Source organism: Dipodomys spectabilis, unplaced genomic scaffold, assembly GCF_019054845.1.
Source record: "Dipodomys spectabilis isolate Male_0828 unplaced genomic scaffold, ASM1905484v1 ptg000187l, whole genome shotgun sequence".
Lineage (NCBI taxonomy): Eukaryota > Metazoa > Chordata > Mammalia > Rodentia > Heteromyidae > Dipodomys > Dipodomys spectabilis.
Window position 1 is genome coordinate 11947158 of NW_024870864.1, and position 72089 is coordinate 12019246.

At 37.1% G+C, this 72089-nt stretch overlaps 1 pseudogene; it reads left to right on the plus strand.

The window, feature by feature from the left end:
- The first annotated feature begins 5735 nt into the window (after positions 1–5735).
- On the plus strand, positions 5736–55904 carry LOC122121227 (annotated as a pseudogene).
- The last annotated feature ends 16185 nt before the right edge of the window (positions 55905–72089 follow it).

The window sequence follows — 72089 nt, forward strand, 5'->3', positions numbered from 1 at the left end:
CTCAAAACAAGTCAGAAATTCCTTAATATGCCACTAATTCACAATCATTCTTTTACTCCTTCCTAGTCTTGCATTCAATAAAATAAACCTTTCGTTCTATGGGCATGCCTTTTTAATCTCTGAGTATTAGCACACACTGGAATTTATACCTTTATTGACCATTTCTTCCACTTATACACACTTCTTCTGTATACATCTTCAGGGCCAAACTGAATGTTATTACTGGGAAAAACTTTCCTTATGAACCTTAATCAATTACACAATTTCTTCCTTCTATACTTCTTATGTTATGGCTTTGATATGTGCTTCCATTTATATTTTATTATGTGCTACTTGCAGAATTCCATCTTCAACTGCTGGTCCATGAGCCTTTTGAAATCAGGAGACAGGTTTGATGTGTCTTTGAAACTTGGTGCAAAATGCATTTGCTGGAATATAATATGTACTTCGAATATATCTACCTTTCCATGGATTGGCAAGTAATTATAGTGTTAGCTACGATAATAAAGCTGTGCATCAATATTTACCTTACAAAACAAATTACATTTCTTTATTCAATTTTCCAAGCTTCCTTTTTTCCAAATAGAAAGACACCATTCTTTGATTGAAAATACACACTTAGTCTTTCTTCATACAGAAGAAAAAACTAAAAAAGAAAGTAGAGCAAGTGCAGCACACCTGTGTTGGCAAGCTGTCTGATTCTGTGTCCCTGAAATTAATTGGATCATGCGCAGAATGGGGGAAGTGATGGAAAAAGCAAAGAGAGGATATGACTGGGGACCAATGATGGCCAAGAAGCCTCTCAATAGTGATGAAAGTGACACCTAGAAAGCCACCTTTTATCCCAACAAACAGATGGCTTCAAACAACATGCACTGCAGACAGCCAGACTTCCCATGCTCACCTCTGAGCACCAGGGCCAGCTTGAGAAATCAAAAATTAAAATCTAAACTCCTGGGGAGTAGGGATGAGCCACTAAGCTGAAAGCAATTACAAATGGAGTTTAAGCCTCTACCTGCTGTTTTCTTCCATGACCTGTTATATGAAAGGAACACTATGACAGAGAATAGTCAAACATTACAGAAAAAAAATCCCAATTTCTGCTTTCATTCAGTACAAAGAAAAGGAAAGAACAAAAGGTAAAAATAAATAAGATGGGAAAATTCATATTCTAGTTATATTTACCTTTCTATTGCAAGAGAAAATAAATATCCAAAGAAATTTCTATTTATATATATATATATACATATATATATATATATATATATATATATATGTACACACACAGAGTTGTAATAGAGAAAAATAACTAAAACCCTCAAAAATTGCATTCAACTGTTTAGAAGAGGGAAATCAAAGCTAGACTAAATAGGGATACAGGTGGACCCATTGCAACAATGAGATGTACAAGATGTTATGTCGAAAATGAACTTTACAACTTTACTGGAGTGGGGCAGGGAGGGCAGGGGGTGGGGGAGATGGGAAGAGATGGGAGGGGGAAACAAAGAGGAAGCAACAATAATGTTTGATAACAAATGCACTCATTACCTTGTCAATGTAATTGTAACCTCTCTGTACTGTATTTTCACAATAAAAAAACTAGACTAAAGGAACAAGTGGCTAAAAATTTCCAAAAGATAGTGTTCAAATCTTATAAAGAAATCAAGATCAGCCCATGTTACATGATTAATTTCACCCTCTTTAAGACTTTTGCTAATTCCATTTTAAAAAATACCCACCTTAATTTTCATTGCCTAAGCAATCCTTGAGTTGAGCAATTGTGTTTTTTTTTTTTTTAAATTTAATTTAATTTTATTTGTGAACATACTGTACAGAGGAGTTACAGTTACATGGGCAGGATAATGCGTACATTTCTTACCAAGCATTGCAGCCTCCTCCTTTGTTTACCCTTCACATCCCTTCCCAGCCTCCCCTCTCCCCCCCCTAATCCCAATCCTTCTCCTCCCCCCCCCCCCCCCCACACCAACGTTGTAAAGCTCGTTTTGGACATGACAACTTGTACTTCTCATTGTTGCAACAGGTCCACCTGTATCCTTAAACAACTGGTTTTTCCCCATCTCCTCCACAAGTTATACTGACATCAAATATAGTGAAAGCAGGGGTTATACTGTGGAGGAGGGACATACAAAGCAACAAAGAGATAATCTTATAAATGTGTTAGAAACACATGCATGAAAGAAAAAAAACATTAAAATACACATCTAAGGGTTCATTTTCCTGACATCACATTATCTGACCTTTTCCGCTTGACTCATACATATACTAGATATTACAAATAAGGGAAACCATGGGACCTACATTTCTTTGGGCCTGGCTTACTACACTTAATATAATTTTTTCCAAGTTTTTCAATTTCCTAACAAATGGGGCAATGTCATTCTTTCTGATGGAGGCATAGAATTCCATTGTGTATATATACCACATTTTCTTGATCCATTCATCTACTGAGGGGCATCTGGGTTGGTTCCATATCTTAGCTATGGTAAATAATGCTGCAATAAACATAGTTGTGCTGGTAGCTTTAGTGTGATCTTGTTTGTAAACATTAGGGTAAATGCCCAAAAGTGGGATTGCTGGGTCATAGGGGAGCTCTATGTGGAGTCTTTTGAGGAACCTCCATACTGCTTTCCAAAGTGGTTGAACAAGTTTACATTCCCACCAACAATGAAGTAAGGTTCCTTTCTGTCCACATCCCCTCCAGCATCTGTTGTTGTTAGAGTTCTTGATTTTGAGCAATTGTGTTTATGTGTGATTTTTTTTTCCACCTAAAGAAAGGGAAGTTGTTGCTAGTTTGGTTCCCAGAGGACAGATCATTAGAACCAAGAAGGATAGAAGAAAAACATGCATGGATGGGTATGTTTAAGACAGAGAGACGTGTGATTTGAGACATATAACTCTCCTAATTAAATTCTTTACACTTTACTCAAGGAGACTCCGCTAGATAGTACCATAGATGTCATTTTAGGTTTGCACTTTTGCTGGATATGTTTGCTCAGCTGCCATTCTATGACCTTAGCCATGTCTCCTGTCCAGCATTTGGCTGATTAATCAAAGTTTGTTCTTCCTGCATATAGTACTCATTATCTTGCTTATGTAATTGTAACCCCTCTGTACAGTATTTTCACAAAAAAAAGTCACTTCCTTTATAGAGTTGGTAATTTAAGCATTCTACAGCATCAGATTCAAGCAGGAGCTGGCTGGTTGTAGGAGGTAATGGCAACTGCAGGACCTCTTCCAAAATAGGGATGATTTTCTTCAGAATTTCTCCAATTGTTTCATTATTAGCACTGATGCTCAGTATGTGCTCGGGCCACTGCTGTCTGGGACTGAAACACTGGCATTGTAGTCTTCATGGAGAGTCTTAATATTCTTGTGCCTTTTTCCAAACACTGCCCCAGCATGTTTGATTCCTTCAACTATAATTCAACTATCTTATCAGTGTTCCAATATCTTTAAGTGCTTGCTCCTCTTCCAGTCTTCTGCAGGGCATTTACCAAATTCACCATTGGTTTCAGTGTTGGGGAAGGTTTCCTCTGCGGCTGTTCAGTTTCCATTTTCACCAATCTAAGCCTTAGAAATTCCAAGTACTTAAGGGCTGCAAACAATTAGGACTCCAGCAAAATGTTGAAGAGGGTAATAGCGTCTACAAGGCCACCACCTGGAGTGCCCTCCTCCTTTGTTAAAAATAATTTTCCAAAATTAAAAAAGTTTCAGAATTTGTACATCAAATTCTACTGAGGTCATGTCTTAATATCTATCATGATGCAGATTGTATTTATGTGTTATTGCTCTGGAAGTTCCCAAACCATGCAAAAAATACAAGGACATGCGGCTCCTATTTCAAAATTTAACAAGCTCTATTGAGGATCTTTTTTATCCTAAACTTGATGATATCCTATTTGAGGATCCATTTCCTCAAACATCTTGTATTACAATAGCTCCTTTTAGAGCTGATCTCTAGACTACAGCTCAAGAACCCTTTATTTTCACCCAACTATGATGAAGCCATTCTTCAATACACCAAAAAACACCCCTCATCATTCTCCAGTTCAGCCCCCACTGACAGCCACAAATGCCATCCTTCCTGCTTACCCCCATATGGTGCAGCTTGGAAGGCTGGTCAGAAGAATGTTTTGCCTGTATTGGAAACTATTGTGATTCCCAGATCTCTTGATCAGTAGGTACCAACTAAATATTGTTAAATAAATGAATCATTGACACAAGTTCAGGCATATAGTTCACAAGAATCCATGTCAACAGCAAAGCTGAGCATGGTGTCACCACAATTGTTATGCCACTGACTGCAGGAAGCATAAATGAGAGAATCTTAGGCCAGACCACTTAGGCAAAAAGCGAGATCCTTTCTTAAAAATTGCCACAGCAAACAGGCTGGAGGTATGGTCAAGCAGTAGAGGTCCTGCCAAGCAAATGATCCCCCAAATTCAAACCTCAGTACTGTTAAAAGAAAGAAAATAGAAGAAATCTTCCCAGTCTTGAAGTGTTATGCCCTGATTCCCACTTGTAGATTCAGTACTCTGCCACAGGTTCCTTGTAAACATGCTTCTAAGAGCACAAGTGTATTCCCACAGTTCTGATCCCACACAAGTATCCCCTCTTACTGTTTCTCAATTATGTTCTATGCACTTCAGAAAATGTCAGCAAAGAGAGTGGACACAGAAGGATGCCTTGCAATCAGGTCTTGTCAGGTGTTAATAAGCACACTTGGAGATTGAAATAATGAACAGTAAATAAGCTGTTCAGCAATATCTCATGGGCACAAAGCAAAGAACAGAAGGACAGGATATGCACACAAGTTCCCAAGGATCTGAGAAATATGGAGGACAGCTTTGAAGGGGAGTCCAAGAAAGAACAAAGGGGCCTTCATGGTAGGATCAAGCAAGAGCTCTTAAGCATTAGTCCCTTTGCATGTGGTTAAGTTAAATTGGAAAGGGGAGATGGCTAATCATTTCCTCTTGAACTAGATGATTCTATATTGTGTGTCAATTGGAACAGGAATGAGGTTGGAGGACAGGGTGCAGAGTTTAGAAAGGAATGTCTGTAAATCCCAGGCAGCCCTGTTCCTGCAGTCATCAGCAGCCTTGGATACACTGAATTATTAAGCATGTTTCTAAATAATGCATTTGGCAGGAGCAGAGTGACAAATACAGTGTAAGGGTGAATGAGGCCATGAGATGGGGAAGAAGCCTGAGTTAGCAAGTGAGTTCTAACAGGATCCCAAGTGAGACTGTGCTACTGGTTCTGAACTACTCTAAGTAGCATCATGTGAGCTCAAACCAGGAAAGGACAATACAAGGCTCTGCCATTTTTTCAAATATGACTATAGCTGGAGGTGAGTCTCAAAGGCAGAATGTTGGTATTGCAAGAGAGAGTCCCTGAGTTCAGTACTGATAGAAAAAAAAATGTGACTATAGATAAGCCACTTGAACTTCCTGTTGCCAATCCACATATACAACGTGGAAACAGAAATAACTAAAGTACTTTCATTAAGATTGCAATGAAGTACAAGGAAGATGATAGAAAGTTAACAGGGGACCAACAGAGCTCTCTCTGAAGAAGCAGAGTTTTAGGGTCCCATCAAGCTATCTGCCTACATAGAGTCTTGCCAAGTAACCTATAATTATACAGAGGTTTATACCAAAGAAGAAAATTATAAGCAGCCTGCATAAGAAGACAGAATTAAGCACCTATCGACGATGGTGGTGGCAGAGACCTGGGGAGCTGCAGCAAAGTTGAGCAGCAGAAGTGACCGAGAGTGTGCACATGGGCTTTCCAATTACCTTCAAGGCAAATTTAAAGTCCAGGAATGTGAATCCACATCCCAGCCAGCCACAGAAAGACTCAGAGACAAATCGTCACATTGTGGAAGGTCCAAAACACCAAGGGAAAACGTGGGTACCTCACCAAAGACATCTTCTCTCCCTTCCAGAGAACAGCTGAACGAAACCCTTCCCTACCTGAGAAGAACGCCATTTTGGGAAAGTAGTATAGAGCATTCCATACTGCCTGGCCACTAACACTTGCCGGAAAAGTGGCAACATTTTTGAAGAGAGAAAAGGAATCTGATATCCCTGTACCTACCCTCTTTGTGGAAAACAACCCACCCAAGGGGTGGCAGGCCCACCCAGGGAGAGGAAGCTCTGCCCAAGGAGAGGCGGGCCTGCCCGAGAGAGCAGTCCACCTCTAGCAAAAAGCAAAGACTAGTTCAGCTTTCTAGACATATAGCAGCTCCACCGGCAGCTAGCCTGGCACCTGGGAATTACAAAACCAAGAGCCCCTAAAATCTCACTGAACAAAAAACTACATGTGTTTTTTTAAAAAATTATTTTATTGTAAATATGCTGTACAGTTACATGAATAAAGTAATGAGTATATTTCTTGTCGAACATTGTTACCTCCTCCTTTGTTGGACAAGTCTTTAAAGCTGAGGTCGATTTCAGGCTGGGTTAAAAGGTCTCAAGAGCTAGCCCCCAAGGGGAAAGCCACTGATTCCAGAGATGCCACCATATTGCCCACAGCCAAGCTTGCTGCAGTAATTCTGAGCAACAGAAGACAGCCACCCTCCTTCCTGCTCTACCACACAAAGCAAATTCTCCCTACCACTAAGTGAGGGTAGGAGGAGACCTAACAAGACTCTTGTAAGGCAGAATGTTTATCTGCCTTCTCAAACTGATTTCAACAGAATTCATCTGTTCACTCTGCATTATAAGTTAGGTTCAGACAGGCCTGAGTGTGGGGATCTAGGAAACAGCCACCCCCACTCCCACCCCCATATTAAGAAGGCTTCTGAATCAATCTACACCACAGACAAAGCTGATCACCACAAGGAAATCAGACTCAAAGAGACTAAATAGAGGTTGTAAAGGAGACACAAACTCCCCCAAATGAATTGGAGAACATTTTTTATTTTCCTTTTTATGTCCCCCTTTTCATTGTTGTTTTGTTTAGTCTTATACAGGTTGACCCATTGCAACAATGAGATGTACAAGACACTATTTTGAAAAACGAACTTTACAACTTTAGGCTGGATGAGTGGGGGGGATGTAGTTGTGGAGATGGGAGGGAAGGGATGGTAGGGGAAAAACAGGAGGCAACAGTGCTTGATAACAAATGTACTCATTACCTAGCTCATGTGATTGTAACCCCTCTGTACAGTATTTTCACAATAAAAAACTTATTTTAAAAAAAAGAAATACAGTTTATGGTGATTACTAGGTATCTTTCCTGATTTTTTGCATACTTATTTCAGAATATATTTTTGATTGCTCAAATTTCTATTTCTCTACCATTCTTAGCATTTTAAAATTTTTATTATTAGTATTTTTATATACCATTTTTTAATTTCTTTATTTTAGGTCTTAGTTTTCTTCCTTCTCTTCCTTTCCCTGTATTCCTCTATTCTAATTTTTCATTATATCTTTTAATATTTCTTTTAATTTGACTTTAACCTGTTCCTTATTTCTAGTCTTTCTCTCCTGTGTTTCTTTAGTCCATTGATCCCTATTTGTGACACCATTTTTATGGTGTCTAATTAGCTCATCCTGTTATCCTTTTGGTTGGGATTGTTTAATCACTTGCCACAGATTTTCTCACTGGCTAAAACTACATATAATCTCCTTTCCTTAACAGCAATACCCCTCCCCAAACAAAAGAATAGTTACACAGGAATACTTACCTATGATTTTGAACCTCTAAAGTATGTGCAATCACAAGGCTCTGGGTTGGTTTTTGATTTAAAATTGTGTGCTGTGTGGTATTAGATTTGCTTTTGTTTCCAAATTGGAAGATCATAGTAAAGAAACACACACACACACACACACACACACACACACACACACACACACACAATGGCAAGCTAAAGAACCTCAACTCCCACTCAAAATAAAGAAGCAATTGAACAGTCAATGGAAGACCTAGAGGATAGCTCTCAAAATGCTTTAAAAAACAGGGCTGGGAAGGTGGCTCAGTGGTAGAGTGCTTGCCTTGCATGATGAGGCCCTGGGTTCTATTCCTCAGCACCACATAAGCAGAAAAAGCTGGAAGTGGCACTGGTGGCTCAAGTGGTAGAGTACTAGCCTTGAGCTGAAGAGCTAAGGGACAGCACCCAGGCCCAGAGTTCAGGTCCGTGACTAACAAAAAAAAAAAGCTTTAAAAAACAGTGCTGGTAAATATGTTGTGTGAAATGATAGAAAGCTTGCACATGGCTATGCATGATTTTAGAGGAATTAATGGAATCCACCAACAGAAACCTGAATGAATTACAAGAGAAGGAAAGGGAACCCAATGAAAAAATAGTCACTCAGCTAAGGGATATGAGAAAAGACACAAAAAATCAAATCAAGGAAGTAAAGAAGTCCATACAAGATCTAAAAGCCACAATAAAGAGATTGTGAAGCCAATAAAAATGTCTAATTAGAAGGCAGAAAAATAAAACACAAAGTAGAAAGTTTTGACAGCAGATTAGACGACACAGAAGACAGAAGCTCTGGAACCAAAGATAGTCTAGATATTATAGAGAAGAACAGACCAGATACCCTGAAAATATTACAGGAAGGGATAAGGGAAACACTGCGGCTCCTTTTCATAGGTCAAAACTTCCTAAGTAATGATCCAGAAACACAACAAATCAAAGAAAGAATGGATAAATGTGATTGTATAAAAGTGAAGAGTTTTTTCTTGGCAAAGGACATAGCTAGCAAGATAAATAGCCCACAGGTTAGGAGAAGATCTTTACTAAGCCATACAACAGACAAGGATCTCGTATCTAAAATATACTTAGAGCTCAAAAATTTAACCCCCTATTCCCAAAAAAACCTTGAAGAAACAACCACCCCATCAATAAGTGGGCTCAAGACGTGAGAGAGACTTCTCTCAAGAAGAAATAGGGATGGCCAATAAACACAGGAAGAAATATTCCGCATCTCTGTCCATAAAGAAATGAGAATCAAAACACCATTGAGATTCCACCTCACCCCAGTTAGAATAGTCACTATCAAGAAAACTTGTGCTTCTTGATCATTTAAGATCTGACTCTCACAATTGAAAATGCACCTGCTGCAGAGTTGACCTGCTCAGACATTTCTCTCAGGTCAAAGTAGAAAGAAAAGCTATTGCATTTCCTGTTTTCCTCTTTCTCTTTTTAAGAGTGTTTACAGTGCCTTGGGAGTATGCCCTTCATTTTAACTGGAGAAAAATACTGTTTTTGAAACATACAGTAAAAAAAACCCTCTGTTGTCAAAGAAATGTTCAGTATCTGTCATTCAACTGTTCCATTTCAGTGTTCTATATTTTCTGCTCATTTTCACAGGTGATAATATACACCAATAAAAAATAGTAGCAAAGGTCCACCTGCAAATGTCCTAAATATTCAAAGATAAATTTGCAATTTTTGGAGGGACGAAAAAATACTCTGTGAAATAGAAGATTGTAGACATCGAGAAAGCATCCTTAGGCCTTGTTTAAAATGGAGAGAACAATTCTTTTAACTCAAAAATTGATATAAATAGTTGCAAGTGTCTTCTAACAACCATCATCAAAATGGAGTGATAGCTAGGTGCTGATGGTTCATGTCTATCATCCTAGCTACTCAAGGGTCTGAGATCTGAGGATCTAAGCCAGCCTGGGATTATCTCTAATTAACCTGCATTTTGCAGAAAGTGGAGGTATAACTCTACACACATACACACATATACAGACACACAAAACATAGTGATTTAAAGATACCATTAAACTCTAAAATACCATGGTCCCTAATCTGTAAAATAGGACCCATTTTGAGTTCTTTGCTCTTTTGAAGTCACTCGGTATGAATCACATTAAGTAGGTTGGATAATCGAGTATATGCCAAAAAGCATAGAACAGTTTACCATGAAATCAATTTGCTTCATCATTCTGTTAGAAGAAAAACCTTTCTTGTATGGCTTTTGTGTTGGGGTGCCCTGGCAGGCATGGGGGTGGAGGTTGTATATGTTCACCAATACTGGTCCTTACACTCAGAGCCTCTCACTTACCTTTTCCCACTGAAGGCTGGCACTCTACCACCAGAGCCACAGCTCTACTTTTGCCTTTTTGGTGGCTCATTGGAGATAAGAGTCTCACAGAATTTTCTTCCCTAGGTGGCTACAGAGAAGGATCTTTAGATATCACCCTCCTTAGTACTAGGATTACAGTGTCAGGCTCATGGATTTTTTTTAACATATTCCATAACTTTTAGGATCCAATGAGTAAACTAGGAACAAACAAAGGTCATGCTGCCAATGAAGGTGACCATATGACCTTTAGGATTTGTTCAGAGGATGACAAGAGTTGGTATTTGAAAAGCTCCTAAGCAGGAGCCATATGGAAATGACCATAAAAGAAACTCCCCAAATAGACCCTGGTTTTAGAGAGGAGTCTCACTAAGGGTGTTTCAAATGGGGAAATGGTCAGAGACAAGCATTTTTTTATTGTGAAAATACTGTACAGAGGGGTTACAATTACATGGGCAAGATAATGTGTATATTTATCAAGCATTGTAGCCTCCTCCTTTGTTTCCCCTTCCCATCCCATCCTCCCTCCCACCCCCCACTCAATCCTACTCCCCCCACCAAAGTTGTAAAGTTCAATTTCGATATAACGACTTGTACATCTCATGGTTGCAATGGGTCCACCTGTATCCCTATTTAAACGATTTGTTTTTTCCCTTCCCCTCCACAAATTATACCGACATCAAATACAGTGAAAGCAGGGGTTATACTGTGGAGAAGGGACATACAAAGCAACAAAGAAATAATCTTATAAATGTGTTAGAAAGAATTGCATGAAAGAAAAAAACATTTGAATACATACCTTAGGGTTCATTTCCCTAACATCACCTTATCTGACCTTTTCTGCTTGATTCAAACATATACTAGTTATTGTAAATAAGGGAAACCATGGGACCTATGTTTCTTTGGGCCTGGCTTACTACACTTAATATAATTTTTTCCAAGTATTTCCATTTCCTAACAAATGGGGCAATGTCATTCTTTCTGAAGGAGGCATAGAATTCCATTGTGTATATATACCACATTTTCTTGATCCATTCATCTACTGAGGGGCATCTGGGTTGGTTCCATATCTTAGCTATAGTAAATAATGCTGCAATAAACATAGTTGTGCTGGTAGCTTTAGTGTGGTCTTATTTGTGAATATTGGGGTAAAAGCCCAAAAGTGGAATTGCTGGGTCATAGGGGAGCTCTATGTGGAGTCTTTTGAGGAACCTCCATACTGCTTTCCAAAGTGGTTGAACAAGTTTACACTCCCACCAACAATGCAGTAAGGTTCCCTTTTGGCCACATGCCCTCCAGCATCTGTTGTTATTAGAGTTCTTGATTATAGCCATTCTAACTGGGGTGAGGTAGTATATTAATGTTGTTTTGATTTGCATTTCTTCTATGGCTAGGGAGATTGAGCATTTCTTCATGTGTCTATTGGCCATCCTTCTTTCCTCTTTAGAAAAGTTTCTCTTTAACTCTTTAGACAACTTATGTATTGTTCAGTTGTTTCTTTGAAGATTTGTTGTTGGGGGATTTAATTTTTTGAGTTCCAAGTATATTTTAGATATGAGACCCTTGTCCATTTTATGGATAGTGAAGATCTTCTCCCAATCCGTGGGCTTTCTATTGATCTCGCTAGCTATGTCCTTTGCCATGCAAAAGCTCTGCAATTTCATGCAATCCCATTTGTCCAAACTTTCTTTGATTTGTTGTGTTTCTGGATCTCTATTAAGAAAATTTCAGCCTGTGCGAAGGAGACCCAGGGTTTCTCCTATTCCATCCTGTAATGTTTTCAGAGTGTCTGCTTTGACTCCGAGGTCTTTGATCCATTTGGAGTTGATTCTGGTACAGGGTGATATATAAGGATCTAGCTTTAGTTTTCTACAAGTAGTTAACCAATTTTGCCAGCACCATTTACTGAAGAGGCTGTCTTTCTTCCATTCTGTTTTTTTAGCTTCCTCATCAAAGATTACATGGTTATAGGTTTTTAAGTTCATTTCTGGGTTTTCAATGTTATTCCATTGGTCCTGAGGTCTATTCATGTGCCAATACGAAGCTGCTTTGATTACTATGGCTTTGTAGTACAGTTTGAAATTTGGTATTGATATTCCTCGAACACTGCTCTTTCTGTTGAGGATGGTTTTTGCTATTGGGGGTCTTTTATTGTTCCATATGAATTTTTGGATTGCCTCTACTATTTCCTTGAAGAATGAGGTTGGAATTTTGATAGATATCGCATTCAATTTGTAGATAGCCTTGGGAAGTATTACCATTTTCACGATGTTGATCTTTCCAATCCAGGAGCAAGGGAGATTTTGCCACTTTCTAAGTTCTGTTTTGATTTCCTTTTTCAAGTTTTTAAAGTTTTCATCATAGAGGTCCTTCACTTCTTTGGTTAAGTTAATTCCTAGGTATTTTATTTTTTGTGGGGCTATTAAGAATGGAGTTGCTTTCCTAATTTCAGCCCCACTTTTCTCATTGTTGGCATACAGAAAAGCCATTGATTTTTGAGGGTTAATTTTATACCCTGCTACTTCACCAAAGTTTGAGTAATTTGGGAGTAGAGTCTGTGGGATTCTTTAAATACAAGATCATGTCATCTGCAAAGAGAGAGAGTTTTACTTCTTTTTCCCTATTTGGGTCCCCTTTATGGTTTGCATCCTGTCTTATTGCTGTAGCTAGGCATTCTAACACTAGATTGAAGAGAAGTGGAGAGAGTGGACATCCTTGTCTCATTCCTGAGTTAAGAGGAAATGGCTTTAGTTTTTCACCATTGAGTATAATGCTGGCTGTAGGTTTGTCATATACAGCCTTTATTGTATTGAGGAATGTTCCATGGATTCCTAATTTTTCCAGAACCTTCATCATAAAGGGGTGTTGGATCTTGTCAAATGCTTTTTCTGCATCTATTGAGATAACCGTGTGGTTCTTATCCTTACTCCATTGCTGTGATGAATTATATCAATTGATTTGCATATATTGAACCAGCTTTGCATCCCTGAAATGAATCCTGTTAGATCATGATGTATGAGTTTTTGGATGAATTGTTGAAGTTGATTGGCCAAAATTTTGTTGAGTAGTTTTGCATCAAAGTTCATCAAAGAAATAGGACTATAGGTCTCTTTCTTTGATGAGTCCCTGCCTGGTTTTGGGATGAGGGTTATGATGGCTTCATAGAATGAGTTCGGTAGTGAACTTTCTCTTTCAATTTCATTGAAGAGTTGGAGGAATATTGGTATGAGCTCTGCTTTGAAGGCCTTGTAGAATTCCGCTATAAAACCATCTGGTCCTGGGCTTTTCTTAGATGGGAGGCAGAGACAAGCATTTTCTGTATTAGCCCTGGTCTGTGTTTGTCATGATTTCAAGTGTTGCCTCCTATGAGCAGTTTGATCACATATTAGGGTCTACTGACATAAGGATTTTAAGATTGCTGATAATGTTACAGGGAAAGGTAATATACCAAGATGACTTTATTCCACTAGAACCAACATAGATCACCTCACATATCAGGGCAATGATGGGGCAGGAAGTGTAAGGGGTGGCAGGAAGAGGGAGAAAATTTTTTTGTGGGGGTCCAGTCGTGGGGCCTGAACTCTGGGCCTGGACGCTGTCCCTCAGCTCTTCAGCTCAAGGCTAGCGCTCTACCACCTGAGCCACAGAGCCACGTCCAGCTTTTTTCTTTTTGCTTATGTGGTGCTGAGGAATCAAACCCAGGGCCTCATGCATGCAAGGCAAGCACTTTACCACTGAGCCACCTTCCCAGCCCCAAGAGGGAGAAATTTTAAGCAAACCATTACATCTCTTTCTCCATTTCTACAGAATCATTTCTATGATTCTACTGGATTTGACATGGAGTAGAAGTTTAAGTAGCTTTTGTCTATTGCTCAGCTATATTTGAATTACTTCTTAAGACTAATTATTTATTATAATTCTATTTGTTCATCTGCTCAGAACTTAATAAATACTATGGGAAAAAGATTCACAGAATATGTTCCTTTAAGGCAGAATATAAAAGAAAAAAATAATTCTGGGAAGTGTGTGAGCACATCAATTAGCAGAGCATATCTAATGACAAATTTTCATTTGTCTACTACTGTCAGAAGCAATAATCCCAAATCTGAAATTGGAAACATAAAATTCATCTGTGGAACCATCTGTCTCTTGGTAAGAGCCCTAGACTTCAAAATACTACCATTTCATCATCAATGAAATCATTTGCTGGTATTATCCCCATTACCTAGCTTGTGAGAGTGTCACTGCCAATCATGAAGAAGCAATTGCTACAGAGAAGAGAGGGAAGAAGGCGTCAGAAGGAGATGTACCACTCTTCATGGAGCAGGACACTGCCATTTCTCCATGTGTTGACCTGTCTGACATCATGCTTTTATGGTGACATTTTTTTTATTTCTACAACAAAGTAGAAAGCTGCACTTTTTTTGGGGGGGGGGGGGTGCAGCAGCCATGCACCCTGAACTCTGGGCCTGGGCACTGCCTCTCAGTTCTTCAGCTCAAGGCTAGTGTTTTACCACTTGAGCCACAGCGCCACTTCCAGCTTTTTCTGCTTATGTGGTGCTTGAGTAATCTAACCCAGGGCCTCATGCATGCTAGGAAATCACTCTACCACTGAGTCACCTTCCTAGCCCAGCTGCACATTTTTGACTGGGAGAATGAACTTGTCTTTCAAAGTCCACTGTTTCCTAACATGATTAATATTGACTGTTTTTGAATATCTTTGAAGAATACAAACTTACTAGTGACTGACTTTAGGTCTTAAAGAAAACATTTCTAAGGGGAATATATTCAGCTGAATGGCACCTAATGCCATTGATAAAACCCTGAAAATATACAGCATATGTTTTTTGATAATATAGATGTATATAAGTGCTTTTATTATGAAAATACCATACAGAGGGGTTACAATTACGTGAGCAAGGTAATAAGTACATTTTTATCAAGCATTGTTGCCTCCTCCTTTATTTCCCCATTCATTCCCTTTCTTCTCATTCATGAATATCACCCAATCAACATCTCTAAAAAAACAAAGAAACTATAAAGAACTATCATTCTTATAGGAGATAAAAATCACAACAATAAGTAACCTGTTTTAGGAAGCTTTCATCTTAGAGGAAACTAAGCAAAAAATAGATTTATGTTTGACATGCTTTCCTGTAGAGTGATATTCCTAAATGATATACATACCTGCCAAAGCATCACTAAGGCCCTTGATTGACTGACAAATAAACTCTGTGTTTCTTTGGGTCTGACTTATTTCACTTAATACAATTTTTTCCAAGTCTTTCCATTTCCTTATGAATGGGGCAATATTCTTTCTGATGAAAGCATAAAATTCCATTGTGTATATATATCACATTCTCTCAATCTATTCATCCACGGAGGAGCATCTGGGTTGATTCCATATCTCAGCTCTGACAAACAATGCTGCAATTTAGTATAGCCTGGTTTGTGGTCAGTTAGATAGATTGACGAGAAATGGGATTTTGGGGTCCTAGGCAAGTTCTATGTTTATTCTTTTGAGGAACCTCCACACTGCTTTCCAGAGTGGTTGAGCAAGTTTACATTCCCGCCAACAGTGTAGTAATGTTTCCTTTTGGCCACATCCCCACCAGCATCTGTTACAATTAGTTTTCTTGATGATGGCCATTCTTACTAGGGTGAGGTGAAATCTCAATGTTGTTTTGAATTTCTTTTGTGCCTAGAGATATTGAACATTTCTTCATGTCTATTGGCCATTCTTACTTCTTCTTCTGAGAAGTCTTCTTTAAATCTTTAGCTCATCTATTAATTGGTTTGTTGTTTCTTTGAGGATTTGTTTCCCCCCCACAAACAAAGAATATTGTATATATGAGGCCTTTATCTCATGCATAGCTAGTAAAAATATCCTCCCGTGTTGTGGGTTTTTCTATTTACCTTGCTAGCTATGTCTTTTGCCATGGAGAAACTCTTCAGTTTGATGTCATCCCATTTATCTACACTTTATTTGATTAGTTGTGATTCTGTATCTTAGAAAGTTTCAACCCATGCCTAGGAGTCCTGTGGTTTCCCCTATCCTTTCCTATAATATTTTCATGGGATCTGGCCTTACATTAAGGTCATTTGTCCATTTGGAATTGCGTCTGATGCTGGATGATATATAAGGATCCTAGCATCAGTTTTCTGTATGTGTATAGCCAATTCTGCCAGCACCATTTGCTGAAAAGGATATCTTTCTTGCATCCTGTGTTTTTGTCTCCTTTATCACATATTAGATGGCTATTGGTATGTGGCTTTATTTTTGGGTCTCCTATTCTGTTCCATTGGTCCTCAGGCCTATTCTTGTGCCAGTATCAAGCTGTTTTATTATTATAGCTTTGTAGTAGAATTTGAAGTCTGATATTGATATTCCTCCAATACTTGTCTTTCTGCTAAGAATTGTTTTTGCTATTTAGTGTCTTTATTAGTCTATATGAATTTTTGGATTGCTTTCTATATATCATTGAAGAATGTTGTTGAAAGTTGTTGAGTATCACATTGAATTTGTAGATAGCTTTGGGCACTGTTGACATTTTCACAGTGTTAATCCTCCCAATCCAGGAGCATGGAAGGGATTTTTTCCATTTCCTTAAAAATGCTTTAATTTAATTTTCAGATTTTTTTAATTTTCATCATATATGTCCTTTATATCTTTGATTAATTCCTAGGTAAGTTTTTGGAGTTGCTTTCCTGATTTCAGTCTTGAAATAAGCCAGTCCCAAAGAAACATAGGTTTCATGGTTTCCCTCATTTGTAGTAATTAGAATGTATTTATAAACATACAAGTAAAAATGATGGATGGCAAAAGACAAAAATATTACACTTGGATATATTAAATTAAACAGGACTCTAAACATTCACACAGTGAGATCAAAGGAGGATATTCTTGGGAGAGGATAACCAAGACTCAATAACTATGGGCATATAATCATATAAAATGTTTATTGAAATGAACTCCAAGAAAGAGAACTAAAAGAGTTTTTTGTTATTTTTGTTATTTTTCTTTTGTTTTTCTCTTTTGATTGCTGTAGCTTCTATATTACATGTAACTTTATCTGTTTAGGGGTAAGGGAGTGCAGAGAAATGGTCAGACAAAGGATGAACAAATGCAGTGATAGCCACTAAACACTACGTTGAAAATGAACTACACAGCTTCTGTGGGACAGGGGTCAGGAGGGAAAACACTGGGGGAAAAATGAGAATGAGATGTCACTGTTCAAAAAGAAATGTACTCATTACCTGACTTAAATAACTATAACCCCTCAATATACAGCCTTTACAACATAAATAAACACAAACTCTACATTGTGGTGTCTTTGTAACCTTCTTGTAAATATGTCTCACCAACTATGGACTCTTTTCCAGATCTTACCAGTTCTCCTTCTTCTAAGTCCTTGTGTTGTAAATTTAGTGTACTGGTACAATTCTAATTTCCAGTACAGTGGTTAGGTTATTTTTCAGTTCTTTATAAACTTTATAAGCTTCTGCAGAATGGGATCAATGCCAGTTTATCTCTATGTTGAGCATATACCAATATGAATGGAGTTTCATGATAAATTGGCTTCATCACCAAAAGCAGCTGACAGGACTGATTTAGCAGTTGTTTGAGCTGCTTTATTTTCAATCTACTTGTATTTTTAACCTATACTGTAAATCTTGTGGACAGTATGCAGTTAGATCATATTTTTAAAATCCAATCTAAATTGCTTAAATGTTTTAAAATGGGTGTTTTTTCAACAAATATTAAATAAGAACTCAAAATATTAAAAATAAATTCCAATCTAACAATATATATCTTTTCATTATGTCTATATGTATTTGTATTATTTTGATGTGGTTATATTTATAATTGTTATTAAAAGTTTTATGCTCTCATAGGTATTTTTTTCATTTTTATAAATCTTAGTCCTGGGGCTTAAGCTCAGGGCCTGGGTGCTTCCCTTCAACTTTTATGCTGAAGGCTACTTCTCTACCATTTGAGCCACAGCTCCACTTCCCAATATTTGGTGTTTAATTGGAGAAAAGAGATTCACTGACTTTTCTACTGGGGCTGAGTTTGACCTGCAAACCCCAGATCTCACCCTTTTGAGTACCTAAGATGGTAGGTATGAGCCTAGTTTTGTGTTGCTCCATTTCTCCTTTTGTGGTAAATTAAGGGAATATCTGCTAATGCAAATTTAATTTTATTCATAACCTTTCAGTATGTTTTAAAGTTGATATTTAGCAGTTGTTCCAGAGCTTTCCATACATGTCATATAATAATCAACCTCTGCTTTTATATCAGTTAAATTCTACCAAGAGAGAACTATTTCTTTTATATAATAGTCTTTCTATTCCCTATACTCCCTGTAAGTGATATGTAATATACACCACAATGTTATGCATATCTTAATGTTTCAAACCCAATGCACTGTTATAATTACTACTTCACATCTATAGTCAGTTTCATAGCCCAATACAGATTTTTCTACCACCTACTTCTCTTGTGCTGTTTTTGGCAAATATAACATTCATGCATTCATTATAGAAATGAACATATACAATGTTATAGACCCAACATTGTATTATATGCATAATATTTTAGGCAATTTATTTTTAAGTCAGTTATGACAAAAATTCCACATTTCATTATATAATTATCTTTACTGGTATTCTATTTTTATGTGATTTGAGCCCTGTCTGTGCTCACCTGTTTTTGCTTTGGAGATTTTCTTCTAATACCTATTGTGAGGCAGGTGGACTACCAACAAATTTCTTAATGTTTATGTTGGAAAGTAATTATTTCACGTTTATTTTTCTAGATAGCTTTGCTAGATAAAATCTTGTTATTGATTATCATGTGGAAAATTTTAACTATGTCACCCCACTACCTTCTGGATTTTGCTAAGCACAGTGATTAATTTTTTGGAGTTGTTTCTCTTTTGTTGCTTTCAAGATTGTGTCTTCGTCTTTAATGTCAACATTTTTACTAGATTATAACCATTTGTGACTATTTCTAGGTATCTTACATAAAATTTCATTAGAACATGTATGTTTATATTTTTGATAAGTTGGGGAAGTTTTCTGCCAGTATTTCAAGTATTGTTTATGCTGAGCTTTTGTTTCTTGTCTGCTGCTTCTATGATATAAATGTTGTCATGATAGCATCTTTCATTTTTCTGAGATTTGGATCATTTTTTAAATTACTTTTCTCACTGGGCACTAGTGGCTTAGCCCTGTAATGCTAGCTAGTCAGGAGACCTGAGGATCATGGTTAGAGCCAGCCCAGACAGAAAAGTCCATCACATTCTGATCTCCAATTAACTATCCCCACAACAACAAAAAAGCTCTAAATGAGGCTTTATCTCAAGTGATAGAGTGCTAGCCTACAGCACAAAAGCTCATGGACAGTGCCTAAGCCCTGAATTCAAGCCTCAGGACCAGCATTTAAAAATTAATTTTCTCTATTTTGTAGGTTGTATAATTTTTTTCAACTTTAGTTAGCTGATACTTTCATCTGGCCATTTAAATCTATTTTTCAATATTCCACTAATTGTGGAATAGTGCACTAACCAGAGTTAGTACAAAAGTTGCAACTCCAGTGAGTTGTAATGGTCCCACTTTGGCTGCCCTATCCCAGACAAGTTAATCAAAGAAATGAATGGTGGTGATGGAGGGAAAGGAGCTTTGTCAACCATCTGACCACACTGGGAAAACCAGCAATTCAATGACCTAAACACTGCCTTCAAGTGGTTACAACAGTCTCAGGAAAACAAAGATGTGGGGATGTTCCACAGTAGTAGTCCAAGTTGTCTCAGGATCTGCCATGCAGAGCTTTGAGGAGAAAGACTCAGGAAAACTTAGAAGGGAAAAAAAGCAACAAAATGAAATCAGAGTTATACACGAAGTAGAGTTTAGCTTAAACTGAAAGCTAAACCTCCTTCAAATATACTTTGTAATTCAAGGGTCTTAATCAATCTTTTAATCTTTTCCATCTCTTTATTAGTGCTTTCCATTGGATTGCCATTTCCATTGTCTAACTTATTTTATTAAATATGATTTTTCTTTAGTTCTATGAACACTTATTTTGAAATATTATTCTGTTAAATTGGACTTTGGTAAAAATCAACAAATAGGTCTACATAACTTCATTCTCTACTCAAATTTGATTTTGTACAAATTCCCTCTTTATCTTGCTTATTTTTCTCAGACCCAGATAGTAATGTCTCTGCTCTTTACTTAGACACCACTGTATCCAGAAACTCTGACATGTCTCCAGGCAAAATCACACTCTGGTCAGCTTGTAGGTCTAATCAAGAGACACACCTACCATCTGTCAGAGCAACCAACTCTTGCCTACTCAAACCCCCACTCACCTTCCTACAACCCTCATCTTACAAAGAGTTATTAAGTCTTAATTTCAATTAATCTGCCAGGTCTATGCTGCCTGTGGTATCTGGCCCTTCTCTTTACTTGAATGAATTCTTTCCTAGCCGTATATTGGCTGAAGCCTCAGACCTAACAACATCTTAAGCTCATAGTTGTATTGCTGTTTTTAGTCCTCCACTCCCAACATATGGAACATACTTTCTTGTTTCTTTAAATGTCCAATAATCTTTGTTAGAAATAAGATATTTCACATAATATATCTTTGTATCTCTAGGTATTGCATCCTGCTCTGGGGTTTCTCATTATTTTATTCTGGCTGGATTCTTTTAATGAATTCTATTTCCCACCTTACCAGTTTTAAGCTTCTAATGTTTCTCCTCAGGGAGATGTGTTTTTTCCAAGTGTACAAAGGACCCAAGTAAAAACAATGATATTGGTAGAGCTAATTTTCCTCTCTCTTTTGACCACACCCAGGGGCAAACCTGTATTGACCTTTGACTAATTGCTCTACTGCTTTCAAAAATACCTGGGAAAAGGCTGCATGGATACCTGGTGGTTCATATTTGCAATCCCAGCTACTTGGGGAGTTGAGATCAGGAGGATCATAGTTCTAAGCTATCCTGGCCAGAATAGTCCATGAAATGACATCTGTATGTGTCTTTCCAAAGAATTAAAATGATCACATTGAAATTGTGGGTTTTATAAACACCTCATCTATCTTAGGTACTTAGAAAACTTTGAACACCAAATTTTTAAATAGAATTATTCAGAAAATTATTTCAACAACTTTTTCTATACAGTTGTATAGGGTTTTGGATATAATAAAATGAATACAGTCTCTAGGCAGAATAACATATACATCTTAAATAGTACTTTTTTTAACAGCTGATGACTCAAAAGTTGAATTTAGTTTTGGTTTTGTCTTGTTTGATGGGTTTGTGAAGCAGTCTTGCAATTTAGCTCAGGCTGGCTCCAAACTCTGCAATCTTCCTGCTCCCAAGTTCTAAGATAACAGGCAAAAAATTATCTTTTAATATGCAACAAGATTTTCCCAATAATTCTTCCTTCTGACCAATGCCATATTTTATTTTCTTAAATTTGAAAACAGAAACAAAGAGACATTTAGTTATTGCATTTGTTGAACTTACTATTTGTTAGACAAAAATCTTATTCTCTATTCTTTCCTGGTGGTTTGCCAAGAAACTGACAGTAATTATGAAAGCATATAAGTGCCTGGCTAAAGAGAAACTTTAGCAATTTTCTCAATATAGCACTTCGAGAAGCTCAGAAATGCTCTTAATTTAAATACCCAAAGACAAAAATTTCAAATCTGTTTATATCTTAAAATGAAACTGTTAACTAATTCTCTGACAATAATTGTATTTATAGTCCTGTAGCCCATTTCACCACAAGACTGTGAAGAAATGTAAATGATCCTTGTTAACCCTATGATGTAGTTGTCACCACATTTAGCAAAGCTAATTTTGGGGATCAAGCTAGGATGTTGAATGAGCCATGGAAAATCAACAGTAAGTCAGAGGAATATCACACCTGCAAAACCTTGAACTTGGCCTCTGGTTCGCAGAGCAATTTAACAGAAAAGTAAAAAGCATCATTCCTCCCTCCCAGAATTAAAATAAGGTTAATTTGCATGTTTTAAATTAATGTGAAAATACAAAGCATGTTTCTTTAAGTTTCATAGAAACCACTATGATCATTCATTATTTATCAGTCTGAGTGTACTACCCAGATATTTTCTCAAATATTAGATATGGATGTGAAAGTATTACTAGATTTGCAATTCACTATTCTTCACAATCACATGAACCAGGGCTTAGTTTCTCTCCTGCTCCCTCTCCCTCTGTCTCTTCTCCCTCTGTCTCTTTCCCTCTCTCTCTCCCCCTCTCTCTTTCTTTTACTCTCTCGTCTCTCTGTCTCTGTCTCTGTCTCTCTCTGTCTGTCTCTGTCTCTGTCTCTCCGTCTCTGTCTCTGTCTCTGTCTCTCTCTCTCTCTCTCTCTCTCTCCCTCCCTCCTTCCTTCTCCCTCTCTCTGTAACAAATATCTTATTTTGGTTTATGGTGTTGAAGGTTGCAGTCCATGACTATTGGTTCTATTTCTCTGGATATATAGCAGCTCAGTGCAACATGGTGGGAGCAGTGTATCACAGAGAAAGTCAACCATCCGTGGCTTGGTGCTATAATGGAGACCAGGGTACTACAAAGACTTAATACCTCCCACTGGGCCCCAGCCCCTAATTTTTATACCTTCTAATGATGCCATGCTTAGGACTAAGCCTGTGCCACACAGGCTGTTGGGAACATTACAATTCCAAGTAACAACGTAGCAAGTAGGTCAACTATCAAGTGGCTGGAGTCAACTATTAAGTGACTGGAGAAGCCACATAAAATGATGGAGGAATGCTTCAAATCTGTGAAGGCAACTGCTCAACTGTTCTCCCAGCTTCTGAGAAGAACAGCTTGTTTTCTTTCCCACCTATGTGAAACCTCATATTCAGCTTCCTTTTACATGCAAATGACTGACAAATGTCTGAAAAGAAAAAAAATTATTGGAGATTGAAGGAAATAAGAAGAAAGACATTCAGCTAGCTAAAATTGGTAAGAGCAAAAAGAACTTACAAAAGTGAGAGACTTTCATAATTTGTGGGAATTTGATTGCTTGCAAGAGAATTCTTCAGTCAGAGGGGAAGGGTAGGTGCAGCCAGTTGCCTAGGGTATACAATTGCCTGGCAGAGAGCACCGGATCTGACATTTGCTCCTGAGTGTGACACAAACGCTCCCAACACTGCCACTCTCAAACACCGATTTGAAGTCAGTATACACAGAGCTGGGAAGAGCATACAAAACCTATTGTTCCACACTAGGTGTAGCCCAATTTCTGGGTGGATACTAAGTGGCTCGGTAGGAGGAAATGCTCAGATTTTAGACACTGTTTTTCTACTCTCTAATGCAAGTGACTTTAGAGAGTTTAAAATCATCAGTGGTGAAAAAAAATGTATTCTTTTCCTCAGGGGATGGACTCAAGGAGCACTAGAGACACAGGTGTTAGCAATTTCATGCTGAAAACAGAGATCAAATCAAACACAGTGAAAGGCCTTGGCTTTTCACCAAACCAAGGCGCAAAGTACATCCAAGGACATTTGTGTGTTTAAATGCAAAACAAAAGTATCTAAAATTCAATATGATAAAACTTAGATGAATACCAACTATGAGGGCAGATATTAATACTTACTGCAAGCACTAGGGAAATGATAATCACCATATCCTAATTTTCTCACTTTTTGCTTCAAGAATTTTATCATTATCTATTTAATATATCATTATTTTCATGGAGAATTTCTTCATATTAATATTGTCCTCTAGGAAAATAGTATGTAATGCCATAATCAGTCTGCCATTTCTGTAACAAACACCTTAGACAATCCATTTATAATTTAACAAACACCTGAGATAATCCATTTATAAAGGAGAAAGGCTTATTTTGGCTCAAGGTCTTGCAGGTTCCATGTAGGGTTGCTTGGTCTGTCACCTTTGAGCCTATGATAAGACAGCAAGCATACCATGGCAGAGAACACATTGGGGTGAAAAGGCAGTCACCTCATGGTAGGTAGGAAATAAAAGAGAGAAAGTAGAGAACAGGGGATTGGGTACTAATATGACCTTCAAGAGCATATGACCTAAAACACTCTCAGTGGGTCCCACCTTTTAAAAGGCCACACCATCTTCCAGCTAGATTCCTTTTTCATAACACATGGGAGATATTCAAAACCCAAACTTGGGAAACTGAAAATACGAGGATTTTACTCTTTTAAGCAGGCTATTCATACACGCAGAAGTGGTTTTTTTTTTTCTCCCAGAGATCAATGGATATTTATTAGATTATTTTTGAAAGAGGGCAAAGTAAGCCATCTCTGTTCATCAAATATAACAATGTTCGACAGATTTTTAGCTTTCCTTTAAAAAACAAAAGTTTGTTGATGCTTCTGATGACATAGCAATAAAAAAAAAAGCCCCAGTGCTTTACAGAAAGGTAAAACAAATATTGCTTTCATTGTGTTGATACTGGAAATGTCCACGCACCCTCTTCTCTCACAGCCCAGCTCTCCCTCCTTCAGCCTCCCTGGGCCTTACCAATTCTCCTCCTCTCTTTTAACTTCTGTTTTCACACCTAGTTCATTGATCAATGAACCATTTCTCACCTCAGTAGGGGAGAGTCAGCCACAGGTATCTGGCTGGATATTTTAGATACCAACTTTAGATTTGTTAGGAGAGAAAAGGTGGGGGCTGGGGGATGGAAGCAGGGAGAGAGAGGATGTCATTTACTTCAGGGATGGAAAGAATAGTTTATAGCATTCTACACACTATAAAGTGGGGAGATTTGAACTGAAATATAACATTTAGTGCATTTGTCTGTTCTTATGGGCTTCTCAGAGGAAGAAATGCCTGGCATGAAAGCATGAAAGGTAAGAAAAGCTCCTGATGCTTTAGGCTTTTGTATCAATGGGAGCATGGTAGATTTCCTATTGGCAGATCTGACTTAAAAATAATGAAACCAGCCACCCATGAAAGTACATCTCACTATTTCTTCTTGGCTCAAAGCCTTGAGGTATTAAAGTACTCTATTTCCATAGAGTTCCTGCTTTATTAAGAAACTTTTCTAGACATGACTTCTGCTCAATCTAGTATAACCTTTCACATTCAGTGACAAGATGAGGGACAAAAACATTCAGAGAATTCTTTTGTTCAATTGAGAAGACACAAAAGAGGAAAACATTTGCAACTCTTAAAAGCATCAAGGATTGTCCAAAAAAAAAAGAGATAGTCGCTCTAACTAACCCAGAGAAAGGTAGGTAATGGGTGTAATATTTTTATGTGGTAGAACACAGTAAATTATAATTACATTTTTCCCCTCAGTTACCTTCACCTTTTTTGTGGAAAGAAGACTTTGTGTAGACCTCTATTTTAGCTCAATCAGACTTGAATAGAAATCGAGTTAAGTAACTGTTCCTATGAACAATGACATATCACATATTTCTTTAAATCAGACTTAATTTTTTCCCTTCACTGTTTCCTATCAAGAATCTGCCTTATAATTCAAGTCCTGTAAGGCAGAAAGGAAGCTGTCAGTCAAATCTTGAAGTCACATCCCCAAACTTAACAGAGTTCCCCAGGTCACCAGCATCTGAGGGCACCCCTTCTCACAAAGGACAGCACGAAAATTTTAAACATTCAAAACATGATGATAGGTTTCTTGACAGCTGCAAGAACTCCCATATGATTTATATCTACCATTCCTGGGCATATGTATGAGGATTTTAAATCTTCACACAATAAAAATACCTGCATTCCCATGTCCATTATATCTATAGAATCAGAAAATGTAGTGTATATACACAACAGAGGATGCTTCTCAGCCATAAAGAAAAACAAAATTACAACATTTGCAGGAGAATGAATGGAAGTGGACAGAATCATGGTGAGCAAGATAAACCATGCTCTGAAGGACAAATACCATGTTTTTGCTCACATGCAGAATCTGGATGCAAAAATACAAAAAAAAGTGACATGAATACTCAGTGGGTCTGTGAGGAGGGAGCCAGAGAGAGTAGGAGAAGGAAAGGCCTAGAAGGGTGAATATGATAGAAGAACAATATATCATATATGAAAATGCATAATGTGCCCCACTAAAAATTCTCAGAAGTGGAAAAAGAAGGAAAGAAGCTAAGCACAGAAAAATAAGGGGAATTTTACCAAAATACTTAATATGTACATTTTCAAATATCATGATAAAATTCTGCTTTAAAATCAAAATCAGCTGATGCTCTCACAAACTGGGAAACCAATGGGTGGCAAAAAAAAAAAAAAAAAACAACTTTCAGTACCTAGATTAGGCTGGTGCCATCCCAGGACTGATCAGCGTCTGAAGTTGTCTCCACTGGTCAACTTTGATTACTCCTAATAGGAAGAGAAGAAATGGCATCTTTGTAAATTTATGCCCTACTTTTTAGGCAAATAAAGGAAAGATGGACAGTTTGTATCTGCTACATTTCAATTCGCTTTAGTTCGAATAAGCCTTACCCCCTACCAAAAGTTTGAACAAGTTATTTTGTATACCTATTGCTTCCATTTCTTTCCTTATGTACAACATTATTTTGAATTACATAAAGGTGAAATAACATCAATGGAAGTTCTATATTTTTTTCTATATAGCAGTAGCTATAGAAAAACATGGCCTACAACATAATATAAAGCGATATGTGTACTCATGCATATGTATGCATGTGCACTTGTGTGTACACATTTGTTTCTGCATTACATGTGCTTAGATTACTTAAGGTTTGTCTTAGTACAAATGGGCAATGAGAGGATAGACCAGGCTGCTCCAGGTCTTCTTAGGCCTTAGGAAAATGTGCCAAAAGTGAAGCAGAATCTATTGCATAGTGAAAATCATACACCTGAACTGTAGTATAGCTACTCTTTTCTAAAGTGATAGCAATTATCAATTGGGTCAGTAAATCAACATTAGTCAAAGCAGGTAATCTTTGAAAAATTACACAAAACTAATTTTGGTTCCTGAAAAGACATCACTTCACTTTGCCTTACCGTTTTTGTTAGGTTAAGGCCTGTTCTTTAAGAGTCATTGCTGATAAAAGTTCCATATATCTGAAACAGAATGAGACTGAGATTTATAAAGACATATAGAGCACCATGAATATAAATGCCTTCAATATCTGCTCTCCAAACACTTACCAGCATCCTGCTCAAAGAGCATGTGAGAATTACGTGACTTGAAGCTTACATCATTTTCTGTTAAGAAAAAAATACAAATTTCTAAATAAACTTTCTAAGGAAGAAAGTATTTGTTCAGAAGAACAAAGATAATAACAACCAATTACATTGTTTGGAGCTGACAAAGGCCATCAAAATCACAAAATTGTCCAAACACAGTATTTTAACAATTACCAATTTGTCATAATTAGTCATGCTAATTTTGCACTTTTGTCTGCACACTTTTGAAAGCTGCCTTTTTCCATGATGCAACTTTGAGAATCTCATTGATGATAAAGAGAAGTAAAAGCTCATTTAATACTCTAGAATGACTTGACTTCATACATTAATAACTTTTCAGTTTGCACCTCATTATTATGAATGAATGATGTGTTTAGGGTTGATATCACATCACAGAGGACATTTGGAATTTTATAAAGTAGTAATTAATGGTAATACTCTTGGAATTGTTGGCACACATTGACCAGCTAGTAAACGTGCTTTTGATATTATTAAGTTACAGACATCCTGGCAGGTTTGAGGATCTGGGACTTCCACAGGCTTCTTCTGGCTTCATACATTTCAAATTTCTGCACAGCTCAAGTCCTAAAAAGCATGCTCCCATCTGGGTCCAATTCTTCCTGTGTGGTGTCTCAGGTGGTATCAGCCTGCTGTAGTTTTCCTCTTAGAAGCAATTTTGACACCAGGGTCACCAGCTTACCATGGTAAGCTGCAAACTAAACATGATTGCAAACAACATAAGTGAATTGCATAAAACCAAGGCTAATACATCCTCAACTTAGCACCTGAACTGGAATTGGGGAATCTGTCTTTTTTCTAAACTACACAACTGTTAGTGCAGCATTAGAAATTAAGTTGCAGTGGAATATCTAGAGGCCTTGACCAATTCAAGTTGAAACATTCTATGTTTACAAGTTTCACCAAAAAACAAACAAACATTGTTAGGGTCTCTTCTAAGCTTTGAAGGAAACTTGAGCAGAAGAGATGTCCAAAAATGTAAACTTAATTTTTGTCATGCTACATCTGCCTCTGCCCATTCATAACTTAGAAGCAATGTTTTAAAATAACTTAAACCTTTCTTATTTTCAAGTTTATAGAATTCTTTTTCACAGAATAAAGAATTCCTTTATTGAAAATTGAAGGGATGGTGGGGGGGGCACTGGGAGACAGGGAGTAAAACAATGAAAGGCTAACATTGATCAAGATGCACTGTAGTCATAAACTGACATGTTGAATTGAAACGCTTTGTGCAACTATTAATGATAATAAAAGTTTTAAAAAATTCCTTTACATTATAAATTCCATCTGTGAAGATCATACCAAAAGAAATAAGCTATAACCTATAAATAATAACAGATACTAAGGCACAATGGAGTTTGAGCACAAAGAAAACTGATTCTGTGTGTGTGTGTGTGTGTGTGTGTGTGTGTGTGTGTGTGTGTGTGTACTCATGCTTGGATTTGCAACTTTTAGCATCTATGTGTGAGCATACATTCAATGTATAAGCATAGATTCAACTTTTTGATGAGGTGAAAATGATTCACATTTAATAGAAATCATCATTTTGCACTTTGATCTTTTCTAGGGCTCAAAACATGGTGCAATAACTGCTCCCCGCATAGTGGTGGACAATGGCAGCAAGCTGGGGCTCTCTGTTAACTATGTGTTTATGAGGAGAGACATTGTGCTGTGTTGCTGAGCTATGATATGTGGAAGGTTATGCATATTAAATGCATTTTCGACTTCAGATATTTTCTGTATGTGATGGGTTTTTTGGGTTGTAGTCCCATCATCAGTGGAGGAGCATCTGTTCTCTTACAATGAAATGTTTGCTACTTAAGAATAAAAAGAAACAGCCAATACATACCACATGGATAAGTCTTAAAATAATTTGGCTGAGCATAAGAAGGCAAGCACAAAGTGTATACATTTTATGATTCTCTTCAAGTGAAACTATAGAACCACAGCCGCAGAAAATCTATGCCTGGGAGCCTGTGGAATGGAGAATAGGGCTTATAAATGAGCAATGTGATGAGTGAAAGGCTAAAACGATTACTTTGAAATGTGACAGATATATCTACTGTCTTGACTGTGGTGATGGTTTCTCAGATTTATATATGGGTTAAAGCATTAAATTGTCCATTTTAAATATACACAATTTTATATGTCAAGTATACTTCAATAAATCTGCTTAAGAAGTATTACACTGCTTGTAAGAGAGAAGAGGCCTTGTACATGAAGGATACTGCAGGACCTGAGTACAGGTATCAGAAGGCACTAGAGGGTCATTCCTGGAAGATGATTGCCAGTGTAGGTTTAGGGAAACTGAATATTTACTTAGGTAAGTAAAAGTGTGTTAGCATGAGAATATTCTACTATGATACTAAGACTCAACATCCTGGCTAGAGCCCCAAGTAAACAGCACTACTCTTGAAAGTCTAGAATTGTTAGCCCACATGCATTTGATATGCATTTGATATGCAAATGATATGTAACAGGAAGTGTAGAAATAAAGCAAAATACTCTGTGAAGCTGGCATGCTTTAAGGGTTCCACCATATTTGTTCAGAAAACCTACCATCCATCTATCTATCTATCTATCTATCTATCTATCTATCTATCTATCTATCTATCTATTATCACAAGTTCTCAGAAACACTATGTACCAAGATAAGCAAAAATATTCAGATGGGTTGGGGAGGTAGCTTATTAAACCATGAAACATACATGAGGCCTTGGTTCAATCTACAGCACCACACAAAAATATGGAGTGCCAACACTGTTGAGCTCCTCAGTGTTTGTTTTGTAGGATAAGGATAATGATAGGAGACATGGGTACAGAATTAGGGCTCACTAGTAGCAATGGAGGTGAGAGAACTTTTTATATGTTTCTACCCTGGCATAACTGCAAATGGTTAAATACAAAGACTCTGAAATAAGACATGATGTTCAAAGCTCAGACTCAAGAGCAAAGATTTGACTTATCCCATAAAGCAAGATATCTTGATTAACTAGGAATGCAGAAGGAGCATCTGTAACAAGAATCTGATAAAAAAAAATTTCCTCAAATGTGTGAAGCTGGAAATAATGTATAATGTACATATACATACATACATACGTACATACATACATACATACATGCATGCATACATACATGCAAGTGTACACAAATTTATTAACCAAAGTATGGTATTTGCAGACAAGAATTTAAATGGTATGTCTTCTCAGAAAAACTCACACTCCAACAAAATGGTTACCAGGAAACTTGCATTTGAAAGGAGTAGGAGGAAGTCAGAGAAAGGAGTAGACAAAGGAAGAGAGGCAGGGGAAGAATGATATTCAATGCATATCCTATGAAACTAAGAAAATTGAGGGATGGGTTGGGTTGAAAGGGATAACATGGATCAACATGCATTTTACTTATGAACGGATTTTTTCGAATGGTAATCCCTTTGTACAACCACTTAAAAATAATAAAAATGTAATTAAAATAGTAATATACCCAGATGACCTTAGGAAAAATGGTAGTGTTAACACTTTGTCCACAAGCAATTTTCCTCTATTTTTCCCCAAGAAATGTGGTCAACTAGAATCCTTAATAGACAGAATCTGGATGCAATAAATTATAAAATAATAAAAGTGGATCTAAGTGGGTCAACTTTTGGACTCTAGTCATTGCTGTTAGTGTTTTCATGGATGTGCTCTAAGAATGTACTACTGGCATCTATGAGGTGCCCTTTCTTGACAGAGTAGTCTCCTGTTGGTCAAGGGGCACCTTTGAGTGTGTTACTCTCCCCTTTCCATCTCTAAGGAAGCCACCTGGCAATTACTGACTGAGAGAACCTTATAAAGGTTCCTTGCATCAAGGTTGAATCAGTTCTGTGTTATCTGCTATAGAAACAACACTTACCTTTCTACCTTCCTACCCTCTGCCTCTCTCAATCTTCCTCTCCAAAAGGCCCCTTCTCAGGAATCCCTGGAATATGGCATTAGTCAATGGAGTTCTGCAGCTGACTTATGTTTTGGTTCTGCTGATCAACTTTACTAAAAAAAAAAAAAAAAAGAGTTACATGATCATATGGTACAAGGCCAAGACTTCATCTAGGCACTAGGAAATAGCAAACCAAAACAGTAATTGTTTTACCATTTTAGTCATTGTTAGTATATCCTCCTCCATTTTGACTTAATAACCTCAATGTTAGGTCCTAAGACCTTTCCGCAAAATCAGGTGGTCAGACCAGGCCTGGCCACAATTGTTAACTCCCACCCCAGCATCTGAAATCTTACAGCTGCAGCAGCTGAATGCCTTCCACCTAAACAGAACTGCAGCTGTTGCAATCAATAAATCCCTCCCTGCCTGCATGCTATCTTTGGTCCCAGTAGTACTCCCTACTTCTATTATAAAGATAGCCTCTTTGCACAAAGACAAGGGTTGGGCCTAGCCCCAAAGGCACAGCCTTGTCAGCTTGATGACAATAAACTTTACTGTACAGGATTTGGTGTCCATGTGGTCTTCTGGGCTGGAGCTTTCAGTCATCACCAAAACTTTTCCTGGTATTAAATCAAGAGATCAGTAATCTAATAGGAAATGCTCTTTTCAGTGGTGATAATATGGTTTTATGAAAATGCAGGGAAAAGTCCCTAGTGTTTAAAAATCATTTTGCAAATCAAGAACTCTAATAACAACAGATGCTGGAGGGGATGTGGACAGAAGGGAACCTTACTTCATTGTTGGTGGGAGTGTAAACTTGTTCAACCACTTTGGAAAGCAGTATGTAGGTTCCTCAAAAGACTCCACATAGAGCTCCCCTATGACCCAGCAATCCCACATTTGGGCATTTACCCAAATGTTTACAAACAAGACCACACTAAAGCTACAGCACGACTATGTTTATTGCAGTATTATTTACTATAGCTAAGATATGGAACCAACCCAGATGCCCCTCAGTAGATGAATGGATCAAGAAAATGTGGTATAGATGTTAGGAAAACGAACCCTCAAATATGTATTTTAATGTTTTTGTTTCTTTCATGCATGTGTTTCTAACGCATTTATAAGATTATTTCTTTGTTGCTTTGTATGTCCCTCCCCCACAGTGTAACCCCTGCTTTCACTATATTTGATGTCAGTATAACATGTGGAGGAGATGGGGACAAACAAGTCGTTTAAGGATTCAGGTGGACCTGTTGCAACAATGAGAAGTACAAAATGTCATGTCAAAACCAGCTTTACAATGTCGGTGTGGGGGGGAGGGGGGTATGATTGGGTGGGGGGGGAAGGGGGAGGCTGGGAAGGGAGGTGAAGGGTAAACAAAGGAGGAGGCTGCAATGCTTGGTAAGAAATGTATGCATTATCCTGCCCATGTAATTGTAACCCCTCTGTACAGTATGTTCTCAAATAAAATAAAATTAAATTTAAAAAAAAAAGAAAGAAAATGTGGTATATATACACAATGGAATTCTATGCCTCCTTCAGAAAGAATGACATTGCCCCATTTGTTAGGAAATAGAAAGGCTTGAAAGAAATTATATTAAGTGAAGTAAGCCAAGCCCAAAGGAATATAGGTCCCATGGTTTCCCTCATTTGCAATAGTTAGTATATGTATGAGTCAAGCAGAAAAGGTCAGATTAGGTGATGTTAGGAAAATGAACCCTAAGATATGTATTTAAATGTTTTTTTCTTTCATGCATTTGTTTCTAATGCATTTATATAATTATTTCGTTGTTGCTTTGTATGCCCCTTCCCCACAGTATAACCCCTGCTTTCACTGTATTTGATGTCGGTATAATTTTTGGAGGGGAAGGGGAAAAACAAGTCATTTAAATAAGGATACAAGTGGACCCGTTGCAACAATGAGAAGTATAAGTTGTCATGTCGAAAACGAACTTTACAACTTTGGTGGGGGGGTGGGGAGAGGATTGGGGGGGGAAGCTTGGAAGGGATGGGAAGGGGAAACAAAGGAGGAGGCTACAATGCTTGGTAAGAAATGTACTCATTATCTTACCCATGTAATTGTAACCCCTCTGTTCAATTTTTCACAACAAAAAAAATAAAAGAAATCATTTTGCAGCCCAAAGGTAATTTTTCTAAATCCTAAATTAATGAGTCCATTTTCTGTAGCTATAACAATACACATGGAATAAGATCATGTATAAAGAAGGGAGGGTTAGCTTATGCTTCTGGAGGATGAAACTTCAAGATCAGGTGACCCCTGAAGGTCCAAGGGCAGATTGCATCTAAGAAACCCTGGGAAAGGGAGAGATAACCTGACAAGACAGGAAGCCAAAGGGATTGAGGAGAGAGGCTTGTTCTCTTATAACAACTTGCTCTCAGAGAGCAAACTCTACAAAACCAGCATGAACTACTTCCAAGGCAGTCCTTCTAGTAATCTAACAACTCAGTGTCTGCCCTACTTACTTTTTTTTATCTGTCATGAGGCCTGAACTCTGGGCCTGGGCTCTGTCCCTCAGCTCTTCAGCTCAAGGCTAGCGCTCTAGCACTTGAGCCATGGCACCACTTCCAGGTTTTTCTGCTTATGTGGTGCTGAGGAATCAAACCCAGGGCTTTGTGCATGCAAGGCAAGCATTCTACTACTGAGCTACCTTCCTAGTCCCCTACTTACTTTTTAAAGGCTCTACCCCCTTCAAATATTACCACACTGAGGGCCAGGTTGCCAACATAGAAGCCTGAGGGAAAGAATCAAAATACATACAAACTTTAGCAGGAAATAAATAGGCTCAATGGCTTTTTCATGTGTGGCTGGTGTTTCCAACCAAGAAAATAGCTACTCCCTGGGCATGAGGAATACTCTGTTGTTCCTGTACCTAGTCAGCTCTAGGTACATTCTTCTAAGGCCTGCCATTTCCATGTCATTCAAAGAATTCTTTAGCTTTCAGACAGCCTATTTTTTAAAGCATTAACGAGATGTGAAAATACTTCATTATAATACCCTTGGGAAATGCAGTTTGAAAGGATTCCATGCACTGTCAAGAGGAGAGCTAAGGGAACTGAGATCTCTAAAACGTCAATCAATTTTCACCTTTTCTTATAAAAGAGAAAATTAGACTTAGTCTAAATGTTCAATTGAAGTCAGTTTCTCCCATAAATTGTAACAGATTTAATAAAGTATTTCATTGTCATTAAAGTCAGGTTATTGATCTTTATGTAATGATGTGGGAGGAAAAGCAGATTGGCAAGAACATGGAAATATTGATTACCTGTACATATAGAAAATAGATTATACACATGTGCAAATGTGTGCTTATATGCATATTCTCATATATATTTATCCATGTATATATTTATATATTTATCCAGGTATATATAAAGGATAAATAAATATATACGTATAAATGTGAATATATATTCAATAAATCGCTACTGTTTTAAGCAATAATTAATTATTCTATTTCTTCCTCTTCCCTACCTGCAATCAATTCAAACTTCTGTCTTTTCTTTACATCACCCCCTGCCTAATCAGGTCATAAAATATTTGATTGGAAACACATACAAAAATCAGCTGGTGTTATTCTCTAGTCAATGCCATACATGGGTGAAGACAATTTGACAATTAGTTGGTAATTCCAGTAGCAGAAAGAACAAAATTCCACTGGGAAGTTTTTCTTATTATGTTATTATTTTCATCATAAGTTTAACTTCATGCAATTAGTTTCCAGTAGTCCTAGAATTTTACACTAAGAAGAAACCCAGAGTTCATTTTTTTTCTGTTGTTGTTGTTGTTGTTGTTTTGTCAGAGTGGGGCTTGAACTCAGCTTGGATGCTGGCTCTTTAGTTCAAGGTGAAGCCACTGGCGCCCAGCTGAAACCCAGAGTTTGAAAAACCTTTTGTGAAATATTCAAACAGCATTAACATACCTTTTCCTCCAGCCAAAACTTCTTTCCTTCAGTATGTCTTAATACATCCTCATTTCTCTGGTTGAACTAAAAAAAGTAAAACTACATTGGAAAACTTGTGAAAATGAAGGATGTACTTTAACTGCCAGGGGGAGTCGTTAGGAGGTTATTCTGTAACTTCTATGATTAAAACTCTACCAGGACATAGAAGTAGAAGGAAAAAAAAAGAACAGCAGCAGAGAGAGGAAAAAGAAAGCTCAGTGGGCCTAACATTCATTAGTCACTTTAGTAATAAAAAGGATTATTCATAGATGCCCTTAATACTTAAAAGAAAGTTATATTTAGAAGGAAAGTTTCAGAACTAGGTTAAGAGTCACCCTCAAGTTATTTTGCTAGTCAGTATTCAAAGACCTGCCCTAGTTAGCTGGAGTGGAAGTGGGATTCCAAGAAAATCCTTCCCTGTAGGACACAGTGTGTGGCCAAGAAGGAATACTTCCCATTAACTTTGACAAATGTCAAATAAAACAGAAAAACTCTCATTTTAAAGGCTCTCAATCACTCTGAAATCATGGAAATAAACTACATAAGGTCACAAAAACCTAGCTGAAATAAATTCCACAGAAGAGAGGATATTTTTTCCTGTTAAGCAGTGAGGGAATTATGAACAGTTATTTACTCATCCAGGGCCATTTGCCAACGATGAACATGAATTCTGAATTGGGTTATGTCCTAAAAAAAAAAAACTATGTGAGTTTTAGCAAAAGACATTAGTAAATAAGATGGGTTAGTCAAAGGAGACATCTTGATCAACCTCAAATATGTGTTCTATTTTAGTCATGACATATGTGCTTAACTCTATGCCAGCAAAAGAGGCTAGAAAAGGAAAGTGAAGGGTTTCACCACGTGGTAGCTTCCAAAAATGCCTCCAGTTTGCACTTCCAACCTCTTGATTGTCAACTCAAACATACTGCAGGGCTACTAGAAAGGTGCTTTGCCTATGAAATGGGGTTTATACATACAGCAACCTTAAGGCAGGAAGATCAGCCTGAATGATCCAGATTAAGCCCCAACTGACTCAAAAATTACAAGCCAGTAAAGCCTATTCCAGAAACATTGCAAAAAAGGAAGATGGGGAAGTAAGGTGGAAGAATAGATGTTTTTCAGACACAGAAAGCACTTGACTTTGATCACTCTTACTGAATTTGCAGATGGAAAAAGGAGCCTCAAGTCAAGGAATGGAGGTGGCTTTAAGAATACCCACATACGACTGAAGGCTGGAAAGCGGTGATCTCATACCTACTATCACAAGGATTCAATTCTGCCACCAACTGTAATGAACTTGGAAGTAGCAAAGGAAGAGGCCCAGAAATCACCTTGGTTAAGACCCTGTAAAACCCAAAGGAGACCTGACTGAGTCACCCTTTGCCTGAACCTATAATTTAATAAGTAAAGGTCAGAGAAGCCACTAAATTTTGTGGTAACTTTTTCACAGTCAAGGGAAAAAATAATTGTTTCTGAGGGGAAAAATTGTTTCTGAGAGAATAGGGTGCTAATAAAATAAATGCACAAATCTAAGGAATTGGTTTTGCAATTGGGAATTGGGGAAGAATTTTGAAGACTATTATGGAAAAGTCTATATTTTACTGAATACAGAATAAATAATACTACATATATTTCTAAAACTGAAATCCATGTATATATACATATATATAATACTGCATGTATTTCTAAAACTGAAGTGCAGATATTAAAATGTTTCTGGTGAGAGCTGGAAACAAAGTGAAGGACATGTCACTAGAAGTAAGAGACAAGGCCACTTGCTCTACTTCAGGACCAAGTCTCTGGAAATGTGCCTTATAGGACTGTGGGAAGCCAGCCTATGAAGCCAGCAAGGAACTCGGATGCTTAGTTGAAGATATTTGTTGAAGGACAACCTGTTTCCTTCTTGCTGCTTATGTAGTAAAATGCAAGAGGAGGAAGATACATAGGAGAACATTTGACAATTTGGGTGATCCTCAGCCCATATAGACAGCAAAAAGACCTAAAGTTAAGGTATTTTTAGTCTAGAAAAGAGAATTAGAAGGAAAAGTTGGAGTATGTGCCTTCAGTTCTCTGACACTTCAAAAAGATCTAAAGCTTGAGGACTATCTCATCTAAAGATAGGTGACACAAAGATCAAGCTGGGGAGACAGAGGTGTGCACAGGTCTAGGATGACTTTCGCTGGCTTTGAAGATGTTGAAAGTGTATTGGGGTCAGGTGATACAAGGTAATCTCCAAAATCTCTGAATGATCTTCAGACAAGAAGCAGCAAGAAGACCTGCCTTTAATCCACATGAGACTGAATTCTGCCAACTATTTAAGGGAGTAAATTAGAAAAAAGTAAAGCATCCTTTGGGCCAAGCAGATATGAAGCAGATAGGTATACTATGAAGCAGAAATACAGGCCACATTATATTTTATGCCCTTGGAACTAGCACAGCAAATGTGTATGCGTCAATCTTCTAAACGCATGGTAATTTGTTATAGTGGCATTAGAAAACAAATGCACTTGTGAAATGCATAATAAATCTTCCACCCAGCATGCAGGCTTGTAAGACAGAAACCAAAGTAGGAAGGACTTGTGTTTAGTGGGCCCACAATGCATATCTTCTGGAATGCTTTTGCAGGTATAAGAAGTTGTATGGAGACCTGAGAGCTGCCTAAGATCATCTGATAAAAGGCAATGGGTCTCCCATGGTCCTCTCAAGTTTAGGAGACAGAGACTCACCAGGGCCTCAATCAAAACTTAAGTCATTTGAACAAAGGTAGAAGAGCTTGGCTAAATAAAATTTTTACTAAAGCTCGGTTTCAGCTCATCATAATTTTTTTTTCATTTTACATCTACATTAAATGCTTAGTAAGAAAGGAATACCCTGTGTGGTAGAAGGTGTTATCATCGTCAACATTGTCATCATCATCATCATCATCATCATCATCATCATCATCATCATCACCATCATCATCATCATCACCATCACCATATCATCACCTTTATCCTCATCATCCAAATTCTTTCATCATGTGTCTACATTTCCTCTGATGAATTTAACATGCAAATATACTTATCTTCAAGTACTTAGCTGACATTTTAGTATTGAAATTTACTATGGATTTTCCATTACTACTTCATTTTCTCTTGAATCTGATCATATTTGAAACCTTTCTTAATGTCTAATAACATGTTAACACTAGACATAGTACATACAGAGCTATTGAGAGGATAGAAGGCCCAGCAACTGGTGTTTGTTTGGTGTTTTCCTTAGATTTCACTGGGATGACCACAGCAGTTCAACACAGTTCACACCATTTCACATGTAGGCTGCACAACTAGCAGTGTGGTTTTATCACCATAGTGGTTCCTCTGGCCTTGACCATTGTATATCAGCTATTACTGTCTCCCGATGCATTTGGTGCGAGCTATGAATGTTATAGACATAGAAATGTTTATAAAATGTTCCTTTATTTTCCTTTTAACATCCATGAAACCAGGAATGATGAAGCATCCTTCATAGATCTTTTCTCTTTGTCTGGATAGATTATGTTCCATTTTAATCATTCAAAGTGCTGGCATTTCATTTTGTTGATTTCAGTTCTTTATCATATTCTTTAGTCTTCAAGCTTTAAACTTATGCTGCTCATCTTCCTCTAATTTCCTAAGGTAAATTGTTGAACGTAGACATTCCTACATATTTATATTCTATCTTTAATTACATTTTAGAGGTCTTTTTTCTAATATACATACTTCTTGTCATGAGTTTTCTTCTGTGGACTACTTTCTTTGAATCACACAAATTATGATGTCAGTTTTATTTCCTTTTAGATCAAATTACTTTCAACTTTCTCTTGAGACACTGTATTTGAACCATATGTTATTTAGAATTGGACAGAATGTTTAGGGGGATTTTGGTTCACTTTCTGCTACTGACTTCTAGTTTCTTTCTACTAAGAACATACTTTTTAAGATTTATAATTTTTTCATTTGTTGACACATGGATTTTCTTTGCTCACAATTTGGTCTGTTTTAGTGAGTGTTCATGTGAACTTGAAAACAGTGTATACCCCACTGTTCCTGACTGGCTTATTCTATAAATCTCAAATACATTGAGTAGACATGGTCAGGACAACAATAACAATATCTTAACTGATTTGATACCTACTTACTCTACCAATACCAGATGGAAAAATGTTAATTCTACTTGTGTTTTTTTTTCTGTTTTCCCTCCTAATTGATCAGATTTCATCTCACATTTTGATAATGTGTTGTTAGATTTTACACATGAGAGATTGTCGAGTTCTTTGAAAGATAGCTTTGTATCATTATGCAATGCACCTTCAATTCCTGCAATGTACCCTCAATTCCTGGTGATACATTTTCTTGTTTCTGTCTTATATAAAATTGATATGGCTATCACAGCTTTCTTTTGTTTACTTGTTAGCATGATGTAGCTCTTATTACTTCATTTCAAACTGACCTTCACCTTTAAATTTAAAATAAGTTTCTTGTAGACTTTGCTCCTTTCTCTTAAATCTACTGTCACTCATGTCTTTCATTTCATATATTGAATTAATTACTATTTATAGTGATTGCTTAAATGGCAGGATTATTTCAACCAAATATATTAACTATTTTTTATAAATTGCATTTTCTTTGTTTCTTTCCCATTTTAATGTCTTTCTAGTTTTATTTGTCATGGGTTATTCCATTTTAGTTACTTTTGTATCATATCGAATATAATTTTACAATTTTTTCTTAGTGGTTGCCTTTGCATTCCCATTATATACTTAAAACTAATCTTTGATTTTCTTCAAATAGCATCTTACCTACGGTGATATTACTATCTGAGAATAGTCTCTGCTCTTCCCTCCCTCATCCTTATGACATTCATATCACCCATTCATTTATCCGTGTTCTAAAGTACATCAATATACTGTACTAGAATATAGTTGCATTTGAGATACATTTCAAATAAACTAAGTGAAAGATTTCATTTGACTTTCATTTATTCCTTGTATGAAATTCTCTCTTTGCATACATCTCAGTTTGGGGCCATTTTATTTTCCTGCTTCCTGAAGAATTATTTTCTTCTTTTCTCCATGTATTACCTCAGTTTTTATTCTGAGAAAGTATTGATGTTGAAGTAATTTAATTGAATATGGAATTCTAGTTTGATTGTTTGCTTTTGTTTTGTTTCTTGCTGATGAAAAGTCTGATGGATCTCTTATCTTTTTTTAATTAAAAAATTATTTTACCCCCTTATGCTTAATTTCACGATTTCTGACTTTGGTTTTCTATATTTTAAGTCTGAGTTTAGTTTTCATGAAGGAATATGATGTTTATTATGCTTTGTTTCTTTGGTTTGGTTTGAGAGTCCTGGCTGGAGGGCTTGATGTTTATTATCTATCCATTTGGGAAAGTTCATGGCTATTATTAATCAAAATATATTTCCTACCCCATTCTTCCTAGCACTGCAGTTGTGCATTTTACAATTGGGAATCTAGCTCTGAGTCTTTGAGTGTTCTTTTCTGTTTGTTCTTTCTAATTATTAATTTTCACTCTGGATTTCAATTTGGTAAGTTTCTATTGACTTGTCTTAGAGTTCTTTGATATTTCTCCCTTTGGCCATATCTAGTCTTCTAATGAACCCATCAAAAGTATTCTTCATTTCAATTACCATATATGCCTATGTAAAATATATATTTTCCTTGTATCGTAGATCAAACCCTGAGCCTTATGATAGGCAAGCACTCTACCATTGAGCTAAATGCCCAGAGATATTTCTTTTATTTCTGGCACTTTCTTTTTATTAACTCTTGGAGTCTCCATTGCTTTGCCTAAATTATCCATCTATTTTCCATTATAGATATAATATCCCTCACAGTTAACTTTCCCATCTGTTAAATTCACCATCAATATCATCTCTGTCTGGCTTCAATACTTGATTTATCTATTCAGGCTGTGTTTTTTTTCTCTTTCACCATGCCTTCTCATTTTTTATTGAAATTAAGCCAATATTAGCTAATAAGGTAGCGTTGTTTGGTGTTATGTTAATCTGACCTAAGGCCTGTGCTGCATTTATTGTTTAGAGAAGTTGAGGTACTGAGGGCTCAAATTTCTCCTATGCCCCTGGCTTATTCTCCTTTCTGAAATTTAAGTATTCCTCTCAGAAAGCATCATTACGCAGTCATACAAATGGCTTTCAATTTATAATGTCAGTTTTTGAGTACAGATGCATCTTGATCTGTCTTGAAATCCAGCAGATGCCCCTCAGTAGATGAATGGATTAAGAAAATGTGGTATATATACACAATGGAATTCTATGCCTCCATCAGAAAGAATGACATTGCCCCATTTGTTAGGAAATGGAAAGACTTGGAAAAAATTATATTAAGTGAAGCAAGCCAGGCCCAAAGAAACATAGGTTCCATGGTTTCCTTTATTTGCAATATCTAATATATGTCTGAGTCAAGCAGCAAAGGTCAGATAAGGTGATGTTAGGGAAATGAACCCTAAGCTATGTATTCAAATGTTTTTTTTCTTTCATGCGATTGTTTCTAACACATTTATAAGATTATTTCTTTGCTGCTTTGTATGTCCTTCCCCCACAGTATAACCCCTGCTTTCACTGTATTTGTTGTTGGTATAATTTGTGGAGGGGAAAGGGAAAAACAAATCGTTTAAATAGGGATACAGGTGGACCCATTGCAACAATGAGAAGGACCCATCGCAACAATGAGATGTCGTTATGTCGAAATCGAACTTTACAACTTTGGTGGGGGGGGCGGGGGAGGGGGGGGGGAGGATTGGGTGGGGCGCGGAGGGAGGATGAGAAGGGATGGGAAGGAAACAAAGGAGGAGGCTACAAAGCTTGATAAGAAATGTACTTGTTATCTTGCCTATGTAATTGTAACCCCTCTGTACCGTATTTTCACAATAAAAAGAAAAAGAAAAAAAATAGCAGACTATGGAAGGAAGGAAGCCTTCTGTAATCTCTTAATTTAAATTTCAATCTCTTGTGCCTGTCCATGAAAACTGACTGGCCCAAATCTTACCTCCTCCCTCTGAGACTTGAAAGGTAACAATTAGAGGGGGCTGAATGTGACCGAATGCCCTCCCCAGGCTCTGATATGGCCTTCTCTCTACCACAACAGTATTTTTTTAATGTCCCATGCCTAGGGAATAGTTATGTACAAAAGCCCTATCACAGTTTGGGTTCTTCAGAAATCAGATATTAAGACCATCAAACAGGCAGATTTATGCACAATAGTATTTTGGGGTAGCAAGTGTTGTCAGTATATATTACATTTTTCCTCCTTCTATCAGAGTCTCAAAGGTGTCTTCTAGGCTCTTCTCAATGAGAACCTGATGGAAATTCTGGAAGTAAAATGCACAGGAATCTGAGAGCTTCCTTTACCTGCTGCCTCCATGGCTTTTTCATTTTCAAACTGATCTACACTCAGTGTCTAGTATTTGCCCAAATTCTCATTTAAGTGTGTCTTCTCTCAGCTGAGGGCATTGATGGTTTTCATCACACAAAAATAGATCTGAGAACCTTGGGCTAAATCCTCTCTAATGCTCCAGTGATAGGTTGTCCTATCACCTCACTCCTCTACTGGGGTCCAGAAAAGACCTTCTTTTTCTATTTAACATTTGCAGCAGGGTACAAAGATAAAATTGGTTACTTTTAGTCTGTGATGTTTGCTTTTACATGCTAACTAGAATAAGACCATGAAATGCTTCAGTATCTGCATGAACATTATTCCCCGTGTGTTTGCAAAGTATTTGTGGAAGAGATTAGCATATGCCTCCTTAGAAGGACTAAATCAGACAGCCTCTCAAGGTAGGTGGTTTTCATCCAATCCATAAAGTCAAAAGAAAAGAAGAGTTCATGCTTTACATGGATGAATAGAAACATCAATTTTCTACTTCCCTACCTGATGCTTACTCTCAGTCCTTCAGATTTGGATTCATATCTGATCCATCAGCTCTCTGGTCAGGTTTCTAAACAACACTGGGTTCCTAGGCTGACTTAGATACTCTAGACCTTGATTGTGGAACTTCTCTGTCTCCATCATCACATAAACTAATTTCTGATTATCAATAGTTAACACACATACCAGATATACACACTTGTTTCTCTGGAGAGATATTAATAATACATAAGCTCAATATTGAAATGGAAGTCGTCTATATATATACGACAGACTTCAGCATACAGAATATATACTCTGGAATTGTTGCACTGTGAGCAACAAGGTGGGTCCCTGTTGGTCCAATTCTTGGTCCTTAGACATATGTAATTATATTGCCTCACACTGAAGCGCTGAAGCCTTTTCACACATCATGTTGCTATTAACTTGAGGATTTCCTTGGGCTTCCACAATGCTGCATGTCTAAACTCCAAAAATTATTGCAAATGAACTAAAATGCCTCCTTCCCATGGCATACTCATGGTATGCAATAGATTTATTTTTATTTTTATTTCACCTCTCTGCCCTTCATCATGTTGCTTTATGTGGCATATTCAGGGGAGTGACTGGATCTGACATGTGTCTTTCCTAATAGTCTTTTCTATTTTAATCACTGCGGTTTAAATCTGGCCCGAATTTTTCTCTGCCTAGATACAAGAATGGAGATAGATGGCTATGCTGACTCTTAGGTAACAGAAATACAGCGTAGTAGGAAAACCATTGGTTTTGGTATTTTCTGATAGATGTTTATACATATGTATTTCCAGACTTGTTTTGTCCTCATCTTTCAGAATTGTTTCCTAGCTATTCTAAAGGCTAAAATCTGAGGATCACTGTCCAAGTCATTTTAGGCAGAAAATCCATGAGGCTCTACTTCCAGTTAAATAGCTACTACTATAACTAGCTCAAATGACAGAATCCAGCAATGAGAGAGCAAGATGAGCAAGAGTTTAAGGCCTTGAGTTCAAATCCTAAAATCAGCAACAAAACAAAACAAAACAAAAACCTCAGTGTGATTGACAAAAGCCATCCTGACAGAGTTTGGTGGTTCAGCTTTATAATCTTGGCTATTTGGGAGGTGAAAGCCAGGAAGATCACAGTTCTAGGCCACCTTGTACAAAAGTTCTCAAGAACACATTTCAACTAATAACAATTGAGCATGACAGTATGTACCTTCTACATGAGAAGCATAAATTAGAGAATTATGGCCTAAAACAAAAAGCAAGGCTCTATCTCAAAACAAAAGGTACCATTTTTATTAATCATAGTGAAAAAAAGCTAAGATCATAGCAAAGGAACTGCCTAGCAAGTATGAAGATTTGATCTCAAATGTCACTATGCCAAAAAATAAAGTCAGAGTACTTCATACTTATTAGCATTTACATTGTCCCGATACTTGTAATGACAATTGTATATCTCAACACTTTATACCAGTACTTAAATTTCTATTTGCATTGCTGACTCATATTTCCATACAGGGACCAGTCTATGTGTCTGTGAAGTCCAATATTGTCACTAAGCCACTCAGCATTAGCAATGTCTCCCATTTGCATCAGAATCGTAAATGAGCAGCCCCCAAACCCCAGCTTGAAGCTCTTCTTTCTCAACTTGTTTTTCCAGAAAACACAAAAGTTTACAGGTTATTAATCTATTGTGGAAGGAAATGGTAGGGATGACAGAAACGTTGAGTGAGGCAGAGGAGACAGAACAAATTGAAGGCATACTCCTTACCTGACCACTACAGGATATGAACTATAACTGATAAACCTTACAGGACACAGTCTTAAAAGAGACTTAACTTCATCCTAAGAAAGGAGTAGTGAAGATTCATGTCTTACTCCTGAAGTACTTTTGTGATCTTTAACATTAACTCCTAAAATGCACCATTCGGTTACTATTCATAAAGTAGATGATAAAAGATCTTTTAAATTAAAGTAAGAATTATATACCATCATAGAAGCTGAAATGTCTTATGCCTCTAAAAATTAATACAAATGAAAGAAAAGTCTGACATGAAAAATGCAATAAAAATGTAAAGTACATTTGCAATGAAACTGTCATAATCATTACTAACCTAAGTATAACTTTGCACAAAATAATTAAACAGTGAATTAGGGGAAAAAGCCTACAAATTAGCAAAGTGATCATAAATTCCTTATAAGTACAAATGAATTATATTCTGTATTATTATTGTGACTTTCAATCATAGAATGCCAAAATGTTCTTTATCAAAATGATGACCAATTAAAACTATTTAAAGAACTACATGCAACAACAAAAGTTAACAGGCTTGGAATTATTAAGCATAGGAGCTCAGACAGCTGAAATAAAAAGAAGAAATTGCAATGGTTTTTCTAATTCTAAAAATGCAAATCAGTATAAACACCATTCTAAAATTGTTTATTTAACCCAGTAATGTTTGTATAGGCAGATAGTTTCTTTATTAACTAGCTATGTTTGTCAGTAGATTAATCTTCAGATTTCTTGATAAGTAAAAATATGGTTTATTAACATAAATTTTACTTATTGTTAGATGAAGTTACAGTGGATGCACATGTAGGAGAAAACATTAACTTTGTCCTGAATTTCTTCAGAGAACTTACTGTCAGGTCTCAAAACCAATGAAGAACATAAAATTACTCAAGAAAGCAAACATATTTCTTCACAAGGTAACTATACATGTCAGATGCTAAAGTTTACCTGACTTGAATGAACATTGTATATGTGTGTGCATCTGTGTCTGTGTCTGTCTATGTGTCTGTGTGTGTTTTACATGCACATGCCCATGCTGGCTCCAGGGCTTGAACTCAGAAGGTCACACTCTTACTTAGTTTACTTGCTGATAGCTGATACTTTACCAACTTAAGCCATACCTCTCTAACTTTTTACTAGCTAAGTAGAGTCTGAGAGATATTTCTTCCTGGGTTGGCTTCAAACCACATTCCTGCAGGTCTCAGCCTCCTGAGTAGCTAGGATTACCTGTGTGAGCAACAGGCACAAGGCAGAACACACTTTTTCTTAACCAACTTAGAAACATTTGGATAGTATTCTGTACTTAGTTCTGCAATTCTCAGTGACTCTTTATATTTTTTATTTACATTTTTTTCAGGGTTGGGGGTAAGAACACGTCACATGAATTCTTCCCTCAACAAACTTTAAATGCACAATGCAGTGAATGATCAGGACAAAGTTGTACAGAAGATCTTTATATGTACTCAATTTACATAAACTCAATCTCATGCCTCTTAAAGAACCACTCTCTTCCCCGCTCCTCTGGCCCCCTTCTGCACCATTCCTGTGCATCTGACAATTCTAGATAACTCAGGTTAAGTGGAATTAAGTAAAATGTGGTCCTTCTGTGCATGTTTTATTTCAGTTAGCATAGTGTCATCCTGCTTCACCCATTTTGTGACATAAGGTATAAGGATTTCCTTCTTTTAAAAGATGAATGTATCAGTTGAGTGCAATGGCTAATGCCGATAATCCCAGTTATTCAATAGGCAGCGATTGGGAGGACCACAGTCTGGGCCCCCTCTCAGCAAATAAACTATGTGTAGAAGTTCACGTCTATAGTAATTCAAGCTACATGGAAAACATACGAGGATCCAAGGCCAGCCCCATTAGACCAGAACTGTATTAGAAAAATCAATAAAGAAAAAAAAAGGTGGTTTTTATAGTTCAAGTGGTAGGGCTCTTATCACACCTAGTGTGAGGCTCTGATTTCAAACGCCAGCACTCTAAAATAAATAAAATAAAATAGTTGAATATTCCATAGTATGTATATAGTACATATGTTTATTCATCTGTCAGTGAACCGGTGGTTTACATATCATTTCTAATTTCAGTAATGTCTTTTTTTTCCTTTTTTATTGTTATTGTAGAATTGATATACAAAGGGTCATAGTTACATAAATCAGGTAACGAGTAATGAGTACAATTCTTTTTTTTTTTTTTTGGGGTGGGGGGGTCTGGTTGTGGGGCCTGGACTCTGGGCCTGGGTGCTGTCCCTCAGCTCTTCAGCTCAAGGCTAGTGCTCTACCACTTGAGCCACAGCGCCACTTCCGGCTTTTTTCTTTTTGCTTATGTGGTGCTGAGGAATCGAACCCAGGGCCTCAGGCATGCAAGGCAATTGCTCTACCACTGAGCCAACTTCCCAGCCCAAGTACAATCCTTTTTGAACCATGTTTCCCCTTCCTTTGCTCTCTCTCTCTCCTGGTTTTTTCCTTCTGTCCCCACCCACAAAATATCCAGCTCATTTTCCACATGGTGAGTATTACTGTTGTATTTGTTCACTATTGTTCTACCTTTTATGTGCCTTTTCCTCCCAAATGCAAACTAACAATTAATTTACAAGTAAACACACTGAATGATTTATATCTATACATACATATATATATGCATACCCACTGGGACATGATATATTATATAGGAATCTAGTCATTCCCATCCTGGAGGCCAAAGGAGGATGTGCATAGATGCCATTGTTGCTATTTGTTTTCAATAATGTCTTAATGGAGATGGTAATGCAGATTAATTTTGAGAATATTGCTATTAATTGTTTTGAATCAAATATATTCAGAAATGGCATTAGTGAGTGATCTGGGAGTTCTACTTTTAATTTTTTGTGTAATCTCAAAATATGCATATTGGAATGTACATCCCAACTGGACTGGGCAGGTTAAAACTTCCTCTCTACATTCTCACCACCAGGTCGTCTCCTCTTTCTCTGACCCTTTGTCTCTCTCTGTTTCTCTCATATTGCTCTCTTCATAACACTCTCCTTCCTCTTCCCCCACCATCTCTCTCTAGAATATTTCATTCTGGTTTTAATTAGCATTTCCGCAGTGATTCGTGATGTTGAGAACATGTTTATGTTCTCACTGGTTACTGAATGTCTTGACTATGACTATGCACAGCAGGTTCAAAGCCAACCTGAGCTACATAGCATCCCTGTCAGATTCCATTTATAAATTATGGTTCTTATTTTTGTTTTAATATGGAGTTGTCTGATACCCTTATGTATTTTGAATATCAACCCCTTATCAGATAAATCTAGATGTTCCCTCCCATTCTGCCCATTCTGTCCTTCTGTTGTTTTCTTTGCTTGTGGAGTTTTTAGTTTGATATTGTCCCACTTGGTTAATTCAGTTTTGATGCTGTGCTTTTGGTTCAAATTTTAAAAAATGAATAATAAGCCCTAGGTTGAGAAGATTTTTCCCCTATGCTTTCTTCTAACACTCTCATGATTCCAGAACTCAGATTTACATTTTCAATTCATTTTGCATTGATTGTGTGATGTAACATAGACTTGAATTTCTGCATATGGATATCCAATTTCCTCAGTCTTTCTTTATAAATAGACTGTCAAGTGTCCCATTGTGTATTCTTGACATGATTATCAAAGATCTGTTAGCCATTTCTGCTTGCATTTCATTCTGAACTCTGTTCTATTTCACTTCTCCTTATATGTATGTAGATAGACCTCCTGCTTTAATTACTATAGCTATATAAATGTTTTAAAACTGGGAAATATGCCTCCTGATTTTCTTTTTCCCAAACTCTCCCTAGCTACTATGGTCTTTTATTAAGGTTTTCTCTTCTATTTTTATGAAAGAAATTATATAAATTGATGTAGCTTGCATTTGATCTGTTGACTATATGAAGTAAAATAATATATCTTCATTCCTATTTCTGACTTTATTATAAATGGGATTGCATTGAAAATTCTTCACCAAAGAGCTTGTTGTGAGAATTTAAAAATGCAACTGATTTTATGTTGCATTTGTATCATGAAACTTAACTGTATTTACTAGCTGTAAACTTTCTGGAGTCTGTGAGATTTTTCTATATTAAAAAATTGTGTCATTGTATCCTGTTGCAACAATGAGAAGTACAAGTTGTCATGTCCAAAACGAGCTTTACAACGTTGGTGCGGGGGGGGGGGGGGGGGGAGGAGGGGGGGGGAAGGAGAAGGATTGGGATTAGGGGGGGAGGGGAGAGGCTGGGAAGGGATGTGAAGGATAAACAAAGGAGGAGGCTGCAATGCTTGGTAAGAAATGTACGCATTATCCTGCCCATGTAACTGTAACTCCTCTGTACAGTATGTTCACAAATAAAATTAAATTAAATTTAAAAAAAAATTGTGTCATTGTAAAAAAAAGATAATTTTATTTCCTCCATTTTAATTTGGAAGTCATTTGTTTCTTTCTCTTGGTGAATTACTCTGGCTAAGGTTAACATTGCTCTGCTGAATAGAAGTAGGAAGAAGGAGCTGGACAACATTAACACACACCTGTAATCCTAGATACTCAGGATGCTGAGTGCTGGGGATCTCAGTTTGAAGCCAGCTCAGGCAGAAAAGTCTATGAGACTCATATCTCCAATGAACTTCCAAAAAGTGGAAACTAGAAGCTGTGGCTCATGTACTAGAGCAATAGCTTTGAGCAAAACAGCTCAGGAACAGTGCCCATGTCCTGAGTTCAAGCCCCAGTACTGTAAATTTTTTTAAAGAATAAAGATGGAAAGAAAAGAAAATATCAACTAAGGCCCTTATACAGACTACAGAGATAACAGTTTTTCACTATGGAGCTTCCCATCATTGTACTTTGTTATATTGACATAAAAATTTCCCATACCTATTTACTGAGAGTTTCTATTCTTATGAAAGGATGTTATATTATGTCAGTTTCCTTTTTCACACTTATGAGACTATCGTGTGTTTTCAATTTATTAATTAACTATCAAAGCCCACTTACTCGTTATGTATGATCATTTTTATTTGTTACTGGATTCAGCTTCAGATTTACTCTTATTGGTACTTATTATCTTATTAGTGCTAGGGCTCAAAATCAGAGACTTGAACACTATTCCCTACCTAAAGCTGGTACTTTACCACATAAGCCACAGTTCCACTTCCAGCTCGATGGTAATTAACTGGAGGTAAGAGTCTCATAGACTTTCCTGCCTGGACTTCTTGGAACCACAACCCTCACATCTCAGACTTTTGAGTAACTAGGATTACAGATGTGAGCCACTAGTATTCAATTTAGCTTGTTAGTTTTGTTTTTTTTTTAATTGGGGATTTTTGTACCTGTGTTCATCAGAAGTATGGCCTGTAATTATCTTGTAATGTCTTATCTGTCTTGATATTAAGGTAATTCTGGCTTCATAAAAGGAGTTTGGGAGTATCCATTCTCAAATCTGGGGAAGAATGTAGAAAGCATTGATAATAGTTTATCTTTAAATATTTGGTAGAATTTACCCGTAAAACCATCTGACCTTGAGCTTTTCTTTGTTGGGAAGCTCTTGGTTAGTGGTTTAACATCTTTATATCCTTATTGGTTTTGTCAAATAATCTATCTGGTCATAATGCAGTCTGGGTAGGACTGAGCACTTCTAGGTTATCATCTAATTTGTTGATATATAATTGTTTGTAAGGGTGTCATTGTAATCCTTCATGTCCATCCCGAGGGACAACATTGAGGCAAGCAGGCACAGGAGAAAGATCATTATAAAGTTTATTAGAGAGGCCATATTTCCTGAGAGAGGGAGCACATGGTATTGGTCCCTATCCTAATGGCAGAAGGCTCTGGGGGCAGGTAGTGAGGTAGGTGTCTGCATAGTAGGTCTGTGCAGACAGAAGGAGTGGTGGGAACTCTAGGTCAAGGAGGAGCTCAGGTCTGGGTAGATTTGAGGACCAAAGGTGGGGATAATACTAACACTCATGACCTGATTCTATTTCTGTGATAGTTAATGGTTCATCAATTTTATTCAAAACATAACTCAGATTTATCTGGAAAATTATTTTATTGTCTCTATTTTTATTATTCCCTCTGTAGTTTTTACTCTTTTCTTCTCTCTGCTAACTTTGACCTTAACTTATTCTTGTCTTTCAAGTTACTTGAGATGTAAATCTAGGATGTTCTTTTGTGATTTTTTTTTCATTTTTAAAGATTCTATTGTTTCAGAAGTTTTCATATATCTTCCCATTTCCTTCTATCAGTAGAGAAGTTTCTGTGAAGAAGTTCACTAATAGTCGTACTACAGCTCACTTTACATGATCAGTCAGTCTTTTCTTGCTATCTTCAAAACTGTCTTTGCCCTTGACTTTTGACAATGTAATTATAGATGTCACAAAATAAACTTCTTAAAGTTCTTCCTACTGTCACCAGACAGAGTTGAGGTTTAGTGAAAGCTTCCCTTTAAATGTAGGAACGCTTCACTCAACTTCACTTGACTTTGATCGCAATATACGAATTTCTGGACAAGTCATAATACTAAGAAAACTTGGCAGAGTTTTATTAAGTAAATAAGCAGACAAGTAAACATACACAGGCGGGCGGGCAGGGGCACACTCTAATAGAGTGTGGGTATTGTTATAGGGAGAGACACACAGGTCCTTGGGCTTTTGGAGTATTTATATGGTAAAGAAGGGGGTCTGGCTTCAAAGTTATGCAAAGCTGGGTTCTTTGTCTATGCTCTGACCATATCTGGTGTTATTTTCTGAGTTTCCAGGTAAGAATATATCCTGCCATAAAGCAGATCCTTACCCTTGAAATAAAGAGGCACCCTGCTATCTGCATTTTGGGGAAGGTGGCTTAAGGCACACATAAATGCATCCCTCAGGAAGGAATGCATGCTGTTGTCTCTCTTTAAAGCAAAGACAGCATTTCTAAGTTTCTAAATACGATATTTTTGAGTTGCCCTCACCAGGCCTCAGTTTCCTTAAATTACCCTCAATTTCCTTAAGTTTTCCTGTTTCCTTAAGCTATCCTGTTCCACCACTGCTATTTTAAAGTTCTATGAACCCTGAGAAGAATCCTTTTTCCTTATTAACTTTGAGGTGCTTTCTGATATCACTCTTATTTAATTTAATTTTATTGTCAAAGGGGTTACAGTTACATGAGTATGGTAATGAGTGCATTTTTTGTCGAACACTGTTACCCCCCTCCCTTGTTTTCTCCCATTTTCTCCCTCAAATCCCCCCACAAGTTCTAAACTGTATTTCCAACATAGTGCCTTGTGTGAGTATCACTGTTGGATTGTTCCACCCATTGTCCTTTTTCTCACCATTTTGTTATTCTTCCCGTCCCCAAATCAGATAAACGTATATACAAGACACAGGATACCAAAATCAAAAACAGTGATCACAGTGATAAAAGAGGGAGAAAAAAAAATAGGAAGAAAGAACTTCACACAGTACATTAAAAAAAACAGAAACAAAAACAAAGAAAGAAAAGCAATACTTCATCAGAAAGAATGACATCACCCTATTCATAAGGAAATGGAAAGACTTGGAAAAAATTATGTTAAGTGAAGTAAGCCAGACCCAAAGAAACATAGCCTCCATAGTTTCCCTCCCTTTTAATAATTAGTATATGTCTAGATCACAAAGCTCAATAGCTATGTACATATGACTATATAAAATGATGCTAATCAAAATGAGCTCAAAGATCTGACATTACTTTTAGATAAGCTTTTCCCACTTTCATTTTGTCTTCTCTTTCTTGGACCTTTACATGTGTACAATGTATGCTTGGTGCTGTCCCATAATCGTCTTAGGTTTCTTTTCTTCTTATTATCTTTTTATGCATTTTATTTTCTTTTACTACTTCTGAAAATAACTTCATATGACCTGTCTTTAAGTTCATTGGTTGTTTTTGTCTTCATCATGTTTACAATTAAACCCCTGTAGAAAGCTTTAATCTGTCTATAGGTCATTTTCACTTCCAAAATGTTTCAGTCTTCATTATTTCTATCTCTTTTTAAATTTTCTTATGTGGTTTGTGTGTAATTTTCTTAAAAAATTTTAGTTATAAACGAACTTTACAACTTTGGCGGGGGGAAGGAGGGTTAGGTGGGGCGGGGGAGGTCAGGATAGGAAGGGGAAACAAAAGAAGAGGCTACAATGCTTGATAAGAAATGTACTCATTATCTTGCCCATGTAATTGTAACCCCTCTGTACAGTATTTTCACAATAAAAAAAGACAAAAATAATTAGTTATGTTCTCTTGTAACTCACTGAGTTTAAAAATTTATTTTTTAAAGTTCTTGTCAGTTAACCAACATTTATTCTTGTTCTTTTGATAGTATTTAAATTTCCTGATTCTTCTTGTGAAGAACATCTCTGCTTGAGACTCTGCACCTGTACAGAAAAACATTCCCTCCTTTAAAGACCGGCTTTGTCTAGGAAATAACTTCCCTTATCACTCTGCCTACAGATTCTAGGACTTGAATCCTAGTCTCCAACAATATATGGTTTCCACAGGTATCTAGTCTCTTCAAGTATCTAGTCTCCTATTCACACTCTCCACCTAAGCTCTTGTTCTCTTAAGAACTATATCATCACCAATTTTCTACGTCAGGTGAGACAGAAACAAATCCCTTGGGCAATGCAGTGAGACTCTGAGGTGGGGGGGGGAGATAGGGTATGCTCAGTTTTTCCCTCCCTTCTGGGGACAAATCTCAGTTGTGTCCAATCTCTCAGAGCTTTACTGGCTGTACCTAAATCAGACTCAGACTTTGCTGTGTGAAACAAGCTATACACAACCCTTGGGGAGTATGCTGTAAGATCTTGGACGTTATGTTTATTCAACCTAGGCCTTTGGGAGAAGTTTCATTGTCTCTTGGAGCTAGGATGTGCCTACTTGGAAAATGAACCAATTCAGATAATGTAAAATTATTCTTCAAGACCTTCCAGTGCTGTTGATCTCATTTTTTCTCATCTGGAGTAATGTAACTGACACTACATTATTCTGATGTTCTCTATGATTGGTTTGTTGTCATTTCAATCTTATTTAGAGCTTTAATCATACTAGGAATAATTTGCAGATGCATTTTTTTGTCTTCAGCGTTAGTGAATTTTTCTTCTAAATCATGACTTACTCTAGAAAGAAAGATGGTTGTTTTTATTAACTCATTTATATTTACACTGCCATTTTTCTTCCAGATCTAACAATATCATAAACTACCAGAAATGGCTCTAAAATATTATCATATATCTTTTCAAACATTCACTGAATACTCACCATATGTGAGTAGTTTCCTACTTGGCATTGCCTGTAGTAACTCATTCACACTTCATAAATATTTTAATAGGACTATTATCATCACCATCACACACGTTGGGAAAAATGAAGTTTCCTGAAGACAGATACACATTTTATATTCTATCTATAAATTTTGGATTCATCCCCACACAGATAAAGACATGTTCTTGTATTGTGTTACAATCAGAAAAGTGTCTAGTATTTCAATTTTCCATAGATATAATCTGCTTGTGTCATGTGGGATATCAAGAGTATGGTAATTCTTTAGAATGGATTGTATTCTACCTAGATTGAGCTAGGGTTCCCTAAAATCTCACATTGCAACAATGGCTTTTGTGTAATGATTTATTGAGAAACTGTTTTTATGAAGAGCCTGTAATACGAGTGAAGCAAGATGTCCAACAAGGAGAAGTCCAGAAAATCATGGCACTAGCTTGGAGCTAATTCATTCAGATCTCACAAAACATTCTGGAGTTTACATATATAGTTGCCCTGCTTTGTGGTGAAGATGCTAGAGATTCATTCTTCCATTTGATCATTCTTGGATAAATAGTCATCTGTTTGCAAGAAAACCCATATTAATATGAGTCCCGCATTTACTCAGAAGAGAGTTTTAAATGTGTTTTCCATTTGGTACCCAACACTCAACAGTTCAGTAACATAGAGTAGCCCAGTGCTAAGTATCTGGGAAAGACACTAAGAATGTTCAGTTAGTGGAGAAAAAAATGGTATATTTCTGACAGCCACAATTCCTTGATCCTTTGGACCAATAAGAGGTACAGAGTTTAAGCAGGGAAAGTCAGAATGCCATGCAAAGTATATGCAGTAAAGTCTAAGTGAAAATAAAAACTTAATGCATCTTTGCTGGATGTTGATGTCTCATATCTTTAATCGTCACTACTCAGGAGGTTGAGATCTAAGGATCGTGGTTCAAAGCTAACCTTGGCAGAAAAATCTGTGAGACTCTAGTCTCCAATTAAGGAGCAAAAACACCCAAAAATGGAGTTGTGGTTTGAGTGGTAGAACACTAGCCTTGATTGAAAAAATCCAACCAAGCAGCCCCCAAACTAACACACACGTAAAAATTTCTTGGGAGCCTGAACCCGCAACGTCAGGCCTGGCTGACGTTCTAGCAAGGGGTCTATAGAAAAAGGGGCAGTCCAGGCCGACATACCAAGAGAACTGGATGGCCAAGACATAACGTTTCTCCAGCTCTAGCGACTCCTGAGAACGAGAAGTCTGCAAAGTGTGTGTCCAGTGCTGCTTCTCTCTCCAGATCTTCTGGAAGCACTAACTCCGTGCTTTGAGGCTTTTGATTCTTGGAACCACTGGGATAGGCCTTTGGTTATGGTGGTAGGCTTGGAAGAGTCGCTGCCCTTTGTAGAGATTCGGTCTGCCCTGTTTGAGAACCAAGCTCCTTCACCCCATCAAGCTATGCAGTCCCAGCCCCGAGCTTCCGGCAGCTTTCTCGGTCAGTTGGATTAGTGTTGAGTGGATTGATGGACGCTCAGAAGAGCGCAATCCCTGAAGACTTGCTAACATTTCCTGGCACACAGAGCACCTACTATTACACGTTCTCTGACCAAGGTAGAATTGAGTCGCCTCGCCAATTTATTTCCTATACCAAAATGCACCCCAACCCAAAGAACCTGCCTCAGCTGAACAACATGCTTCTTCAGTATCTGAGCCAGAGTTTACACTGATCAGAGGGGTTGAGGGAAGCCCTGGCTTCTGCCTAACTACTGCGCTTCAGAAAGTCTAGTAGTCTGAAGGTTTGAAGACCACATGGACGAAATACCAGATTAAAATTTATAGCACGAGTTGAGGCTGAAGAGAAGAGAGAAATAGCTTGGTGAAGTTGGGCAAAATCTTCCAGAGGAGAGGTCACACACCATTTGATATTTTCCATCTGGATAGGTGAAAATTGTGCTAAAACAATTTGTGAACAAAATTTGGAGTTGGGCCTTACATACCACAAAGGTATTTTCATACAGTGCCTGCTTTTGAGTAGAGGATCCTCAGACTAAGATAATAGATACATCCACTATTTTCTGTCTTTGAGAGACTTTCGTTTCTGTGGAAGACATAATCACTAGAGTGTTTCCTCAAATAAAATATTTTTAAAAGTAAAAAGAAAAAAATCTTGAATCTTAAACCTCTAAAAGGTGAAAAAGTTAAACCAAAAAACAATAATAAGCTTCCTCAAACAGAGCTTGAATATGGTAGAAGCAGCAAGAAAAGAGAAAGCCTGGATAGTTTCTGTATTTTTCTTTTTTCTTTATTCTCTTTTGTCTGTTGGTGAGACTAATACATCTGACACACCAGTTTAACAATTCAACTATACAGAAAACTATAGGTCTGGATTAGGGAAAAAGAAGAACAGACATTCAGCTCACAGTGATAATACTGTGGTAGCCATTTCCCTAAGTTACCAAAAAGTTATCTCCACACAATGGAAAGGCAACTATCATAGAAGAAATTAGAGGCCAGAGCCCACATCAAGAGAGGGCGAGTGACTCATTCCCAAACTCCACACATGTAAAAGGTCAGTCAATATCCCTATAACATATACCTTGCGCAGGACTCCAATGGTTCAATGAGTCTAATTGGGAAACACCATCAATCGTAGTTAAAATTCACCTTAACCTTAGGGAACCTGCATTCATTGCCAAAGTGTGACTGAGTGGGTAGGGTTGGAGAACAATCCAGCAGGGGCAGAGGGCCACATACATATTTCCCAAAGTTGGGAGCAAATTGGATGGGCCCTTCATGTCGTGATACTAACTAGAAATAAGTGGCAAAACTAGTAACTCCCCCCTGAACAACAGCAACATTAGCACTTCCCTGTTCTTTACTTTCACTTGGTAAGCATCCAGATATATAACACAGTTTGATCAGAGCAAAGAAGAAATCTCAAGAGTGTTGCAGGGCTTCCTCTCCTACAAGAGGGATTACAACCACTTAAACTCAACAAAGAAACCTCAGATCTTATAACACCATAGAGTAGATGGATCCAACAGACATTTATAAAACATTTAATGCAACAGCTATTAAAAAATATACATTTTCCTCAGCAGCCCATGGAACGTTCTCCAAAACTGTCTGTATTCTAAGTCATATAGCAAGTAGCAGCAAATATAAGAAAATTGAAATAATCCTCATCTTTTCAGACCACAATGGAATGAAATTAGGAATTAATAGAGAGAGAAGCCATGGAAAAATATTCAAACTCATGGAGACTGAGCAATGCATTACTAAACAATGAGTGAATCATTGAAGACACAGAGGGTAAATACAAAGGTTTCTATAACATAATCAAAATGAAATACAACCTACCAGATCCCATAGGGCACAGCAAAAACAGTTCAATGAGGAAAGTTTATGGTTATGAGTACCTAAATCAATAAAAATTTCACAAATTCGTACTTGATAATGTACCTCAAGTGCTTACAAAAAGAAGGATAAACAAAACCTAAAACCAGTAGAACTTAGAAAGAAATACTCAACTTCTCTAGCCATAAAAGAAATGCAAATCAAAAAACGTTGAGATTCCACCTCACCCCAGTTAGAATGGCTAAATCAAGAAATATAATAACAACAGATGCTGGATGGGATGTGGCCAGAAGGGAATCCTACGGCATTGTTGTGGGAGTGGAAAGCAGTGGAAAGCAGTATGGAGGTTCCTCAAAAGACTCCACATAGAATTCCCTTATGACCCAGCAATCCCACTTTTGGGCATTTAACCAAATGATCACAAACAAGACCATACTAAAGCTACCAGCACAACTATGTTTATTGCAGCATTATTTACCATAGCTAAGATCTGGAACCAACCCAGATGCCCCTCAGTAGATGAATGGATCAAGAAAATGTGGTATTATATACACAATGGAATTCTATGCCTCCATCAGAAAGAATGACATTGCCCCATTTGTTAGAAAATGGAAAGGCTTGGAAAAAATTATATTAAGTGAAGTAAGCCAGAGACATAGGTCCTATGGTTTCCCTTATTTGCAATAACTAATATAGGCTGAGGACAAGCAGAAAAGTTCAAAAGCTATGTACATATGACTACATAAGATGATGTTATTTTGAAATGAACCTAAGACAGGGACACAATTTGTTTTTTCTTTCTTGCTATTGTTTACAAAGTATCTAAAATGTATTATGTGATTTTTTTTGTTTCTCTTGTATGTTCTTCCCCCATAGTATAACCCTTATTTTCACTGTATTTGACATTGGTGCCCTGTATCTTGTATATACATTTTTCTAATTTGGGGAGGAGAAGGGAAATAACAAAATGATGAAATAAGGATACAGGTTGACCCATTGTAACAATGAGATGTACAAGACACTACATAGGAAACGAACTTTACAACTTGGGGGGTGGGGGAAGGAATTGGGAAGGTGGGGAGGAAAGGGATGGTAGGGGAAAAACAAAGGAGGCGGTAACAATGCTCAATAGGAAATGTACTCATTACCTTACTCATGTAACTGTAACCCTTCTATACACTAATTTTACAATAAAAAAATTAAATATGAAGAGAAGAAAGATTAGGGCAGAAATCAGTAAAGGAGAGATAAAAAGAGTATATAAAGAACCAATAAAACAAAAAGCTGGTTCTTCAAAAAGATAAGCAAAATTAATAAATTCTTAGTCAAGCTGATCACTAGGGAGAAGAGAAATGATCCACATATTTTTTAAAATCCAAATAAATTGAAAATCACCTAAATAAAATTAAGAATATGAAAAAACTTTATTACAACATATGTAAGAAAAATCCAGAACATTGTGAGTGAATATTTCACAAACTTGTACTCACACAAACAGGAAAATCTGTTAGAACTGTATGCATTCCTAAATAATCGAACCTGATAAAATTGAACCTAAGAGGATGAAAACCATATAAATAGATCAATAATAAGCAATAAGATTGAAACAGCATTAGTAGGAAGGAGAGGATCACTAATAAACTCATGCCATGAAGTAGGAGTAATACATTTTTTTAAAAATGGGCACCAGTGGCTCACAACCATAATCCTAGCTACTCAGGAAGCTGAGATCTGAGGATCTTGGATCAAAGCCAGCCTGGGCAGGAAAGCCCAAGAGACTCTTATTTCCAATTAAGAGTCTCACTCAGAAAACTGGAAGTGACACTGTGGCTCAAGTGGTAGAGCATTCACCTTGAGCTGAAGAGCTGAGGGATAGTGTCTAGGCCAGAGTTCAAGCCCCACAACTGACAAAAAAAAATGGAAAGGAACAAAAAGAACATTTGGATAAAAATAGGTAAAAGGACTCCTCAATAGCACCGTTGTTAACCTAACTCAAAACTAATAAAAGAAATATAGTATGATCAAGTTGGTTTCATTCCAGATGTGCAAGTCTGTCCAAACATATGTAAATCAAAATAAAAATAGCACATAACCTGCTGCACAGACAAGAATTATACAATCATCTCAATAGATATATTCTATTACAATAAAATCTCTGGAGAAGCTAGGAATAGAACAATTGTATCTTAACATAACAAAGACTAGCTGTAACAAGCTCTTAGCCAACATCATACTAAATGATGAAAAACTGAAACCATTTTCTCTAAAATCAGGGGCAAAGGTATCCATTCTCCCCATTTTTTATTCAATATACTATTAGAATGCCTTGCCAGAGTAGTAATGCAAGAAAATGATACAAAAGGGACTGGAAAAGGAAAGAAAAAATCAAACTTTCTCTATTTGCATATGATATAATCCTATATTTAAAGAGCCCTAAAGACTCCACCCCAAACTTCTCAGAGCAGGTAGCACCTTCAGAATCAAAGTAATAGGATAACAAAAATCAGCAAAGATCAGTAGCTTCCCTTTTTACCAAAAATGTGAAGATGGAGATGGAAATTAGGACATCAATTCCATTCACAATAACCTCAAAAAAAAAGTCTAGGAACAATCCAACCATAGTGAAGGACCTTCTGCAATAAAAAAAATGTAAGAATTTGAAGAAAGAAACTGAAGACACCAAGAATTGAAAAGATATCCTATATTCATGGTCTGGTAAACTTATTATCATGAGAAGGGTCATAATGCTAAAAGTGATATACAACTGGCTGTAATACCCATCAAAATCCCAATGTCATTCTTTGCAGAGATGGAGAAATTAATCCAAATATTCATAGGGAGGCACAAAACAACAACAGCAAAAATCCTGAGCAAAATAAACCAAGGCTGGTGGTATCAAAATTCCAGACTTCAAACTATATTAGAGAGCAACAAAAATTCCTTGGTACTGGCACAAAAAATACCTAAAGACCAATGGAACAGACTAGAAATCCAAAACTAAACTTACACTCCTACAGCCATCTGATTTTTGAAAGAAGAGCCTCTTCAATAAATGGTGTGAAGAGGGACAGCGCCCAGGCCCAGAGTTCAAGCCCCACGACCTACAAAAAAAAAAAAAAAAAAGTCTAGAATAAATGGTGTGAAGAAAACTGGACATCCCATCCTAAAGACTTAAACTAGAAGACAAAAACTGCTATTCACTGTATATTAATATCATCTCAAAGTAGGTATAAAACCAGAAACCTTACTGTAAGTCCTGAAACTTAAAGGCTAATACAGGAAAGAGTAGGGGAAACACTGAAACATATTGGAATAGGCAGAAAGTTCCTGAATCGAATTCTAAGGACTCAGCAAATGGGATAGTGAATTGACAAATGGGATTAAATCAAAATGAAAGCTTCTACACAGGAAAGCATATAGTCATTAAGCTATAAATATAGTCTACAGAATGAGAAATCTTTACTAGCTATATATTTGAAGAGGTTCTAATTCTAGAATATACAAGGAGCTCGTAAAACTTTACTCACAAAAAGTTAATAACCCAATTAATAAATTTTCAAAGGAACTAGACATTTCTTAGAAGCACAAAATGGCCAAAAAATACATGAAGAAATATTTAATATCCTTGGCCACAAAAGAAATACAAATCAAAACAATACCGAGATTCCACCTCACTATAGTTAGAATGGCTACCATGAAAAATAGGAATAATAACAAATGCTGGGAGGGATATAGGTTGTAAAAGAAACACTATTCCACTGTTGGTAGGAATATAAATTAGTCCAACTACTATGGAAGACCTGTATGATGATTCCTAAAATAACTAAAAATATAATTAGTCAATGATCAAGTATTTAAAATTAATTATTATATGATTATTTTATCTTACTAGGATAAAAAACTTTTTAGTAATTTTATTTTATTAAATAATATTATAATAAACAATTGATTTAGACTAGATACCTAAACTGGCTGCAGCAGACTAAGTTAATACAGGATTTAATCACAGTAACTGGTTGGTTGCAAGACCTCTTGTAGTCAGTGAATCATGCTGTAACCTAGCTGAAACTATGTGATCGACAAAATTGTAGTGGATTAAGTTGTTCTTGATGACCCATTTTCATTCCCTGATAAATGCTGCTTGATTAGATAGTTTACTATCTAATCACCACCAAAGTGGTTCTGAGAACTCCTGACTGGCTAATCATCTATAGTTTTCTTTTTTCTTTGTTCAAATAAACTCTATAAAATTAATTGGTCTATGAATTTTTCCTCTTAGCCCTATATTGCTAGATTCTGAATTAAATGACAGATAAACCTATGCTGGAAATCAAAACAACATTGAGATACCACCTCACTCCAGTTAGAATGGCTATAATCAAGAACTCTAACAACAACAGATGCTGGAGGGGATGTGGACAGAAGGGAACCTTACTTCATTGTTGGTGGGAATGTAAACTTGTTCAACCACTTTGGAAAGCAGTATGGAGGTTCCTCAAAAGACTTCACATAGAGCTCCCCTATGACCCAGCAATCCCACTTTTGGGCATTTACCCAAATGTTTACAAACAAGACCACACTAAAGCTACCAGCATAACTATGTTTATTGCAGCATTATTTACCATAGCTAAGATATAGAACCAACCCAGATGCCCCTCAGTAGATGAATGGATCAAGAAAATGTGGTATATATACACAATGGAATTCTATGCCTCCATCAGAAAGAATGACATTGCCCCATTTGTTAGGAAATGGAAAAACTTGGAAAAAATTATATTAAGTGAAGTAAGCCAGGCCCAAAGAAACATAGGTCCCATGGTTTCCCTTATTTGCAATATCTAGTATATGTATGATTCAAGCGGAAAAGGTCAGATAATGTGATGTCAGGAAAATGAACCCTTAGATATGTATTTTAATGTTTTTTTCTTTCATGCATGTGTTTCTAAAGCATTTATAAGATTATCTCTTTGTTGCTTTGTATGTTCCTCCCCCACAGTATAACCCTTGCTTTCACTATATTTGATGTCAGTATAACTTGTGGAGGAGATGGGGAAAAACAAGTCGTTTAAGGATACAGGTGGACCTGTTGCAACAATGAGAAGTACAAGTTGTCATGTCAAAAACGAGCTTTATAACCGTTGGTGCGGGGGGGGGGGGGGAGGATTGAGGGGGAAGCTGGTAAGGGATGGGAAGGATAAACAAAGGAGGAGGCTACAATGCTTGATAAGAAATGTACTCATTATCTTGCCCATGTAATTGTAACTCCTCAGTAGAGTATGTTCACAAAAAAAATATATATATAAAATTTTAAAAAAAAGAAAACTGTTGCTGGTTTACTTCTTACTCTTTTCACTATTTGTTGTAATTATCAGGAGGATAGTACCTACAAGAGGTGGTTATAAAGTGGGCACCAGTGGCTCTCATCTGTAATCTTAGTGACTCAGGATGCTGAGATCTGAGAATTGTGCTTCAAACCAGGTCAGCCTGGGTAGAAAATGTCCATGAGACTCATCTCCAATTAACCACTCAAAAACCAGAAGTGCCACTGTGACTCAAAGTAGTAGAGCAATACCCTTTAGCAAAAAAGCTCAAGGACAGTACCCACACCCTGAGTTCAAGCCCCACAACAGACAAAAAAAAAAAAAAAAAGAGGCCCTTCTAACCAGGCACTTGTGGCTCACACCTGTAATCCCAGCTACTCTACTTGGGAACCTGAGATGAAGATCACAGCCCAAAACTAGCCCAGGCAGATAACTCTGTAAGTCTCTTAACTCCAATTGACCAACAAAAAGTCAGAAGTGGAGGTTGGCTCCAGTGGTAGAGCAAACAGCCTTGAGCAAAAAAGCTAAAGGAGAATTCCCAGGCCCTCTCAAGCCCTAGTGTCATCACACACACACACACACACACACACACACACACACATCAGTTATCTGTTAGATTCTTCCACAAAAATGCTTTCATTTTATTCACTTACATTGCTACCCTTCATTCCCATGTTCATAGTGAGGTTTGTCCATTCACAGGGAATGCTTTCAGTGTCTGGTCAAGTTTTAAAGATAACTTGAACGAATTCAAAAGTAATTGAATTGGTGATGGGAAGCAGGAGAGGTAGAAGGGTAGAAAGCAAGAAATCTGAGAAGTTATTAGCAGAAGAGGCTCCTGCCTATTTGTATCTGAAGAGACAAGGGAAATGGAGGCTACCAAATCCTCATCAAGAGAGATGTGAAAAGCCGGAGCTATCAGCTACCCAGTCAGCTTGAAGCTGTTGCATGAGGCTACATAAAAGAGGGATGAACACTTAAGATGTGTCTCCAAAAGTACTAGATCAGAGATGGACACCGCTGGCTCACGCTTGTACTCTTAGCTACTCAGGATCCTGAGATCTCAGGATCAAAGTTTGAAGTCAGCCCAAGCAGGAAAGCTTGTGGGATTCTTACCTCCAATTAATTACAGAAAAAGGCGGTGCTGTATTTCAAAGTGGTAGAGTGCTAGCTTTTGCACAAAAGTTCAGGGACAGTGTCCAGGATCTAAGTTCAAGCCCCAGAACTCTGTCTCTCAATCTCTCTCCCTCTCTATTTCCACAGATTTTTATAAAGTGCTTTTAGTGAGGAAATATATAAGGAATCTCAACAAAAATGATGAATATAATAAATTTAATATCTAAATGCAAAACTTTTAAGTATAAAATTCTCTAAAAAGGATTGATAGCAGATGGGATTGGGCATTTTAAAAAGTCAGGAAACATGAAGGTAAATTACTGGAAAAAAAGATGAGAAGGAAGGAAAGGCTGAAAAAAAAGGAGTAAAACTGATGGACATGTGGGATAATATTTGGGGGTCTATGATAGGCTTAACTGGAATTCTGGACCATGGACAGAAGGGGTGGAAGGAGTGGTTATGGCAGATAAAAGATTTGAAGGAAATGCTAGTCTGATACCACTCCCATTTGCTTTTCAAATTATTTAATAATACAAAAAAATTAACACATAAAAAGTAAGCAAATAAAAAGCACTTCACTTTTGAGCAATCATAATTGAACTGCTGGAAGTCAAAAACTAAAGAGACAATATTAAAAGCACTGATTTACACGGAAAACCAATTGCATAATCCACACAATTAAATAAGCACTGGCTGATCACTCATCAGGGAAATGGAAAGGGCTTGGTAGCTTAGTAGGAGCCCTGGAGTGCTCTGGGTTCCATCCTCAGTACCAACAGAACAAAAAAAAAAACAAAGCAAAACAAAAGTAGAAACCAGAAGATATACAAATGACATATCCCAAATTTCCAGTATTCTATCTGCAATGACCACCCTGAATTCCTGACCCCACAGAACAAAAGGACTGGGTCAGTAGTATGCCATCTTGCAGAGTTGGGGTTTAAGAAAGCATTTACAAGTTACCAGTTTAAATGAAGAAGTTCTGTGACTTGATGTTAATGCAGTATGTACCTGATACTTAGAAATTTAGCCAGTCAAGAAACTCAGAGGACACATTGAAAGATCCTAACAAAGACAATCATAAGCCCTCCACAGAATATGATTGAATTGCATGACTTGAAGTCAATGTGCAATTTGACACTATGTCAGATTAGGTTGTATAAATTATAAATCAATGGATTTGACTGAATGAAAATGTAGCCTATATGTTGTCAGGATGATAATGTGTGGTTAGTGATATCCTGATTTTATAAATCAAGATAGTGCAACAAAGACAGTAGTGATAAGCTGTCACAACATTTGTGGTAAGTTTAATGAACTCACTACATATTTGATTGCATATAAAATGCTAGAAGGAGCCAGGCAAGGGGACAGTTCATGCCTGCAATTCTAGCTACTGAGAAGCATAAGACTGAGAAAATTAGAGAAGTTAGCTCGACTATTTCTAAAATAATCAGCAAAAATCCAGACTGGAGACATGGCTCAAGTGGCAGAGCACCAGAAATGGTTACTTTCAAAGTGCCAAAAACTGAAAGGTGTAAGCAAATGAGTAAATTGTTTTCTTCATAAGCAAAAGTTGTGAATTGAGCAAAAAAATTGTTGGGTGAATGAAAGAATACAAAAACCAATTTAAAAATTCCAGTTCTAGCTGGGCACTGGTACTCAGCCTATAATCCTAGCTACTCAGGAGGATGAGATCTGAGGATTGCAGTTCAAAGCCTGCCAAGCAGGAAAGTCTATGAGACTTCAATAAGCTTACAAAAAGCCAGAGGTGGAAATATGGCTCAAGGGAGAGAGTGCTAACTTTGAACAATAAAGCTCAGAGACAGTGTCCAGGCTCTGAGTTCAAGCCCCAGGACCATAGAAGGAAAAAAATTCCAGTTTTCTCTGCTAGTTTTATTTTTCTTTTGGCTATTATGTAAGGATAGTATTGCTGAGGTTTTAGCCATTCTTCTTGGATGTCTAATAGTTTTGAAGGATAATTCTCTTTAGTTTGCAGCCATTTCAAAAATGGTATTTTCAGACATGTTCATCTAGATGATGCTTTGTGTTATCAGGGACTCATTACCAGTCCAGATTGATTTATATCAGTCTGTGTAAAGGCAGAAGAGAAAAAAAATTGCCCAGTTAAATAAAAAAAAATTTAAGAGAACTCAATAGCTATACAACCAGAAGCACTGAGGGAAAGCAGTTGCATGTCCAAAAGAAGGAAAGAAAGTTTATTGAGTCCTATAACCACTTTCTATGGTTGTCTAGAAGCATCCTAGCCTGAGTGACACAGGCTCCAAACTCCTTTTTCTCCCGTGCTTCTGTGTCAAATGTAGGGCATGTTAAGTAAGTTAGGCAAGTTCTTTCCCATTAAGCCTCATACAAGCTTTAGGTTTCTGAGGCTTTTGCATACACACACACACACACACACACACACACACACACACACACACATTTAAATTTTAAAATATATTTGTACCTGGTGGGCTAAAGAAAGGAAGTTTCCTGGGCTAAGTGGGCTGAGTTTCTTACGTAAGATTATATATGAGTATCTTTAATGTTTTTCCCAACTCTGAGTACCCCATGATGTTGTGGAAAACGTTACTACCCCTCCCCTCCTTTTATTTTGGTTAATCTATCAGACTTGGCTAGTATACTTCCATTCTTTCTTTCTGGGATTCTTCACAATGACAAATTCTAATTCGAAAACTAAAGAAGCCACTTAAGATCCTACCACCCAAAGGAATAATTACATAAAGCAATATGAATATTCTCATTCACATGTGATATCAGATTTTTAACCAGAGAACAGTAACACTGTTACTTCTAGATTAACACGTTGTTTTTTTTAATAGACACTAGAGTAAAAGAAAAAAAAATGGAAGTAGAGACCACATAGATTTCTTTCCTTAATTTTAGCTAACTCGTTTTCCCCACTAACACCTTAATAGTTTTCAAATACAATACAGCCTACTTGCTTCATTTCTTGGGTGTTCAGGAATCTTGGGCTGGTTTAGTTGAGATCTCTGCTTTTGTGTCTCTCGTGTAACTACAAGCAGTACTCACAAGAACTAACAGGGCAGGCATCTCATCTGAAGGCTCAAGGGCACAAAGTATTCACTTCCACGCTCACGTTTTTCTTTTTATTGTGGTAACATTTGTTTCTTTTAAGGCTATTCACTGGAAAGACTCCATTCCTAGGTGGCTCCTATCTAAAAGTCATTCCAAGTATCTTGGCATGCAATCATTCCAAATATGTCAAGTTGTTCCATGGAAGCTAGAAAGGGATAGAGTCTTCTTACCAGGCTGGAAGTGAGAATCTTTTGAAATGAAATCATGAAAAATATGTCCCCTTAACATTAAGGTAATTATTAGGTATTAGAAGAGAATGTTGTACAAGACATCAAATTCAAAAGGCAGGAGCACTGGGACCATCTTAGAGGCAGACTACACCATTTTATTCTATACTCCATGTGCATCAAATGTATCCATATTAGATAAAACATGATTATATAAATGATTCCTTGTGCTTAACTGGCCAGTACATAAGCACATGCTCCCAAATAACTTATTATATGCCTCTACTTCAGTTACTGTTACCACCATGAATGCTCTTGCCATAGAAAGTATAGCATAGCATATATATTTTACTATACTTCATAATACAAATATGGAATACAATATTTTACGAATTTACCATCTAATGCTATAGATTCAAATATTTTTTATGCTATGTGAAAGAATTTGAAAAGTGTTAGAATAAAGAAAGGAAAAATCTTCAGGTAATATCAAATATCATGTGATATATTCACATCCAAAAATAATACATCGTCTTCCACATATTAGTTGAAAACTAGCTTAAATATTGCTTTACACATACAACAGACAAGGGTCTCATATCTAAAATATACCTGGAACTGAAAAAGTTAAATCCCCCAACAAAAATCCTCAAAGAAACAACTGCCCAATAAATAAGGGGGCTAAAAACTTAAAGAGAAACTTCTCTGAAGACGAAAGAAGGATGGCCAATAGACACATGAAGAAATGCTCAACCTCTCTAGCCATAAAAAAATGCAAATCAAAACAACATTGAGATACCACCTCACTCCAGTTAGAATGGCTATAAACAAGAACTCTAATAATAACAGATGCTAGAGGGGATGTGGACAGAAGGGAACCTTACTGCATTGTTGGTGGGAGTGTAACTTGTTCAGCCACTTTGGAAAGCAGTTTGGAGGTTCCTCAAAAGACTCCACATAGAGCTCCCCTATGATCCAGCAATCCCACTTTTGGGCATTTACCCAAATGATCACAAACAAGACCACACTAAAGCTACCAGCATGACTATGTTTATTGCAGCATTATTTACCATAGGTAAGATATGGAACTAACCCAGATGCCCCTCAGTGGATGAATGGATCAAGAAAATGTGGTATATATACACAATGGAATTCTATGCCTCCATCAGAAAGAATGGCATTGCCCCATTTGTTAGGAAATGGAAAGACTTGGAAAAAAATATATTAAGTGAAGTAAGCCAGGCCCAAAGAAACATAGATCCCATGGTTTCCCTTATTTGCAATAACTAGTATATGTCTGAGTCAAGAAGAAAAGGTCAGATTAAGTTGTTGTTAGCTGAAATGAACCCCAAGATAAGGATTCAAATTATTTTTTCCTTCATGCAATTGTTTCTAACACATTTATAAGATTATTTCTTTGTTGCTTTGTATGTCCCTCCCCCAGGACATAACCCCTGCTTTCACTGTATTTGTTGTTGGTATAATTTGTGGAGGGGAAGGGAAAAAACAAATTGTTTAAATAGGGATACAGGTGGACTCATTGCAACAATGAGATGTACATGTTGTTATGTCGAAAACGAACTTTACAACTTTGGTGGGAAGGGGAAGAGGATTGGGTGTGTGGGGGCGGGGGAGGATGGGAAGGGATGGGAAGGGGAAACAAAGGAGGAGGCTACAATGCTTGATAAGAAATGTACTCATTATCTTGCCCATGTAATTGTAACCCCTCTGTACAATATTTCACAATAAAAAATATATTGCTTTATACATTGTCACTTACTGTTCCAACTAATCTGAATTCCATAACCAAGCATTATTTAATGGCTTTGTGAGCCTATCCCCTGTGTCCGTCCATTTCTGTGAACCAATTTGAAGGCCATATAACTACTTTCCAGTGTGCCTATACTCCTCTCCAATTCTCTGAGCACATTTCACTTTCAATGTGAACATTTTGACAGCATTCTCTGATCAGAGCTTAGCTAGCAAGTCCACCAGGAACTCCTAATTGGCTGTCCTCTGAACCTAATTTTCATGCAGCAGACCTGACAATTTGCTTTATTTTCTATTTGTTTGTTTTGTTTTTTAATAAATGTTTATTATAAAGGTAATGGGGGGAGGTTACAGTTAATAAGTAAGGGAATGAGTATATTTCATTTTGAACACTGTTACCTCCTCCCCCCTTTTCTCTCATTTTCTCCTCCTCACTCCCTCCCCCACCATGTTGAAAGTTCATTTCCAGTATTGTGTCTAGTGAGTATCATTTGTCATTAGTTCACCTTTGTCCTGTTGTTTCTGTGATTCCCTTTCCCTTTCACAGATCAGATGAATTTATATACAAGACAGTGTACAGAAAACTAGAAAAGAAAGGAAAATAGAGTGCTTGCCTTGCATGCCTCAGGCCCTGGGTTCCATTCCTCAGCACCACATAAGCAAAAAGAAAAAAGCTGGAAGTGGCGCTGTGGCTCAAGTGGTAGAGTGCTAGCCTTGAGCTGAAGAGCTGAGGGACAGCGCCCAGGCCCAGAGTTCAGGCCCCACAACTGGACCCAAAAAGAAAGAAAGATAAAGAACGAAAGAAAGAGAAAGAAAGAAAGAAAGAAAGAAAGAAAGAAAGGAAGGAAGGAAGGAAGGAAGGAAGGAAGGAAGGAAGGAAGGAAGGAAGGAAGGAAGGAAGGAAGGAAGAGAGAGAGAGGAAGGAAAAAAAGAAAGAAAGAAAAGCAAAGGGAACTTTATAAGAACCTCTTGTTTCCAGTTTTTGAGTTCATTTTGATACGCTTCATTATATATGTCCTATGCACTTAGTGATTGGGCTATTTTGCTCCCCTGCAAAGAAATATCGTAGACATATTCTAGCTATTACAAATGAGAGAAACTCTGCAACCTACATTTCTTGCAACTTGTCTTGCCTCACTTCATTCTTTCCCAAGACTTGGCAAGTTGGCTTGGTCACTACTTGCTTCTATTTCTGCCAAGAGTGCCTTCCTGTTCTGCAAAGTCTTGTCCCTAAAGCTAGACTGGTCAGACTCTTTTATCTTTGGTGTTAGGGGATGTGTTTTAGGTTCCTTCATTTGGCCTACTTGCACCAAGGTTTTATTTCAGAGCAGGGCAGCTGGAAGATGGTTGTCAAGATATGTTATCCACTGTGTACAGAGCTAAGAACCACCTTTGGCTCTGGAACAGCACTTGCATTTTAGGGAAGGTATGGAAATCCCGAAGGCAGCAGCTGGTGACAGCAGTGTTATGATACCAACATCTTCTTTCCCCCAAAGGTACATCCTCACCTGAGAGGGCAGTTTAGAGCAGTATTCTAGATATGACTTCTGGACACTTAGTCTGAGTTAATTATAATTTAGTCCTATCACCTGTTTTATACCTAGTAAGTCAAACATGAAGTCTCTTGCCACCTTCATAGCTAAAAAGGATATGTGTATATATGAATATATTAACAAATATTATCAAATATCCCCATCATGGTCATCCTTCAATACTAAGAAATTCTCCATATATGTTTGGTGATATCAAAGATTTGGGTATATCAAATATTGTATTACTCTTCTCTGATCTATCTCTTGAGAAATGTTTCAATATTTCAATAAAGAAACAGTAAAAAATACTAGAATAAATGGTACCATAATATCTAATGAGCCAGGCTCTCACTGGTGGCTTATGCTTGTAATCTTAGCTGCTCAGAAGGCTGAGATCTGAGAATGGCAGTTTGGAGCCAGCCTGAGCAAGAAAGTTCATGGTACTCTGATCTTCAACTAACCAGCAAAATGCCAAAAGTAAAAGCGTGGCTCAAGTGACAGAGCACCGGTCTTAAGACAAAAGCTAATGGACAATGCCTAGTCCCTGAGTTCAAGCCCTAGTATGTTCACACACACATACACAAACACACACACAACTATCTAATGATAGCCCAAATAATTGTTCTTACCACATAAAATATACACATGACAATAATAGAGTAATAGCCACAGTCTCATGAGATCACACAAGTTCCCTGGTTATTTGGGGAACATATCTCAGCAGTTCTGTATGAGTTCATTCTTATGAAATGCTAAAGCCTCACATTTTCTGTAGCATGAACATCTGGGACACTTAAACTATTCAACTAAAATATTATTTGGTTTATTCCATTTTAAGAAATCAATAAGTTATGCAATTTTACCCATCTAAATACTTAAACTTATGAGAGATAGCAAACAGACCTCTAAGGAACGGAATTAAATTCTCCTAGTGTCAGGCAAAGAAAACCATGTAAGAAAATCACAGACAAGATGCCTAAGGAAGCAGTGTTGATAGAAACTGCACAGACAGGTCCCAAAGCAATCCAGACATACATTTGCTTCTTGGGCCAAGCAATATGACATGGACTCTGTGGCCACCAGCAGTGGCCTTTCATCTCATCAGGTTAACTGTATTTCAGTTAAAAATGAATGTTTGTACACCAGATCAAGCTACCCAGGGAAATGCTCTAGTAACATTCATTAGAAGGATTGCAGTAGGGCAAGTGTTCTTTGATGAAAAGTTTAGGCAGAGGGAGAGAAGGTAAACTACTGTGTGGCGGAGATAATTGAAGAAGACTCAACCAATGTTTGGGTACAATTACTGTCCAGAACAGAATATATCATGGGGGACTGGTTAGTAAATATTTCATTTTAAAGTCTGGACACAAATTCCATTTGTTGGATAGAAACTTTTTTTCTAATGTGACAGGGTCTCATTCCTATATCCATTTTTAACATTTGTTCCCAACTCCACAGGCCTAAAATGTTATTTGTTATCTATCTATCTATCTATCTATCTATCTATCTATCTATCTATCTATCTATCTCTATATATGGTAAAAATGTTGTACAGAGGGGTT